This window comes from Theobroma cacao, chromosome 6, assembly GCF_053813885.1.
Source record: "Theobroma cacao isolate CCN51 chromosome 6, ASM5381388v1, whole genome shotgun sequence".
Lineage (NCBI taxonomy): Eukaryota > Viridiplantae > Streptophyta > Magnoliopsida > Malvales > Malvaceae > Theobroma > Theobroma cacao.
The window spans coordinates 9,134,899-9,206,987 of NC_142644.1; the positions used below are offsets into that span (position 1 = coordinate 9,134,899).

Here is a 72,089-nt window from a genome sequence, read left to right on the forward strand (position 1 = left end):
TGATTTTATAAATTTTCTGAAAAATTGAATACTGGTTTTGAAAATAGAGTAATTGGAGACTAACTACTTGTGTTGCAAATTTATGGTTTTGAATTGAATGGCTTATGACAATAAATGAGCATGAATGGCTAAACTAATTTTGGTGTTAGAATTATTTATACTCTGTATTCAGCCTTGAGAGGCTAGGTTACGATAAATTGCCATGTCATGCTAGAATGAATTTTTTTAATTGGTGGATTATATATTAATTATTCACTGCAGAGGGGGTTCTATGGACCAGCCTATTAGAGGGGCACGGTAAACTCTATTATATTCTTACCTCGAACGGAGAGGCGCGTAGGGTATCTCCTAGGGTAAAGCTTAGGGTTCACTTCACGCCAAACCACCACGTGAAGGGGAACTCAGCCAACACCAAGGAACGGTTGTATTTTTCTCAAACTAAAAATATATTTTTAAGTGTATACAAAAATTTTAAGTGTAAAGCTTGACCTTATAAAATACTATTCATGACATACATGTGATGATAGCATGATTGTGTAAAACCCAACCCTATAAATACATGTCATGACATACATGCATTGAGTAGCATGTTATTACGCTAGAAAAGCACCTAAGAATAGACGAAACCCGATATTGTACCTAACAGTACACTTAAATTGATTTAACCTCGAACTAGTTCAAATAGGAATTGTAGGATGAAATTTAATATTTTATAGTCCAGGAATGACTAAAAATGATTGTTCGGAGTTCGAGGGTTCATTTGGGGTAAAATTAGAAATTTTGATATTCAAGGGTAAAATCGTCATTTTGCCACCTAAGATAATAATTTGATCATGGAGTGAAATTTTTGACCAAGATTAACTATTTGGAGTATAATTTAATGATAGGAAGTGAAAAAGTTTAATTTTGGTGATTTTTGGAGTGTAGGGGCAAAATCGTAATGTTGCCACCCATGGACAAAATTTGAGATTTTGAGAGAATTTAGATCAAATTCGACAAATTGGAGAATGGTATGAGTATAAGGGGTGAAAAATATGTCTATGGGCAATTTTTCAATTTTTGGGGCAAAAATGTAATATTTTACTTTTACGGGGGCAAAAGTGTAAATTGCAAAAATTACTCCACCGAGACTTTGGATGAGTCTGAGAATTTTATCTAAGCTATGAATATATGAGACAAGTGTATGGTGAAAATTTGGAAACAAATGGATGAAATTTTAAAAATGGGCCAACGAGAAAGTGACACGTGGCATTTTTTTAATGAAATAATATTATTTTAATGAAAAGTCAGCCATTTAAACCCAAATTTTGAGTGCTGGCCGGCCATAAGGAAGAAAAAGAGAGGAAATAGAGAGGAAAGGAAGAAAAAAAGAAAAACCAAAGATAAATTCGTGATTTTCGACCGTTTACGCGTCTAACGGTAAGATTTTTCGATTTTAGCTTGATTTCTACCTTTCCTATGCCTTTATTTCCATTTAGCATGCTTGAGGAGAGAGATCAAAACGTGATATCAAGGGCTGGACGAAATTCTAGGGGAGAGAAATTGAAATTTTTAGGTTTTGATTTTTAGTTAAATTGATAGTTTTAGTTAGTTAAATGTGTTTAGAAATTAAATTGGGTAAGAAATCATTAAATTTTCACAATACCCACTCTTGGCTGGATGCTCAATGCTGTACAATGATGATAAATTGATTTTATTCTATGGGAAATGAAGACAAAATGATGAAAAACGATTAAACGTGATAGAAAAACAAAGTAGAAAATTTATCGAGTTAATGTCCCATTTTTGGCCGAATTTTCCAAGGAAGGGAGTGAGCTGATTTTGTTGTTTTTAGAAGGTTATTAGCTGATATTTAATGGTTAGAAATGTTGGAGAGAGAATGGGATGATTTAGAGCTAAAATGGAGCGCGTTAGCAATTTATCGGACAAAGTGCCAAAAATAGGTTAATACCGCATTTAAGCCGTTTTAGGCTATTGCATTTCATACCATGCATTAGTATAGGATTTAAGTTAATTATATAGTGATTTAGCATCAATGTGATGAATTGTGTAAATTTTTGTAATGTGTCTAGGAGGAGAGCCTTCCGGAAAAGGCAATGAAGTCGTACCCGACGAGTAGTGATCGAGGCGCTTAGAAAGCTTTTAGTTTGTACAAACGGTGAGTAAACTTATTATTATTGTAAATTATCTAGAGTTTATTTTAAATGCCCTTTATGTATTTTATGAAATGAAAACGGGATTTTTGATGTTTTAGGAATAAATGTGATAAATAAAAATATATTGTATTGATTATGAAATTGAGTAATTTGAGGCTGCAAATTGACTTGAAAATTATATATTTTCCTAGGAATGGCTTATGAGAAATGAGTATATGTGGCTATATTTTGTGAGTGCATTTGGGAAATTTATGTAAGTTGATTTTACTATGCAGGCTGGATAAATAAATAAAAGCCACGTTATACTGTCAAAATTTTATTAAAATTGGTGGGTTAGTCACTACAGTGACGGGTTTCCGTGGACTGCCTATTAGAGGGGCACGGTAAACTCAGTTATATAGTTACTCCGGTTGTAGAGGCGAGGAGGGTAACTCTCGGGGTAGTATTAGAGCTTACTTCACGTCGAACCCCCACGTGAATGTGTAACTCGGCCAACGCCAAGGAACGGCTGGTTTTAAAAATAAAAATGTGTTTCACGTGTGAATATTTTAACACCCTTGGCGGACTCGGTTAGATGCCTCGGCCAAGGTATCCCCGAGGATTAGTTTTGGCTTGAGCCTTGTTTTAATAAAAGACATAAGCCTTAACAACTATTTTGGTAAATTACAGATATTTTATGGTTTAAGAAATAAATTGAAAACATTATGAAATGGGTTGAAATTTGTTGTTTAAACTTGCCTCCATTTTACTCGCCTTTAGATATTTATGATAATGTCTGTTTACTCATTGGGATTTCAAAATCTCACCCAACTCCTTTCCACCCATTTCAGGTTCAGTATAGACTGTAGATAGTTGATCTCATCGAGGACTATCATTGGATATGCATTTTCCAAATCGTAGGTTCACAGTCCTCTTTACTTTTATTTATTCGGGGGCCCTCTTGTTATTGTAAATTAAATTAAATATTTTGGCTTACTGTATTTCAGTATGTATAAATTTATTTAGCTTTTACGCTATAAAAATTATTCACGTATAACTCTATAAATATTGTTTTATAAGAAAATAGAATATTTCCCTTAATATTTCTTTTATTTTCTTATTATATTCAAATAACCGTAATTTCGTTTTAAATGAAGATTTTAGACTTTTAAACTCATTTTGAATATGAATTATTATTTTGTACTTGTATATTACGTTTTAGCCAGTTTTGAAATTTTTGAGAAAAAATGACCAAAATACCCCTGTGTGACGAAAATTTTATTTTGATTGTTTTTTATCTAAAATAGTATATATTCTCTAAAAACTCGATATTTAACAATGATTGCTCACAGGAAAGGAAAGAAACTGATATGTAAGCCTTGCAGGGTTCCGGTTGGCATTCCGGATAATGAGTGTCAATCGAGACGTCGCGGCGATTGTCATGGGCCTGAGGCAGGTTCCGGGTCGTGACAATTCTATTGGTATCAGAGCTTTTGGTTTTAAAGATAAGAGCTTTTGGTTTTAAAGATAAGAGTTTTTGATTTTAAAGTGGTTTTAAAAAACTACAATATCAGTGTGGCCCCGGATTAAGTTAAGTTAGGTTGAATAGAATGCATGCATTTTCATATAGAGCCTAAGGTTCCCTAAGCTTGCTCGTTTTCTCTTATAGATTATTATGCCTCCTCGACGTGGACGCCCACCTCTCACTAGATCGGTTGGGAGGGGAAAAGGTCGTTCCCAACGTCGTCAGTTAGATGCAGTAGGGGAAGAATCGGCTGCGTCTACCATTCGGGCAGCACCTATTGCTGAGCAGGCCGACAGTCCTCCACATCCTCCACCTCCTCCGCCACGTACGGGTATTCCCACCATGCCTACTGAGGCAGCACAGGCATTGGCAGCTTTCTTTACCGCAATGGCTGGTGGAGCTCCGACTAGTCAAGTTCCACCTATAGTACCACCAGTTACTCCTTTAGTTCCACCACCGGTACAAGATGTATCCATTTCCAAGAAGCTAAAGGAGGCTAGATAGGTCGGTTGTGTGTCTTTCACGGGTGAGTTGGATGCCACTGTGGTAAAGGACTGGATTAATCAGGTTTCAGAGACTCTCTCTGATATGAGATTAGACGACGACATGAAGCTGATGGTGGCTACGAGATTATTAGAGAAGAGAGCTCGTACTTGGTCGAATTCGGTGAAGTCCCGTTCCGCTACTCCTCAGACATGTCTGATTTTCTTAGGGAATTCGATGGTCAGTATTTCACTTATTTTCATCAGAAAGAAAAGAAGAGAGAATTTCTGAGTTTGAAACAGGGGAATCTAACTGTAGAGGAGTACGAGACTCGTTTTAACGAGTTAATGTTATATGTGCTGGATCTGGTGAAATCTGAGCAGGATCAGGCCAGTTATTTCGAGGAAGGGCTCCGTAATGAGATTAGAGAGCGGATGACAGTGACTGGTAGGGAGCCGCATAAGGAGGTGGTACAGATGGCTTTACGAGCTGAGAAGCTCGCGACTGAGAATAGGAGGATTCGGACTGAGTTTGCAAAAAGGAGGAATCCTAGTATGTCTTCTAGTCAGTCAGTAAAAAGAGGTAAGGACTCAGCGATTTCAGGGAGTACTACTTCTGTTTTCGTGACATCTCCTCGACCTCCATTTCCACCATCACAACAGAGACCTTCGAGGTTTAACAGATCTGCTATGACTGGTTTTGGGAAGAGTTTCGGAGGTTCTGACAGATGCAGAAATTGTGGGAATTATCATAGTGGGCTATGTAGAGAGCCAACAAGATGTTTCCAATGTGGACAGACGGGTCATATTAGGAGTAATTGCCCACGATTAGGACGAGCCACGGTAGTTGCATCATCTTCACCAGCTCGCACTGATATACAGAGGAGAGATTCTTCTGGGTTGCCACCGAGACAGGGAGTGGCCATACGGTCCGGTGTGGAGAGTAATACCCCGGCACATCCACCTTCGAGACCACAGACTCGTACCTCGACAAGAGTTTTCGCTGTGACGGAAGATAAGGCACAAGTCCGACCTGGAGCAGTGACAGGTACTATGTCTTTATTTGATAAAAATGCTTATGTTTTGATAGATTCTGGCTCAGATAGGTCTTATGTGAGCACCACATTTGCATCAATTGCTGATAGAAACCTGTCACCATTAGAGGAAGAAATTGTAATTCACACCCCTTTAGGAGAAAAGCTAGTTAGAAACAGTTGTTATAGAGACTGTGGGGTAAGGGTAGGCGAGGAAGAATTTAGGGGTGACTTAATTCCTCTAGAGATCCTGGATTTTGATATAATATTGGGTATGGACTGGTTAACTGCACATCGGGCGAACGTGGATTGTTTCCGAAAGGAAGTTGTTCTCCGAAATTCGGAGGGAGCAGAGATTGTGTTTGTAGGGAAACGTCGAGTATTACCGTCCTGTGTAATCTCGGCCATCAAAGCTTCAAAATTAGTGCAGAAAGGGTATCCGACTTATTTGGCATACGTAATTGATACTTCAAAGAGGGAACCTAAGTTAGAGGATGTCCCGATAGTAAGTGAGTTTCCTGATGTATTTCCTGATGATTTACCGGGACTACCTCTTGATCGAGAGCTTGAGTTCCCTATTGATTTACTTCCAGGTACCACACCTATTTCTATCCCTCCATATAGAATGGCTCCAGCAGAGTTAAAAGAGTTGAAAGTACAATTGCAAGAGTTGGTGGACAAGGGTTTTATACGCCCTAGTATATCTCCATGGGGAGCACCGATTTTATTTGTGAAAAAGAAAGACGGTACACTTCGGTTATGTATCGATTACCAACAGCTTAACAGAATGACCATTAAGAACAAGTATCCGTTACCGAGGATTGATGATCTTTTCGATCAATTACAGGGAGCTACAATGTTTTTCAAGGTTGATCTAAGGTCTGGGTATCATCAGTTGAGGATTAAAGAACAGGATGTACCCAAGACAGCGTTCAGGACTCGATACGGTCATTATGAGTTCTTGGTCATGCCTTTCGGGTTAACTAACGCACCGGCAGCTTTTATGGATCTCATGAATAGGGTGTTCCACCCTTACTTGGACAAGTTTGTTATTGTGTTCATTGATGACATATTGGTTTACTCGAGAGATAATGATGAGCACGCTGCCCACTTGCTTATAGTATTACAAACTTTGAGGGAAAGACAGTTGTATGCAAAGTTTTCGAAGTATGAGTTTTGGTTACAGGAAGTGGTATTCTTGGGACACGTAGTATCGAGAACTGGAATATATGTTGATCCTAAGAAAGTAGAGGCAATTTTACAATGGGAGCAACCTAAGACAGTGACGGAGATTCGTAGTTTCCTCGGATTAGCCGGTTATTATCGGAGGTTTGTTCAGGGGTTTTCCTTAATAGCAGCTCCTTTAACCCGTCTAACTCGTAAGGGAGCTAAGTTTGTGTGGGATGATGTTTGTGAGAATCGATTTCAAGAGCTAAAGAACCGGTTAACCTCCGCTCCCGTTTTAACACTTCCTGTTAATGGTAAGGGATTTGTAGTATATAGTGATGCCTCAAAGTTGGGGTTGGGGTGCGTATTGATGCAGGATGAAAAAGTTGTGGCTTATGCTTCTAGACAGCTAAAGAGGCATGAAGCAAATTACCCTACCCATGATTTAGAGTTAGCCGCAGTGGTGTTTGCTTTAAAAATCTAGAGGCATTACTTGTATGGTGAGCATTGTCGGATATTTACGGATCATAAGAGTTTAAAATATTTGCTCACCCAAAAGGAGCTTAATTTGAGGCAAAGGCGATGGTTGGAGTTGATAAAAGATTATGACTTGGTGATAGACTATCATCCGGGAAAGGTGAACGTTGTAGCTGATGCCTTAAGTCATAAGTCTTCATCGTCTTTAGCAGCACTTCAGAGTTGTTATTTTCCAACATTAATAGAGATGAAATCTCTTGGGGTCTAGTTGAGAAATGGTGAGGATGGATCCTTATTAGCAAACTTCATTGTGCGACCTTCGTTACTTAATCAGATCAAGGACATTCAGAGGTCTGATGATGAGTTAAGAAAAGAAATTCAAAAACTGACCAATGGAGGAGTTAGTGAGTTCAGATTTGGAGAGGATAACGTCTTGATGTTTAAAGATCGAGTTTGTGTTCCTGAGGGAAACCAGTTGAGACAGGCGATCATGGAAGAAGCTCATTCATCTGCTTATGCATTACATCCCGAAAGCACCAAGATGTATAGGACTATCAAGGAGAATTATTGGTGGCCGGGTATGAAGCGAGACGTAGCAGAATTCGTAGCAAAGTGTCTCGTATGTCAGCAAGTTAAGGCGGAGCATCAGAGGCCAGCAGGTACACTTCAGTCTTTACCTGTTCCCAAGTGGAAATGGGAGCATGTAACTATGGATTTTGTTTTGGGATTGCCGCGGACACAGAGGGGAAAGGATGAGATTTGGGTGATCGTAGATCGGTTGACTAAGTCCGCTCACTTTTTAGCTGTCCATAGTACATACTCTATTGAGAAGCTGGCTCAGCTCTATATAGATGAGATTGTGAGGCTGCATGGAGTTCCTGTTTCTATAGTGTCAGACCGAGATCCTCGATTCACTTCTCGATTTTGGCCGAAATTTCAAGAAGCTCTTGGAACCAAATTGAAATTTAGCACTGCTTTTCACCCACAAACGGATGGTCAGTCAGAAAGGACTATCCAGACTTTGGAGGATATGTTACGGGCTTGTGTCATTGACTTTATTGGGAGTTGGGACAGACATTTGCCATTGGTGGAATTTGCTTACAATAATAGCTTTCAGTCTAGCATTGGTATGGCACCGTACGAATCTTTATATGGAAGAAAATGTCGTACTCCACTCTGTTGGGATGAAGTAGGTGAAAGGAAGTTAGTGAGTGTGGAATTGATCGAGCTAACTAATGACAAGATCAAGGTTATACGAGAGAGACTAAAGGTAGCCCAGGATAGGCAGAAGAGCTATGCAGATAAACGGAGAAAAGACTTGGAGTTTGAGATCGATGATAAAGTTTTTCTTAAGGTTTCTCCTTGGAAAGGTAATAATTTGAATACTTTGAAGTATTAAATCTTATTGATTATACTATCATGATAAATTATGGTGTTTTATTGGATAATGAAAGGTGTGATTCGATTTGCGAAGAGAGGAAAGCTCAACCCGAGATATATTGGACCATTCCGAATAATTGAAAGGATTGGACCAGTGGCTTATCGGTTAGAATTACCTCCAGAGTTAGATCGGATCCACAACGTTTTCCATGTCTCCATGCTTAAGAAATATGTACCAGATCCCTCTCACGTCCTCGAAGCATCTCCGATCGAGTTGCATGACGATTTGAAGTTCGAGGTACAACCTGTGAGTATCTTGGATCGAAAGGATCGAATACTGAGAAACAAGAGTATTTCAATGGTCAAAGTGTTGTGAAAAAGTGCTCGAATGGAGGAAATGACATGGGAAGTAGAGCATCAGATGAGGAACCAATACCCGCATCTATTTGTCGAATCTGGTAAGTGAAATTTTGAGGTCAAAATTTTATTTTAAGGGGGGTAGAATTGTAAAACCCGACCCTATAAATACATGTCATGACATACATGCATTGACTAACATGTTATTACGCTAAAAAAGCACCTAAGAATAGACGAAACCCGATATTGTACCTAACAGTACACTTAAATTGATTTAACCTCGAACTAGTTCAAATAGGAATTGTAGGATGAAATTTAATATTTTATAGTCCATGAATGACTAAAAATGATTGTTCGGAGTTCGAGGGTTCATTTGGGGTAAACTTAGAAATTTTGATATTCAAGGGTAAAATCGTCATTTTGCCACCTAAGATAATAATTTGATCATGGAGTGAAATTTTTTATCAAGATTAACTATTTGGAGTATAATTTAATGATAAGAAGTGAAAAATTTTAATTCTGGTGATTTTTGGAGTGTAGGGGCAAAATCGTAATGCTGCCACCCATGGACAAATTTTGAGATTTTGAGAGAATTTAGATCAAATTTGACAAATTGGAGAATGGTATGAGTATAAGGGGTGAAAAATATGTCTATGGGCAATTTTTCAATTTTTGGGGCAAAAATGTAATTTTTGACTTTTACGGGGGCAAAAGTGTAAATTACAAAAATTACTCCACTGAGACTTTGGATGAGTCTGAGAATTTTATCTAAGCTATGAATATATGAGACAAGTGTATGGTGAAAATTTGGAAACAAATGGATTAAATTTTAAAAATGGGCCAATGAGAAAGTGACACGAGGCATTTTTTTTAATGAAATAATATTATTTTAATGAAAAGTCAGCCATTTAAACCCAAATTTTGAGTGTTGGCCGGCCATAAGGAAGAAAAAGAGAGGAAATAGAGAGGAAAGGAAGAAAAAAAGAAAAACCAAAGAGAAACAAGAAAATTCAAAGAGAAATTCGCGATTTTCGACCGTTTACGCGTCTAACGGTAAGATTTTTTGATTTTAGCTTGATTTCTACCTTTCCTATGCCTTTATTTCCATTTAGCATGCTTGAGGAGAGAGATCAAAAAGTGATATCAAGGGCTGGACGAAATTCTAGGGGAGAGAAATTGAAATTTTTAGGTTTTGATTTTTAGTTAAATTGATAGTTTTAGTTAGTTAAATGTGTTTAGAAATTAAATTGGGTAAGAAATCATTAAATTTTCACAATACCCACTCTTGGCTGGATGCTCAATGCTGTGCAATGATAATGAATTGATTTTATTCTAAGGAAAATGAAGAGAAAATGATGAAAAACGATTAAACGTGATAGAAAAACAAAGTAGAAAATTTACCGAGTTAATGTCCCATTTTTGGCCGAATTTTTCAAGGAAGGGAGTGAGCTGATTTTGTTGTTTTTAGAAGGTTATTAGCTGATATTTAATGGTTAGAAATGTTGGAGAGAGAATGGGATGTTTTAGAGCTAAAATGGAGCTCGTTAGCAATTTATCGGGCAAAGTGCCAAAAATAGGTTAATACCGCATTTAAGCCGTTTTAGGCTATTGCATTTCATACCATGCATTAGTATAGGATTTAAGTTAATTATATAGTGATTTAGCATCAATGTGATGAATTGTGTAAATTTTTGTACTGTGTCTAGGAGGAGAGCCTTCCGAAAAAGGAAAAGAAGTCGTACCCGACGAGCAGTGATCGGGGCGCTTAGAAAGCTTTTAGTTTGTACAAACGGTGAGTAAACTTATTATTATTGTAAATTATCTAGAGTTTATTTTAAATGCCCTTTATGTATTTTATGAAATGAAAACGGGATTTTTGATGTTTTAAGAATAAATGTGATAAATAAAAATATATTGTATTGATTATGAAATTGAGTAATTTGAGGCTGTAAATTGACTTGAAAATTATATATTTTCCTAGGAATGGCTTATGAGAAATGAGTATATGTGGCTATATTTTGTGAGTGCATTTGGAAAATTTATGTAAGTTGATTTTACTATGCAGGCTGGATAAATAAATAAAAGCCACGTTATACTGTCGAAATTTTATTAAAATTGGTGGGTTAGTCACTACAGTGACTGGTTTTCGTGGACTGCCTATTAGAGGGGCACGGTAAACCCAGTTATATAGTTACTCCGGTTGTAAAGGCGAGGAGGGTAACTCCCGGGGTAGTATTAGAGCTCACTTCACGTCGAACGCCCACGTGAATGTGTAACTCGGCCAACGCCAAGGAACGGCTGGTTTTAAAAATAAAAATGTGTTTCACGTGTGAATATTTTAACACCCTTGGCGGACTCGGTTAGATGCCTCGACCAAGGTATCCCCGAGGATTAGTTTTGGCTTGAGCCTTGTTTTAATAAAAGACATAAGCCTTAACAACTATTTTGGTAAATTACAAATATTTTATGGTTTAAGAAATAAATTGAAAACATTATGAAATGGGTTGAAATTTGTTGTTTAAACTTGCCTCCATTTTACTCGCCTTTAGATATTTATCATAATGTCTGTTTACTCATTGGGATTGCAAAATCTCACCCAACTCCTTTCCACCCATTTCAGGTTCAGTATAGACTGTAGATAGCTGATCTCATCGAGGACTACCATTGGATCTGCATTTTCCAAATCGTAGGTTCACAGTCCTCTTTACTTTTGTTTATTCGGGGGCCCTTTTGTTATTGTAAATTAAATTAAATATTTTGGCTTACTGTATTTCAGTATGTATAAATTTATTTAGCTTTTACGCTATAAAAAGTATTCACGTATAACTCTATAAATATTGTTTTATAAGAAAATAGAATATTTCCCTTAATATTTCTTTTATTTTCTTATTATATTCAAATAACTGTAATTTCGTTTTAAATGAAGATTTTAGACTTTTAAACTCATTTTGAATATGAATTATGTATTTTGTACTTGTATATTACGTTTTAGCTAGTTTTGAAATTTTTGAGAAAAAATGACCAAAATACCCCTGTGTGACGAAAATTTTATTTTGATTGTTTTTGATCTAAAATAGTATATATTCTCTAAAAACTCGATATTTAACAATGATTGCTCACAGGAAAGGAAAGAAACTGATATGTAAGCCTTGCGGGGTTCTGGTTGGCATTCCGGATAATGAGTGTCAATCGGGACGTCGCGGCGATTGTCATGGGCTTGAGGCAGGTTCTGGGTCGTGACAGATTGTATGCTAGGAGAGTCCCGAAAAATTTACAAAAGACGGTATTGTACCTTGAGGTACAACAAAGTTGATTTAATCCTCGAATTAGATCAAATAGGAATTTTAAGGTGAAATTAAGAGTGTCACAGTCCAAGGATGACTCAAAATGGTAATTTGGAGTTTGAGGATCAATTTGGAGTCGAATCGAAATTTTCACTATCTAGGGGCAAAATGGTCATTTGCCACTTGGGGACAAAATGAGAATTTTAGAAAAGATTTTTTTGACCCCATTTGACTTATTGGAGTATAATTTGACTTATTGGAGTATGATTTGAGGTTTAGAAGTGAAACATTTTAATTTCGGTATAATTTTGAGTAAAAGGGTAAAATGGTAATTTTGCCACTCCATGGGCAAAATGGTAATTTTCCACCACTAGGATATTTTTCCAGCACATGGTCTTCCTTTATCCTCATTTTTGACCTTTGACTAATCATGTGGTGGAGATAAAATGTTTAAATTTTTAAAATTTTAAAAATAGACCAATAAGAAAATGCCATGTGTCAAGCTTAGGATAATTTAATATTTAACTTAAAAATCAGCATAAATCAGCCCATTATTCTCCAAATATTTGGCCAAGCAAGGAAGAGAGAGAAAGAGAGGAAGAACAAACCCTAGGTGAGGAATTTCAAGAGAAAAAGTGTGGAAAATCAAGGAAAACAAGTGAAAAAGGTAGGATTTTTCAACTTAAGCTTGAAATCTATTTTCCTTAAGCATTTCTCCTTATTTTTCATGCTTAAATTACATGTTTTTATGATGAATTGTTGGCTGATCAAAATGGATTAGGAGAGAGAAAGTTTTTAGATTAATTTGATTTTAAGTTATGTTAGTGTTTTTAGTTAGTTTAGCATATTTAGAAACAAAACAACAAGAAAAGAATTTATTTTCTCCAACAACCATTAATGGCCGAATTTACCATGTATGAGTGAGGATGAGTTTGATTTTTATTCTAGGAGAATTGGTTAAGAAATGATGAATTATGAGCCTAGAAAAATAATGGAAAATTTTGGAGCAAAAATACGAATTTTTACCCATTATGGGTATTTTCGTAATTTGCTATCGAGACTGATAATTTGCACCACACTGAGGGACATTAAGTCAATTTGGGTGCAATTGAGGTATAGAAACTAAAAAAAATTAATTTGGGATTAAATTGGACGCGTTAGTAATTTAATCGGGTGATAAGACGAATTAGGCCAATATCGAGTTTAGATAGTTACCAGTGCATTTTTGCATTCCATATTATGCATTAATAGTCTAAATTAGTTTAATTTCAATTTTGTACCAATGTAGTGAATTTCTCGATTTTGTACTATGTCAAGGTGGTGAGTCCTCCGATAAAGGCAAGGAAATTGCATCCGAGGACCAATAGATAGAGTGCGTCGAAAGTCTGCATTCTAGACATTTTGAGTAAACTTACTGTCATTTTAATTATCTATGGTGGTTTTTAGATGATTTCATGAATTCTATGGAAAAAGGAATTTAAAAAGGTAAATTTTCATATTTTATGAATAAATGTGTTTCAATGAAATTAAATTATAAATTGTTTTGAAATTAATAGTGATTTTGAAAAATAGAGTACACGGAGACTGTTAATTGTGACAATTTGATTGTTTAAATTGATTAGCTTATGATAAATCGGGCATGATTGGCTAGTTGACAATTTTATTGAAATGTGAATTGTTTGGTTGCCTTGAAAGACTGTGAATTACAAAATTGCCATATCATGTTATTGAGTTTTATTGTATGGTGGATTATATATATTAATTAATCACTGCAGTAGAGGGTTTTTGTGGACCAGCCTTTTAGAGGGGCACGGTAAACCCCATTATATTCTTACCTCGAACAGAGAGGCGCGTAAGGCATCTCCTGGGGTAAAGCTTAGGGTTCACTTCACGCCAAACCACCACGTGAGGGGAAACTCAGCCAACGTCAAGGAATGGCTATGTTTTCAAAACAAAAACATGATTTATGTGAAATGTGAATTTTAATAGCCTTGGCGGTCTCGGTAGGATGCCTAGGCCAAGGTGTCCCCGAGAATGGATTTATGGCACAAGCCTAGTTTTTATGAGATTCATAAGCCTCTTTACATATTTTAAATTAAATGTATTTTTATGCTGTGACCTAGTTTACGATGATTTATTTTATTGTCTCCATGTACTCAACTTTAGATATTTATAATGATGTCTGTTTACTCATTGGGATTTTATAATCCCACCACCCTCCTTTCGACCCATTTCAGGTTCAGTATAGGCTGTAGGTAGCTGATCTCATCGAGGACTACCGTTGGATCTGCATTTTCCAAACCGTAGGTTCACAGTCTTCTTTACTTTTGTTTATTCGGGAGCCCTCTTGTTATTGTAAATTAAATTAAATATTTTGGCTCACTGTATTTCAGTATGTATAAATTTATTTAGCTTTTACGCTATAAAAATTATTCACGTATAACTCTATAAATATTGTTTTATAAGAAAATAGAATATTTTACTTAATATTTTTTTTATTTTCTTATTATATTCAAATAACCGTAATTTCGTTTTAAATGAAGATTTTAGACTTTTAAACTTATTTTGAATATGAATTATGTGTTTTGTACTTGTACATTACGTTTTAACCAGTTTCGAAATTTTTTAGAAAAATGACCAAAATACCCTTGTGAGACGAAAATTAATATTTTATTTATTTTTAGTTAGAAACAGTTTAAAATCTTTTAGAACACGATATTTGACAATGGTTGCTCACAAGGGAAATGAGAAACTGATAGTAAAACCTTGCGGGGTTTCAGGTTGACATTTCAGGCAATGAGTGTCTACCAGGACACCGCGACGGTTGTCACGGGCTCGAGGGGAGTACCGGGTCAGAAATGTCCTTATAAAATTTCTTGTTAAATCTATTTTAAGTGTTAAATCTATTTTAAGGGAAATGAGAAACTGATAGTAAAGCCTTGCGGGGTTTCGGGTTGACATTCCGGGCAATGAGTGTCTACCGGGACACCGCGGCAGTTGTCACGGGCTCGAGGGGAGTACCGGGTCGAAAATGTCCTTATAAAATTTCTTGTTTTATTTTATGAAAGTTTATTATATCATTATATGAATTATATTAACTATATAAATATAGTTATGAACTTTCATAAAAGAAAACACTATATACATATATGTATAATTATAAAATTTGTATAACTAATAACTAATTGTGAACAATATATTACAAAAACTAAGGTAATAACTAATAAAGTTATTAACTATAATCATAGAAATAAATTTTATTATAATCTCACTACCAAAATAGATATATGTATATCATAATTAATACATATATAACTATAAAGTTATATATACATAGGTATAATAATTATAACATATTAATATATATCTAGGATTTTAATATTATATATATTATGTTTATATATATATATATATATATATATATATTAACTTAAAAAATTATATCATTTAAAATAGATAACTTGTAATTTCATATTAATACAAGTATAAATAAATATACATATATATATATATATATATTCTATTGCTATGATTCAAAATTTGTATACATATAATAAATTAATATATTTTAGATATATTATATAATAAGTTTACTATATATATTAGCTTTTTTAATTTATATTAACTAATATTAGTACGTACCTAAAGTATTATTAGTTTTTGTTTAATAAATTATTAGATTTTATCATTTTTATAAAATTAAAATGTTATTATGTTATTTTTATAATTTTTTTAATTTTATAACATTATTGAATTTGAAATTATTAATTTATAATTCATGTTTTGAAAATATATAAAAATAATAAGAAAAGAAAAACATATTAAAATTTTTAATATTATAAAACTCGTTATGTCACGACCCGAAACTCCCATCGAGCCCGAGACAACCGTCGCGACGTCCCGATAGGCACTAATTACCCCGAATGCCGATCGAAACCCCGCAAGGCTCAGCATCAGCTTCCGCATCTCATTGGTGAGCGACAGTTATTAAATCTCGCATTTCAAGAAATCATAAGTCATTTCCAAATTAAAATAATAAAATATTATTTTCTAGCTCACAGAGGGATTTTCGTCATTTTTTTTTCGAAAATACCGAAACCCGCCAAAAACATGGTGTAAAAGCTAAATATGTTCATATATACTTTAAATCAGATAACTAAAGTATAAAATTACTTTTACAGTGACACGTGGGCCCCCAACTGACCAAGAAGGTGTAGGGCTACGAACCCTTACTTTCTAGGATGCAACTCCGAGATTAATTCTCGTCTTAATCAACTATCAACAAACTGTCTTGAGCCTAAAAATTGGATAGGAAGAGGGGTGAGATTACATAATCCCAGTGAGTAAACAATTACCATCAAAAACATCTAAAGCCGAGTAGATGGAGATAATATAAAAACGTTATATCTCAATAATGTTAATAACGCAAAATTCGTTTCAATCTATACCAAACATTTTCTTTTCATCAAAATTTCTCGGGTTATAAATTTCTTAAACTTGGTCCCTACCAGAATCATTCTCATGAGTACCTTCGTCAAGGTATCCCACTAAGACTGCCAAAGCTGTTAAATGTCTCACACCCATAAACATATTTTCGCATCTGACACACAACCGTTCCTTGGCATTGACTAAGTCTCACTCTCACTTGGTGGCCCGAACGTAAGGTGCACTCAAATCTTACCTCAGGAGATACTTCATCCAACATCTCCCCCCGGAGGTAAATATATAATTAGGTTGTCGTGCCCCTCTCATAGGTAGTCCACGGAAACCCCCACCACTGTAGTGACCATTTAACATACCACTAGACCCATAAAATTTTCAGTAGCATAATATGGTAAATAAAATTCAATCCAGTCTACCGAGACCAATCCAAAACTGTTCATATATTTGATGTCAACCCCAAAAATTTAGCCATCATGCTACCATAGTGTCATAAGCCACAATTTCAATAACATATAAAATCATAAATTCAACACAATCTCCATATACTCAATTTTCCCAAAACAATATTTGATTTCAAAACCAGTATAAATCTCATTTTTATTAAAAAACATTTTAATTGAAAAACATAATATTTTATAATTTAAACTCACCATTCAATAAAAGCATCAAACAAGTATAATTACTTTAAATATTTAAGACGATAAATTGTCCACTTACAGTTCTAGGAGTCGATGTACTCCTAATCCTAATCTTCAAGCACAATCTATGTACTTTTACTAATGTAATTTGCTCACCACCTATCCACAATGTACAATACATAATTCAACACATTAATGCTTGACCATTATAAAATCAATTCAGGCTCGATGTATATGCATGATATGATATGCAACTTATCCGACCACCGCTTAAATGCAGTGTTGACCTAATTCGGCCTATTACCCGATTAAATGACAATTGTGTCCGATTTGGCTCCAAATTGCTCCATTTCATTTCTAGTACCTCAATTCACTGAACATTATTCAAATAACACCAATTTCAGCATCAAAACCCTCCCATTTCTTCAAGGAAAAATTCGGCCATTACAGTACACTAACACCGTGATTTTTCCTACTTAATTTTCTCACCATTATTGTCAAACCCTATTCTATAAAATAATTATGACGTCATTTACATGCTCAATAGAATGTTTGCATGTTTAGGAAGTTCGAGGAATCGTTAAAAGACGATATTGCCCCTAATGGTACCATTAAGTTGATTAAGCCTCAAACTAGTTCAAATAGGAATTTTGAGGTGAAATTAAGAGTTTCACAGTTCAGGGATGACTCGAAATGGTAATTTGGAGTTCAAGGATCAATTTAGAGTCAAACCGAAATTTTTACTATCTAGGGGCAAAATGGTCATTTGCCACCTGACGACAAAATGGAAATTTTGAGAAAAGCTTTTTTTGGCCCCATTTAACTTATTGGAGTATGATTTGAGTATTGGAGTATAATTTGAGGGTTTGGCAGTGAAAAAGTTTAATTTCGGTTATTACTGGAGTGTATGGGCAAAATCGTAATTTTTTCATCTACGGATAAAATTTGAGATTTTGAGAGACTTTAGATCAAATTTGACAAATTAGAGAATGGTATGAGTATAAGGGATGAAAAATATGTCTATGGGCAATTTTTCAGTTTTTGGGGTAAAAATGTAATTTTTTACTTTTACAGGGGCAAAAGTGTAAATTTCAAAAATTACTCCACCAAGACTTTGGATAAGTCTGAGAATTTTATCTAAGCTATGGATATGTGGGACAAGTGTATGGTGAAAATTTGGAAATAAATGGATGGCTAGAATTTAAAGAATTAATAAAACAAAAAAATGAAAAAAATAATATTATATTATTTTAGCCTTTAAAAATGTCAAAATTCTAGAATTCTCATCTTCTTCAGCTGTCCAAACCAGGAGAGAAAAAGGGGGAAAAGAAATAAGAACCCTAGCTGAAAAAATTTGGGGAAAATCAAGAGAAATCAAGAAATCAAGCATTAAAAAGGTAAATTTCATTTATTTTCCTTGTGATTTTCACTACCCATGCATTTTTTTCTCATTTCCATGCAAAATTAGAAAGTGGGTATGGACACCCATGCTGGCCAAACCTCCATGGATGAGTTTTGAACTTGAGTTTTGGTTGATTTTAATTGAATTAAGTGATTTTAGTTAGGTTATATTGAAATATAACAAAAATAAGCTAGAGAAATAATTTTCTCCCATTGAAACCCATTATGCCGAATTTTCTAGGAGAATATTGGCTGCTGATCTTGATGTTTATTTGAGGAATTATGATGAATAATGATGAATTATGAGCCCAGAAAAATAATGGAAATTTTCAGAGCAAAAATATGAATTTTTACCCACTATGGGTATTTTCGTAATTTACTACTGGGACTGATAATTTGCACCACACTGAGGAACATTAAGTCAATTTGGGTGCAATTGATGTATAGAAATTGAAAAAAATTAATTTGGAGTTTAAACGGACGCGTATATCGATTTATCGGGTAAAAGACCGAAATAGGCTAACATCTCGTTTAGGCAAAATTTAGACATTTTGCATTTCATATCATGCATTAGTAGTATAAATTAGTTTATTTTTGTTTAGTACCAAAGTAGTAAACCTCTTAATTGTGCAATTTGTCAAGGTGACGAATCCTCTAGCAAGGGCAAAGAAATCGCACTAGAGGAGTAATAGTTGGAGTACCCGAATTTAGTTTTCAGAAACTGTGAGTGAACTTATTATCATCTTAATTATCTAGAGTAGTTTTATACAATTGTGTAATTTTATGAAAAATGGGTTTAAATGGTAAATTGTTATGTTTTAAGAGAAATTGTGATTTATTAAAATGATTTTATAAATTTTCTGAAAAATCGAATATTGGTTTTGAAAATAGAGGAATTGGAGACTACCTGCTTGTGTTGTAAATTTATGGTTTTAAATTGAATGGCTTATGACAATAAATGAGCATGAATGGCTAAACTGATTTTGGTGTTAGAATTATTTGTACTGTGTATTTAGCCTTGAGAGGTTAGGTTGCGATAAATTACCATGTCATGCAGAAAAAGATTTTATAAATCAGGTGGTAGATAAAAGATTAGCTATGCAGTGGTGGGGGGTTCCGTGGGCCAGCCTATTAGAGGGGCATGGTAAACTCCTTTATATTTTCACCTCGGTCGTAGAGGCGCGTAGGGTATCTCCTGAGGTGGGCTTTTTGAGTGCACTTCATGTGGACCACCACGTGAGAGTGAGACTCAGCCAACGCCAAGGAACGGCTATGTTTCAAAATAAAAATATGATTTATGCGAAATATGAATTTTTAACAACCTTGGCGGGCTCGATTGGATACCCTTGGTCCAGGTGTCACCGAGTACAGGATTTGGCATGAGGCAAGTTTTGAGTAATTCACGAGCCATATTGATTATTTGGTTGAAATGAATATTCGTGATGTGAAAAATTTACTGAAGTTAATTATTTTTTAATTGTTTCCATTTACTCGTCTTTAGATAGTTTAGATGGTGTCTGTTTACTCATTGAGATTTTATAATCTCACCACCCTCAATTCCCCACACTTCAGGTTCGGGATAACCGATAGATAGCCGATTGCATTAAGGACTTCAGTTAGCCTTGCATCGACAAAATTGTAGGTTCACACTCACATCTTATTAGTTAGTTGGGGGCCCACGTGTCATTGTAAAAGTAATTTTATACTTTAGTTATTTGATTTAAAGTATGTATGAACATATTTAGCTTTTACACCATGTTTTTGGCGGGTTTTGGTGTTTTCAAAAAAAAGAACGACGAAAATGCCCCTATGAGCCAGAAAATAATATTTTATTGTTTTGATTTGGAAAAGACTTATGATTTCTTGAAATGCGAGATTTAATAACTGTAGCTCACCGGAGAGATGCGAAAGCTGATGCTAAGCCTTGCGGGGTTTTGATCGGCATTCGGGGTAATTAGTGCCTATCGGGACGTCGCGACGATTGTCATGGGCCCGATGGGGAGTTTCGGGTCGTGACAATTATTCATCATTTTCTAAGCTATTTCTCTTGAAATAATAACAATCCATCACCCACACACATCAAGGAAGATTCGGCCAATGAAGATTCATGGGAAAAATGGATTCTTTTCTTATTGTTTTGCTTCTAAATATGCTAAACTAACCTTAATCACTAACATAACTTAAAATCAAACAATTCCAACTTCATTCTCTCTCCATAACCATTTTGACCAGCCATGAATTCATCATGAAAACATGTAATTTAAGCATGGAAAATAAGAAGAAATGCTTAAGGAAAATAGGTTTCAAGTTTAAATTGAAAAATCCTACCTTTTTCACTTGTTTTCCTTGATTTCTCACACTTTTTCTCTTGAAATCCTCCACCTAGGGTTTGTTCTTGTTTTTCCTTTCTTTCCTTTTGTCTTGGCCGAATATGGAGAAGAAGAATGGGATAAATATGGGCTGATTTTAATAGAAAATAATAAAATATCTTTACTTGACACATGGCATGTTTCCATTGGTCCATTTTTAAAACTTTAAAAATTTTAAACCTTTTATCTCCATCACATGATTAGTCAAAGGTCAAAATGAGGATAAGTGAAGACCACGTGCTGGACAAATGTTCTGGTGGTGAAAAATTACTGATTTGCCCCCGAAGTGACAAAATTACCATTTCGCCCCTATTCTCCAAATTATATCGAAAATTAAAAATTTTCACTTCTAGTCCTCAAATCATACTCCAATACTCAAATCATACTTCAATAAGTCAAATGGGGCCAAAAATCTTTTCTAAAATTCTCATTTTGTCCCCAGGTGGCAAATGACCATTTTACCCGTAGATAGTGAAAATTTCGGTTTGACTCCAAATTGATCCTCGAACTCTGAATCACCATTTTGAGTTATCCCTGAACTTTGAAACTCTTAATTTCACCTTAAAATTCCTATTTGAACTAGTTCGAGGCTTAATCGGCTTAATGGTACCATTAGGGGCAATATCGTCTTTTAACAATTTCTCGAACTTCCTAAAGATGCAAGCATTCTATGAAGCATGTAAATGACGTCGTAATTATTTTATAGAACAGGGTTTGACACTTTATATATATATATATATTTAATTTTATTAATATATTTCTTATAAAAGATTAATAAAATTTTTAATATATTTTCAATAAAAAATTTAACAAATAGTAATACCGACAGAATTTTCCAACGAAAAATTCGGTTGGAATATTTAGTGGGTTTTAATTTTTTTTGGCACCATAAACTTTTTGACGGATTTTCAACAGATTATTTTCCCGTTGGAAAATTTTGATTAAAATCTATTGGAAATTTCGTTAGAAAGTTTTGCAAGATTAAACTTTTATTGCACTAAAAAAATTTCCATAAGATTTCCAATGGAAATATTTCGTTGGAAAATTCTATTGGAAATCTATTGAAAATCCATCGAAAAAAATCAAATTAAAGTTTTGTTGGAAATTTGTTGGAAATTTCCAACGAAATTTTTTCAGTCGAAAAACCCTATTTTCTTGTAATGTGATTGCGTCAAATTCATAATCACTAGCAACTCTTCTAGACGCAAATTATTCAGATGACCACTGATAAGTATAATTATTCATCAACCAAAAGTACTTGAAAATAATGAAAATAAAGCTTGAATTAAGGCTAGCTTGATTAGTATTAATATTATCAAACAAAAATAAAAACACAACTCTCCGGCAACGACGCCAAAAACTTGTTATGCTTGCTAATTTATCTAGATAATTTGCTTTAAAACTTTTATCAAATTAGCAAAATATCATGCAAGTGTACATGGTTAAAAGGTAATATAATAGTGAGTGAGTTATCATCTCCATAGGGAATTGTATCTAAATTCTTGCTAATTACTAAAATTAGACAATCTAATCTTATCTAAGGAAATCTAATATGGAAATTAATTGAAAATGAAAAAAAATTAAAGTAGCAAGGCTAAATTAGTGAACTAAGCTAAAAAAAATGCAAGTAAATTGAGTTTGAAAACACTAGGGAAGTTGTCACGACCCGGTACTCCCCTAGAGCCCGTGACAACCGCCGCGGTGTCCCGGTAAACACTTATTGCCCGGAATGTCAACCCGAAACCCCGCAAGGCTTTACTATCAGTTTCTTTGTTCCCTTGTGAGCAACCATTGTCAAATATCGTGTTCTAAAAGATTTTAAGCTGTTTCCAACTTTAAACAAATAAAATATTAATTTTTCGTCTCACAGGGGTATTTTGATCATTTTTCTCAAAAATTTTGAAACTGGCTAAAACGTAATATACAAGTACAAAACACATAATTCATATTCAAAATGAGTTTAAAAGTCTAAAATCTTCATTTAAAACGAAATTATGGTTATTTGAATATAATAAGAAAATAAAAGAAATATTAAGTAAAATATTCTATTTTCTTATAAAACAATATTTATAGAGTTATACGTGAATAATTTTTATAGCTTAAAAGCTAAATAAATTTATACATACTTAAATATAGTAAGCCAAAATATTTAATTTAATTTACAATAACAAGAGTGCCCCCGAATAAACAAAAGTAAAGAGGACTATGAACCTACGGTTTGGAAAATGCAGATCTCACTGTAGTCCTCGATGAGATCAGCTATCTACAGTCTATACTGAACCTGAAATGGGTGGAAAGGAGGGTGGTGAGATTATAAAATCCCAATAAGTAAACAGACATCATCATAAACATCTAGAGTTGAGTACATGGAGACAATAAAGTAAATCATCATAAACTGGGTTATACAATTAGAATACATCTCGTTCAAAATACGTAAAAAGGCTTATGAATCTCATAAAAATCTAGGCTTGTGCCATAAATCCATTCTCGGGGATACCTTGGCCGAGGCATCCTACCGAGACTGCCAAGGCTATTAAAATTCACATTTCACATAAATCATGTTTTTGTTTTGAAAACATAGCCGTTCCTTGGCGTTGGCTGAGTTCCCCCTCACGTGGTGGTTTGGCGTGAAGTGAACCCTAAGCTTTACCCTAGGAGATGCCTTACGCGCCTCTCCATTCGAGGTAAGAATATAATGGGGTTTACCGTGCCCCTCTAAAAGGTTGGTCCACAGAAACCCCCTACTGTAGTGATTAATTAATATATAATCCACCATATAATAAAACTCAATAACATGATATGGCAATTTTGTAATTCGCAGTTTTTCAAGGTAACCAAACAATTCGCATTTCAATACAATTGCCAACTAGCCAATCATGCTCGATTTATCATAAGCCAGTTAATTTAAACAATCAAATTGCCACAATTAACAGTCTCCGTGTACTCTATTTTTCAAAATCACTATTAATTTCAAAACAATTTATAATTTAATTTCATTGAAACTCATTTATTCATAAAACATGAAAATTTATCTTTTTAAATTCCTTTTTCCATAGAATTCATGAAAGCATCTAAAAACCACCCTAGATAATTAAAATGACAGTAAGTTTACTCACAATGTCTAGAATGCAGACTTTCGAAGCACTCTGTCTACTGGTCCTCGGATACAATTTCCTTGCCTTTATCGGAGGACTCACCACCTTGCACAGTACAAAATCGAGAATTTCACCAAGTTGGTACTAAATCAAAATTAAACTAATTTCGACTACCAATGCATGATATTGGAATGCAAAAATGCACTGGTAACTATCTAAACCCGGTATTGGCCTAATTCGTCTTATCACCCGATTAAATTCCTAACGAGTCCGTTTAAACTCCAATTTAATTCTTTTCAGTTTCTATACCTCAATTGCACCCAAATTAACTTAATGTCCCTCAGTGTGGTGCAAATTATCAGTCCCAATAGCAAATTATGAAAATACCCCTAGTGGGTAAAAATTCGTATTTTTGCTCCGAAAATTTTCATTATTTTTCTAGGCTCATAATTCATTATTCCTTAACCAATTCTCCTAGAATAAAATCAAACTCATCCTCACTCACTACATGGTAAATTCAGCCATTAATGGTTGGGGGAGAAAATAAATTCTTTTCTTGTTGTTTTGTTTCTAGATATGCTAAACTAACTAAAAACACTAACATAAATTAAAATCAAATAAATCCAACAACTTTCTCTCTCCTAACCCATTTTTTTCAGAATTGAATTCATCATGAAAACATGTAATTTAATCATGGAAAATAAAGAGAAATGCTTGGGAATAAGAAAACTCAAGCTTAATAGAAAAAATCTCACATTTTTCACTTAATTTCCTTGAAAATTCACACTTTTTCTTTGATTTTCTCTCTCTAGGGTTTTGTTTTTGTTTTCTCTCTCTTCTTGCTGGTTTGGCCGGCCATGGGGTGGAAGATGAGCTGATTTTTGTGCCTTTTAAAAAGGAAAATAATAAATTAATAAAGACATGACACGTGGCATCATGTCATTGGTCTGTTTTTAAAATTTTAAAAATTTAAACATTTTATCTCCACCACATGATTAGTCAAGGGTAAAAGATGAAGATAAAGGAAGACCATGTGCTGGAAAAATATCCTGGTGGTGGAAAATTACAATTTTGCCCATGATGTGGCAAAATTACCATTTTACCCTTTTACTCCAAATTATACCGAAATTAAAATTTTTCACTTCTAAACCTCAAATCATACTCCAATAAGTCAAATTATACTCAAATAAGTCAAATGAGGCCAAAAAATTCTTTTCTAAAATTCTCATTTTGTCCCCAGGTGGCAAATGATCATTTTGCCCCTAGTTAGTGAAAATTCCGATTTGACTCCAAATTGATCCTCAAATTCCAAATTACCATTTTAAGTCATCCATGAACTGTGAAACTCTTAATCTCACCTTAAAATTCCTATTTGATCTAGTTCGAGGATTAAATAAACTTTATTGTACCTCTAGGTACAACACCGACTTTTGTAAATTTTTCGGGACTCTCCTAGCATGCAATCATGTTATCATCACATGTATGTCATGAATAGTATTTTATAAGGTCGGGCTTTATAGAAGTACTTAGGATTATGGTTTCAATTAATGCTTCATTTGGACTTAAGATTGACTAATTACCTATTTTTATGGAAAACTAATGCTAGCCTAGGATCCTTAAGCATGTACAATTCTCCATCTAGCTATTGTACAATGGCCTAACTTAATTTAATTCTCTATATGTCTATAGCTAATTAATTAAGCTAAGTTCTTTAAGTATAATTCTTATAAATTGACTGTATATGGTTAACAGGTGTATGTCTACCCTATTAACAAATCACCCAACTAATTCCTACTTGCAATGATCATATACTACCCAAACCATGATCTTTTTAGACTAACTTTATCAAGTATTATCTAAAAACTCATACACATCCTATGGGTGATCAGTCAATAAAATGAGAAATAAGTACAGATTTGAATAAACACTAAATATTCCATCAAAACAAGTAATAGTCAATCAAGCATCCAAACTATATAATAATATTCAGCATAATCCTAGAAAAAAAAGTTTAGCTTAACATTTCAATAGCTCATAATAAATTTAAGCAAAACTAAGCATTTACACAAGGAGATTTAAAAAGAGAAAATTAAGATAGTGAGAGAAAACTCTTTTGGTGTAGCTTTGTCAAGCTTTTCTTCAAGATTTTTCTTTTTCTTTTCTCCTTGTGGAAAGCTCCTTTTTGCCTCTGAAGTTGCTCCTCCAAATGCACCTTTTCAGCCCTAAAAAATTATTGTGTTTATGCCCATTTTGATGATTATTTGATGTAAAATCGAATGCCCAAAAACGTGCAGAATTATGTGTCGACATCTAGGTGCCCAAGGGCTGATGCCTAGGCACCCAAGGTTTTGTTTTGTGGCTTGTTTTAACATGCTAGATAGTACATTTGGCACCTAGGCACCGAAGCTTCTGAAAACACTGACTGTAGTCTATTACAATTAGTTAACTTCATCTACATTTTTTACCATGATCCCTTTTGAACTAAGTGAAATGCTAAACATCAAAGTTATAGCTCTTCCTCTTAGCTTTTCATAGGTCCAAGAATCGCGTTGATTAGAATTTTGTAGCTCAAGTTATGCCAAAATATTGCAGTATGTTCGAAGGCCTTACTTAAGTTAGTTGCACAATCCTTTGCCATTTAAGTTTCAAGTCTTTGCACATCCTTCAATATCAAAAAATAAATTAATTAGAGACTGAAATGAGAGATTTTAACAAGAAATTCATTGAAATAGCATAAATGATAAATGTCATTACATAAATTAAATTACCACTACTAAGCATAAAATTACTTATGGATTACTTAAAAATAGAGGACTTAGTTCAAGTTTAGGTTCCAAAAATGCATAAAATAACTCTATATAATAGAGTTATCAGTTGGCAATAATATAATCTTTGTAAACACATTTCAAAAAACCTAACGCATAATAAAAGCAAATTTATTCTCTAACTTTGTAAGCGACATTCTGTAAACATTAAGAATAATCAAACAAAATTTGTTATTTTGGGCAAGAAAATCAAAACCAAATATACACTCAAAATTAAAGTATTAACCGCTAGACTATAACCTTAGATTGAAACATTACTACCAAACACAAAAGAGAATTCTGAAAAGACAGCAGTAGAAATGCAGAACAATGATATTCTAAAACTAACCCACACCAACACGATTCAATATGCACCCACAAAAAACCTTACAAGAAAAGGTAGAAAGAACGAACAATAGAGCCGAAAGAGCAAGATGTACTGAAAGGATAAAACAATGGAATAAAAAAGCAAGGTAAAATGAAGACAAAAATCAATGCAAGAAATTTAAAAAAAAGCAAAAAATACAATAGAGGCAAACAATGGGTGAAAGACTTGGAAAAGATAGTTCTACATCGAACAGCAAAAATAAAACAAGAAAACTCATTTCAGCCACACACGTAGCCGATTCTACAATCAAAGGCAGTCGAAAGCTCTTTTCATGAGCTTCAACATTAATAGGCATGTTGAAAGGATATAATGGAACTGATAAATTCACTCGAAAAATCGATAAGTTTAACAATAAAAGCATCCTCTCTCCCTAAAACTAACGGAAACATGCATGATCCTTTTCATGAATTGCTCATTTTTCCTTGTAGCCCTACCCTCATGATAAACCCTTCGTATTTCCTTTTAGTCCAACAAGCCTTTCATAGTCCCTTTCAGCCAACAGGCCAAAGCTTAAAATTCTCTCCAAATTCAATTAAGCCCAACAGCCCTAAACCCCGTGCAAATCACAATTAATGTGGCACGCGTCGGAATAAAAAACGTGGACGAACTTAAAGCAAAAACGTGGCTTAACATATGAGCTCCTTTAGACCTTCCTAGTATAGATTATAGATTTTTATCATATTTTCATATTTAAACTTTATTAATTAATTCTTAATATTCGATTTATACGAGCCAAAAATAAATCTACAGTGGAAATGAGCGCGACCTTAAAAAGACTGAAACCGAAACGGACCGATCCGAACCCGCCAACACCGCCCGTTTGCAAATCAATCTGCAAGTTGCTAGCTTTCACTCAGTGACTACAAAAGCTGAAATGAGAAAGGAAACGGAGCTAATCAGCTACTAGGTCATTTATGGTCTCCCTTTGGAGATGAGAAGCATCACGCTACCACATTGTTGCTACTCCTCCGCAAACTGTAAGCGCACGACTGTCATCCTCATGGGCAAAAGCAATAAGTCCCCTTCTCCTCCTCCGGATAAGGTTTTCCATTTACTCCTATGGTTCCTTTGTTCTCTCTCTTTGTTTCAGCTCTAATTTCCAGTGCTATTCCTTTTCTGCTCTCTCTTTGGATTAATGGGTTTCGTTTACCATCACTAGGGTGGCCAAACAAATCATAGGCAAATACACCTCCTTCTAAATTGAGCCAGGATACGTGAATCACTTTTCACCACGCTTTTTCTCCTTTGAACTCGCTTGTTTGATAGTATTGGTGTATCGAGAGCACAGAACTATCAAATTATATACCACCAATTTTGATTGCACAATACCCATATCATATGCAGAATTTAATAAATTATGCGGGCTTGGATGGAGAGAGAGATACTTCTCTCATTGTATATCAACTAATTCAAGCAACTGTTAAGTCTTACCTAGCAGAACAATTTGGGAAAAAAAGTTTTGAGTAAATCAAGGCGTCCACTATTTGAGCTAAATAAATATGGTGAATTTTACTCCAAATTATTAAGATTATTTTATTTCTTTACGTTGCTTTGGACCATTGCCCTCCATTTTAGACTGCCTCTGACAAGCTTACCATTGATAGGGTCCTGAATCAGCTGCTCCAAGAATCACATCCAATGTCAAGCAGAACTTGCAGTTTTTAAAGTTGTGGAAGGTATGTTATTGGTTTGCTTCTAAGATATGTAAAATGCTATTTATTCTGTATCATTTTATCTTATCTGAGAAAAATCTCGTAGGAATATCAAAAGAGGAAATCTAGTGCACCTAAGCCTGCTACTAGTTACAGGAGAAAGAAGATGCAAAAGGAGGACCTTTCAGATGATACAGAACTTTATCGTGATCCTACAACAACTCTTTATTAGTAAGCACTGTCTTGGTTTCTTTCTATGGTCATTTTTGAATCAATCCACTTTTCAGCTTCTTGGTGCTAAAAGTTTTTACAGTACCAACCAGGGTTTAGATGATGCAGTCCCTGTCTTGCTCGTTGATGGTTACAATGTATGTGGCTATTGGATGAAGCTGAAGAAGCATTTTATGAAAGGAAGGCTTGACATTGCACGCCAAAAACTAATAGATGAGCTTGTAAATTTTAGTATGCTAAGAGGTTTGTACTTTGCATCTTCCGTTACTTGTCTGAAGTTATGGTTGTATCAGTTTCCTATAAAACCTTTGGGCAGGCCTGAGTGGAATGCTTATAAATATTTTGTATATGTTCTACTTCTTATTACCCCTTGGAATTCTCTGCATGATCATGATGCTTAACTATCTAAACACGTATAATTTAAAAAAAAAAAAAAAACTATCTAAACATGTAGCAAAAGTTAATATATGCACCAATTAGAAAATGGTAATGATCTCACCTTTGTGCTTCAGTACCTTATAACTTATTAAGGTGTTAATCAAGTTTGTTAGAATTGAAACTGAACCTTGGATCTGAATATAGAGTTACTTGATTAATGTAAGATGTTTTTGTGTATCCATTGTTGTTTTCTGATTTAATGTCCTAACTCTGTTATTTCTGAAATATTTTCAGAGGTTAAAGTTGTTGTTGTGTTTGATGCCATGATGTCTGGACTTCCTACACACAAGGAAAATTTTTCTGGGTACTGTATAATTCTGATTCTGTTATTGTCTAAATTAATTTCCATCTTTTTTTATTCTTTATGTTCATGACCAAGAATATATATATATGTATATATTATTTATGCTTAAACTTGCTTGTTTTGACTAGACTTGACAATTTTGGACAAGACCTGTTAACACTACATGAGAACGATATGGAGTTAAGCAAGTTTTGATTTAGGGTTACCATATTTTGTGTTTTAAATGTGTTGACATGTGTAAGGCTTGGCCATTTCGTGTCTTAAATGGGTTAAACCCGCTTAACTTGACATGTTTAGCCCATTTAATTAGTCATGTTATTGTGTCAATTCCTGTAATATGACCTGTTTAATCCATTTTTGATATTTATTTAAACAGGTTAATCGTGTTTAAATGGGTTTTACATGTCATATTCATGTTCAACAATCATGTTAATCATGTCATGTTGTGTAACATGTGTAATAAACATATCTGTGTACTTGTTTAGAATTTTGACCCGGTTAATTAATCATCTCGTGTTTGCGTTTACCCATATAACTGTTAATACTCTACTTAAACACGACATGATTATGACACAACAACACAAATTGCCAGGTCTGGTTTTGATAAACCAGTGAATCTTCCCCTTACATATGGATGAATTGTTATTTATTGACAGAGCTAGGTGAGCTATTATTTGAACCATTATAATTGCAATGATTTACTTGCTTGTTTCCACTGGAAAACTTCATTTTGGTTTTTTTTTTAAAATTAGGCCAACATATATTGTTTTCTACTTATTTGATCTTGCTGAAAACTCCATGCTTGAATGATGATGAATTACTTTGTTGCTAAATCCACAATTCTGCATGCTTACTAACTTTTTAAGTTTATCCTTGGTTAGTTTACCTTTCCTTCTGGTTTACTTCAGACTCTTAGCAAAATATTTTTTTAATTTATTGTACAATTTGTCCTATACTAATCCTATTCGAACATTGGCATGTCAGATGCTTTACATCATGTCTTGGGTCTACCTGTATTTCATTTTAATTTGGTGGCTGTACAAGAATTCATTACTCCACTTACTCCACCTTAAAGCTGAAATTGTATGCATAACTCCACCTTTTTCTTGTTTTTTATTTAAAAGAGATATTGAGACAACTCAAAAACTTGAACTTGCAGTCACTCATGTGATAGAGGTGTTACTCAGCCATTTAACTGAAGGAATTTGACATTCAGTCATTGATCAGTTAGCAGTTATATATTTCTACTATTGGTTATGCTAATCTTTTTCCTCTGTATTTGTGTTAGTATGACAAGTCAGGCATTGGGTATGGCCTATGATTCAATGTAATGTGCATGTGCTATGTTAGTGGTTTCTATATCTTTTGCATGAAATGCTTAGAACGTAGGACAATGTATCTTTTGCAGAAGTTAAGTGTAGCAAAAAAGAAAAAGGTAATATGAAGAGTCAAATGCTTGATATTGATAGTAGTCAACTGCATGAAACTTCCATAACGAGTCATAGTATGCACATAACATCCCTTTTAATGCTAGCATGGTCTTAAATACTTTATATTCAAAAGTCACTTATTTATATAAATGAATTTCCTTGCTGTTGATAAAATTCAAATTTAATGTGTGATGTTAATAATTTACAATTTTCAGTGTTGATGTAGTTTACTCAGGAGAATCTTGTGCTGATGCATGGATTGAAAAGGAGGTAAGAGATGACAGCAAGCTGAGAATGTTGAATTGTTCCTTTACTATTAATGTAGCATATTTAGTTTTATATATAGAAGGATTGGATTTCAATATGCCTCATTGTGTTTTTTTTCCCTTCACATTATGGAGATAGTTTTACTTTGCCTTCTTGTTTGATGATAAGTTATTTTAAACTATAAAATTATGTTCTTGGCCAAAAAAAAAAGGCTATAAAACCATGTTTTTGTTTTGCTCAAGAAACTGCAATATATATCATGAAGGGATTGTACAAGTATCACCAAAAGTGGTTGGACATGCAGCATATCCTCTTAGGTGTTTCCTTAAACTATTTGAAAGACCACCACATCTTAATATTTGAAGCCTCCTTGGTTAAAATGTGTTCAGGAGTATTATGTATGTATGCTTTGGAATATGTTGGGGAGTATCTGAGAAGTCTCATATTAAATAAAGATGCTGCCCCTCTGATAGACTTTCTGCATTGAATAGCTCAATATTAGGGGACAGTTTCAGTTTTGCGTTTAGCAGAGTCAGCCTAGTCAGCTTTGTAAGTTATTTTCTACAGCATATGTTTTTCAAACTGTTTTGCTTGACACCTTCAGTATACATCTTTGTGTATAATCCGAAGTAATATATCTTGTCGTTGTTATTGATTTCTAGCATGGCATCTCATATGTATAACAGGTTGTAGCCCTGAAGGAGGATGGATGCCCCAAAGTTTGGGTTGTGACTTCTGATCATTGTCAGCAGCAAGCAGCATATGGAGCGGTAAGCATTTGCCTTCTGATCAGGAAATTATTCTATTGTAGTGATCATGACATTCTGCCAGGCTATAATCGTCTGATGCTAATTTCTACTATTGTGCTCATATTGTCTTAGCGGATAAATTTTGAATTCTGCTTAATAGTTAGGATGCCTTATAATGTTTTTGAGTATATAATTTCATTAACTAAGTTACGGCCACTTGACTTGTGACAGTAAACTCGACAATTGAGTAGCACAGTAGGTAAAGGAAATTGAAGTATGACCAAACTGTAGCAATTACAATAACTTTGGAGAGATTACAGGACCTTATGGAGTCACTCAAGTAGTATGGCACATCATACTAGTTCACAGCTAGGGTTCTTTAGAGTCACACCAAAAAAGATGAATCACATTGTCCAGTGAATATCAAAGGACATCTTTTTTCACTATCCTTCAAGTTAGATATTATAACCCTATGTGTACGAGCATTCGTCCACCATTCTTTTGGCCAGATATTAAATTTTATATGTAGGAACTATTAGGAGGATGCTTACTTTGTGATAAATAAGGAGGTGCTCTTAATAATAGTTGGAGTTCATCTCCTTTGGTATCCTTTATGATGAAGTGATGTAAAAAGAATCCTTTATCCTCATTTATCATTTAGCATGAAGTATTAGAAAAAAAATGGGTTCATTAGTCAATAAAGCACATAGGTGGGAAAACCAAAATACTTGCTCAAAGTAAGAAAATTATTGTTATAAAAATCAAATGGCTGCCTGATTGTCTTGATCCTTGTTGGCTACATCACGTACTAAAATCATGTCGTATATATTTCACTTTTCCATTCTTACTTGTAGGGATATTGAAAATTTATTTAAGCTAGTGTTTTAGATGTATAAGTTTTCACAGAAGAGTTTTAGAAAGTATATTTATTGTATTTTGAGGTCTAACAACATTTTAACCGTTGAAGAATTTAAAGCAAACATAAATGGTTAGTTGGAAGCAAGGATCTTCCTAAATCTATCGTGGGAAACACTCTTTGGGTCTTAGGAGTAATAGAGTAAGGGATAGAAATTGGGGTCTTATGAGTAATAGAGTAAGGGATAGCAATTGGGTTTTAATTTGAGGTAGACAGATAATTTAAGGTTCATCTGTTGAGGTTTCCTATATAGGTTTTGTGATTAGTTTAGTTTTTCTTTTCTTTTTTTTTTGTTTTCCAATAATTGAAAATAGAAACTATGTTTGGTATGTGATTTTGAAAAATAGAATAAAGTTGTTGAAAAATAATTAAATTCAATATAGAAATAGTATATTAACAATTAAATAATAAATAATCCCCGTGATTATAGAATACTATAAATATTGGTGTGATATTTTATTATGTTATATTATCTATGAAAAGATTTGTTATGTATGTTTCCTTTAAACAATACATAACTATTTGGTAACCGGAAAATGATTTGCTGGGGGAAAATTTTTTGTCTAAAATATTTTACAAGAAGGCTTCATTTGGTAACCAAAAAATAACTTGTTGAGGAAAAATTTTTTTAGTGTAAAATATTTTATAGGAAAATTTAATGTTTTCTATTGTTTGGATAAACTATCGAAAACATTTATCGTTTGGATCATCCTGTGGAAAATATTTTCTGCCATCACTAGCGGAGTAAGCAGTGGTGTCATTTGATTCACTAATTTGGGATCAAAATAAAGAATAGATATGAAAATGGGTAAAATTACTAATAATATTTTCCAAAATATTTAACCACGTATCTATAACTGTATATAAAAGGAAGCCAATCCCTTATCTTTGCATCATGTGGAGTGATAATTTTGTACCGTGTAGAGCTACAGTTGATTGACATGTGGGTTGGTTGAGTTTGGATGCTTCTAGTTGACATGTGGATTGCTTGAGTTTGGAGGCTTCTAGGCATGGGTTTGGTCTTTTTGGACTTCCTCATTAAATGTGTGGGCTTGCAGTCTCCCACGTTTGTGTTTTTTATTTTTGAATTATTCTATTTCTCAGTATGATCTTCCTTTATCAATTCTTCTATCCTTTCTAGGTTAATGAATTTCTCTGTCAATTCCGTTATCTAATCCTCAATCATTAGGTTTCAAACAATGATTAGATCCTTGCCTTTTACCTTAGTCTGATTTTTTTATAATTTGTGAAATCATATTTGTTGGGTAATAGGCTTTGAGGTATGTGTTAACCATTGTTGTTGACCCATAAGATTGAAATAGTGGAAGCTAGATGGATGCATGACCTGTCAACTTGGTAGTAAATCCTACAAATTGCCTCACACGTCTTCTGCATGCATGTGGGTGTAGATCATTTTTGCTCCCTTTTTGTTAGTAGTACTATAGAACCGCAATGTTTTCCTTGAGTAAATCATCTTCCTTTGATGAAAAATATTTTACAGCAATTAAGTTGTTTGGATCCGATTAATGGGTTTGGATCCAGTTAATGGGTGTTTATAGATACCAGTTAAGCATGCTCAGATCTGAGTATTTTATTTAATGAAAATAAACTCTAATTTTCAAAAAATTTTCATCATATCACTTTTTTACCATAACACTATAAAAATATAAATATTAATCAATTGTGTAAGGCATCGAAAACCTATACTTATAAATATGTATTCATTAAATGACGATCATTGAAATATTTTTTATTATAATTATTTGTAAGATTTAAACCTATACTTATAAATGTATATTCATCAAATGAAGATCATTGAAATATTTTTTATTATAATTATTAGTAAGATTTATTTAATTTATAATAAAAATTTTATTGCATTGAATGATTTTATTAAAAAATATATATTTTTATTTTAATTGTGTTAAATAATTTAAATATTAATACTTTAAGTTAAAAGAAATTTTAAAATGTTTTTAATGTTTAAACTTAAAATGTTTTCACTTAAAGATTTCATTTATAATAAAATGTTCCTGTTGACTTGTAAAATGTTTTACATCTGGAATTAATTTTCTATCTTCCAAACAAGTATTAACTCCTGAAAATGGTTTTCGGAAAATATTTTGCTTCAAAAAAAACGGACCCTAAATTGCAAAATCACTAAGTAATAATAATAAGTTAAACATTAAAATGTTTGTATATGTAATATAATGTTTAAATATAACAAGAAAAATAAGATTAGATTTATAGACAACATTTTAAGAGATATAATAATATCTTATTGAAAAGTATTTAAAATTATCTTATATATTTTAATTACTATGACCTAACAGCATGACATATTGTTGGGAATAATATGTTGTATAATTAATGTAATATTTAATTTATTAATATCTTTATAACATGTAGTTTAATACTTTAATTATGAAAATATTATAATATGATATTTTTTTAAATAATTCATAAAATATAAGAGTCATATCATAGTTTTTTATATTTTGAGTTTTTTTATTATGTTATTGTAATATTATGTTATATTGAATACATTATTTCTTTATATATCTACTTTTTCTATGATTTTATATTAAAAGTTAAAATATTGTTGTAAGCATATATCTTAGACATTATATGTTTAATTTGAATTGATATAATTTATTTGTATATTTATGATTTTATTTAGTATAATTTTGAATATTACTAAAATATAATTTGAAAATAATATAATATTTTAATTCAGAAGGAATTTATATAATGCTATATTATATTATACAAAAATTGCAAATATTTTTCCATTTTCACTATACTTATATATTATAATGTTTTTTTTGAAAGACTTATATATTATAATTTTATTATAAAATATTCAATATAATATATTTATAGATCAAAGTTTTATTTGGTTATATATGTAATATTTTATATTGTTTAGCTTTTGTACGCTTCTACCCTAATTGTACTAAAATGGTGCTTTTGCTTCATGTTGCATCACTTATTTTATAAAAAAAGAAACTGTTTATAAAAAAAAACAGGAATAATGGTAAATTGAAGAATATTACAATTATAATAAAAATTAATAAAGGTAATTATTCTAAAATATTGACTTTTTGAATATTTTGAAGACAATAATGAAAAGATTACTTTAATCACGTGAAGGAAATGGAAAGAATAAAGTGTCATTGGCATTTTGGTCATTTTATAAAATTCATTAATGGTGTTATGGTTTTGGGACGGAATGTCCATTTTCAATACTAATGGACCAAAAATGAATTAGGGTGAAACCTTAAGGGGGTTTTATCCTACAATTAATTATAATTAGTGCTATTTGTAATATCTCTCATTATTGTCTTCATTAAAATTATTAAGTATTTGAATTTTAATAACAAGCCCCAAGTTACAAAGCATCAATTGTTTTCTTTTACCTTGTAAAATACAAATTAATTCATCACAATCATATAAAATATGGGAAAAGTTAAGAGTTGTAGGTGTTTAAAGCAAGAAAATGAACACAATTTTGGGATAGGTATCTATGGATAAAGGTGGACAATCTATTTGGAAAAAAGGGAGTACGTTTTAAATTTGTTATTATCATGTTAATTGATACAAAATGTTTTTAGTATTTATTTATCGAATCTTTTTTTCTTAAAAATTATGTAAGTATTATTTAATTAACTATATCATATCCTTCATTATTACTTATTTCTCACTGCAAAATCAAAATGCCAAACCTATTTGCAATAATGATGAGTTAATTATGTTAGAATTATTTTTATTGATGAAGAAACATATTATTTGAAAAATACCAAGATTATAACTATTACTATAAAATATTAGAGTAACAGAAAATAAAAATAAAGTGAGTAGGAAGAAAAGGAAAATTAGATTAAGTTATAAAAATAAATAATCAAGCGTTTTTTTTAATCTAATTTATTGTTTTAACTTTTTTTTAAAAAAAAAAACTCCTTTTATTTCCTATGTTTCCATTTTCCTTTTTTTTTTCTTCCCTGCTCTATCTCTTTTTGCTTACCTAGCCTCCTTTCCAGAGTCATTGTTGGCTGTTGATATGGTTGCCAAAGACCAGATCCAACACGATGGCAACTTGCCTTGTTCCCTTTCCCCCTCTCTTTCCTTCACTCCTCCCTCCTTTTCTCACTATCAAGGCCCTCTTGCTTTGGCTTGACCTCTCATTCACTTTGCTACCGATATTCGTGGCACTCTCCCTATCCTTAGTGGTGAATCCAGAATTTTGTATAAGGAATGACTAACCAAGGAGGAGAAACACAGTGATCTTTTAATTTCAAAAGTGAGTGGTTATTGCCACCAAGATGTCTGCTTATTCTTGAATAGCACTGTAGTTGATAATTGGTAGAAGGAAATTAGAGGAAAAGGGAAATGGTTAAGCAAGGAACATGGGAAAGATGGGAAGGAAATTATTTAACTAACTTCATATTTAGCCACAAGGTCTAACTCTTTACAACGTCCCGTAAATTGGACTTAACCAAAGAACCTTCCTTCTCGTTGTGAGGTTAAACTAAATCCAAGATCTAATTCTGATTAGACGTGCTAAGGAATAGATGTAAATTAGTAAATTAATAGTTAATAAAAAATCATCTACATTTTGGAGCACAGGATTTCCTTGGGAAGGGATTTCAATGCATCTCTAATAAAATTCTAAATATAGTGATCGAAAGTGTAGTACATTTGAAGTTCTGAAAAAAAGAAATTCCCAGTCTTTACGCTTGGCCCTTGTATAGAAAACCCTTGCTAATGTGTTTACATGCACTAAACAATAGGAGAGAGTGAAGATAAATAGAAAAGTAAGAACATTCTTAGTATTATAACAAAAGAAGTTATTCACAAGTGTATTATATTTTATGCATATGTTATAGTACTTGTTATTGTTTGCAGAATATCTGGCAAAGTATTGAAAACAGAATAGTAAGAGAGTGACATTTGCAACTCTCATCAGTGCAATGATAAACATAAGTTGAAATATGGACTTTCAGTGTACCAAAAAGACGATATGAGACTTTCAACATTTAAAAGAAACATATAAAAATGCGAGTTTGTCAGGACCACAAATCTTACACATACATATAATGTGCTTTTCTCCATTTCTGTGGTCACCAAACTCTTTAATTCTTTTCTTTCCACCACTTTGCTATTTGATTGAGATTATAACCTTCTTCCATATGCCTGACATTTGTTAACTCTTTTTCCAACTCCTCTAACTTTTTATTCCATTTTTCAATTGATGCAAATTTTTATGGCCAAACTTCATTACCTATTTCCACGTTAGTTGTTGAGCTTTGTTTTACACAAATTTTATTGCAACTTGCAAGTTTCTTCCTTTAATTTTTATTTTCCACAAAAGAAAGTTTTCACTTTAATCAATTTTGCTATTCGATTGAGATTATAACCTTCTTTCATATGCCTGACATTTGTTAACTCTTTTTCCAACTCCTCTAACTTTCTATACCATTTTTCAATTGATGCAAATTTTTATAGCCAAACTTCATTACTTATTTCCATGTTAGTTATTGAGCTTAGTTTTACACAAATTTTATTGCAACTTGCAAGTTTCTTCTTTTAATTTTTATTTTCCACGAAAGAAAGTTTTCACTTTAATCAATTTCGGTATCCCAGTTTTTTCATGATGGTAGATGCTACTTATAAGTAGAAAATTCCTAGAACTATGACTTTTTGTAGTAAGAAAAGTGCCACTTAACTATTAGCTATTTAGAAATATCTTGCTATTCTGCCTCTTTTAGCAATTAAAAGGCTGCCACTTAACTATTTGCTTTTTTCAATTTGCTTTGTGGTGACCCAACATGTGATTATCATAAGCCATAAGTTTCACTTTCTATCTTAAACAATTGAAAAATAGTGATAGTTACCTTCTCTTATTTTTGGCAATGGTTTGATTATGGTCTGTTAAATTATTCTTTGTGCGTTGGACTTATTTATATAGATGGTTATATTCAGGGAGCCTTTATTTGGAGCTCCAAGGCATTGGTTTCTGAGGTGAGGCATATTAATTGAATCACATGCTGCATTATGTATTCCACACAAAATGGATATCTGTATTAAACTTATTTATCAGCTGTGGCTCTTAGAAAACCTAATTTATCTTATCATGAGCATTATTCATGTACTTGTTAACTAGTTACTTTGTCCTTGTTTCTTCCTTGTGAAATAGGTTAGCAATACTAAACCAAAACTATCATCCATGATGGACGGGGAATAGTTGCTCATTAATTTGTTAATTTTATGATACCATCTTGGAGTGCTTCTAATTTATAACAAATAAATAGGAAGAAAGTGAAAATAAGAGTTTTCTTGGGAAACTCCTTTTACTTTAAGGAATTTCAAAGAATTTAAATTACAAAATTTAACTAAAGAGTTTAGTCTTTACATTGAGCTAATACCCTCAAAAAATAATAAAATTAATTGATGATATCAACTAGTTGAAAATATCTCATCCTTATTGATAAATCATGAAGAAACAATAAATAAATTTTAGTTACCCTACATAAATCCTAATCACATGAAGATAATAAATATCTAACTAATAACAAGATATAAACACAAAAATTTTTACCTCTTAGAATGGTTGTGTCCTCAATGTTGGAAATCATGGAATCATCTCTTGAAGTCTTCCTTGGCGCTTTGAACCTCATCCATGTAATGGACCACGTCCATGTGGCACCTAGAAACTTTTCTCTTGTTCTCTATCACCTTGAAGGTTTTATTGATGAAGCATAATCGTAAGCCCTCCACATGTTTTCATGCAGTACTTTTTGAACATATATATGCCTATAAGATGACACACACAAGACCACTCTTTTTCTTTGTAGGAATTTTGTAGTCTAGCAATTGAACTTGTGGCAAGCTGGGTAACTTTGCCATTTCCTTGAAGTTTTCAACTAATTCTAATTGAGGATGGCCTTCTTCTACTGCTTGACTCAACAAAGACTCTTTCATAATCTTTACCAGTCCTAAAAGATTCACTAGAATGATATGCATGCTTAGAACTGGATGGACATCTACAAATTTTCCATCAAAATCAACTTCACCACCCTTTGACTTTGGAGGATCTTAGGGTTCTTTAATTATACTTTAACAGCTTGTCTAAGGACTCAATCATTCCCTAAGTTTGTTCCTGGAGTGGGAGGAATACCTTTACCATATCTTAGAGCTGTACACACATTTCAGTCAATTTTATGGGTTCAACCTCCTCCCCCACCTTACATTTATCCAATCTCTTTACTATTTGTTTATCTTTTGATTTATAATAGATATTGCATGTTCCATAGAGTCCATTTTACCTTCTAAGACTTCATTTTTGCAGTTTAGCCATCTATTCTTCTTTAGGTAAAATTGAGGCTAGAACATTTTGGGGAAGAAGATTTTAAATCAAAGGCATCAGAAATTTGAGTTGTAACACCTCATACCTTGGTATAATAGCCCATATGACCTTATTGATCAGAGGAAGGTCAATTGAAGCTAATTCAAGTGCTAACCAGTGGTGAACAGTAAAAAGAATATTTTAGAATAAAATATTTTGTACGTGAGAAAATAATATTAAAATAATAAAATAATAATATTTTAGTGAGTATGAGTTAGTGGAGTTAAAAGGTGATTTGGAAGTGAAGTAGGGCAAAGTAAGACACTTTGGAACCCGAGAAGACAAGTGAAAAATTTCAGAATAAAATAATATTAAAATAATTTTGATGCAGGAATCTCACAGGTTAAGTCTGAATGGGAGAGACAAAAAAAAAATTGGATAATGAGTAGAATGATATTTTATTCTTTATATTATATTATATTATATTATATTATTTAAATAGTAAAATTTTTGGCGACATGAAAATGTGAATGAAGTGAAATTAATTAACCAAGTAAATGAGGTTGTGTGGGAGAATGAAAAAATGCATGTGAGTTTACTATTACATGCAAAAGTGTAACTTAAGTGGGGAACGTGGGACCCCCACTATGTGAAAATCAAATGGGAATAAGACAAAAGGAATAAAGATAAAAGATAAGATGAGACAAAAAAAGAAGAAATATAATGCATGCATGACAAGAGTGTAAGGTGGTATATGCATGTGAATTATTTAGTGAAAGGAATAATGAGAAAATCGTCTATGCATGACACATGGCGGCAAAGGTAAAGAAAAGAAAGAAAACAATGGTTGCATGTAAAGACATTGGCCAAAAGGGTGGTCAAATAAAATACAAATGTGGAAGAACTTCCATGAAAATCTATTGGATGCAAAGAAGGTAAAATCAAATGGAAAATAAATTGAAGAATGAAAGAACATTGGCCAACTTGGGTGTCCGGTTGGATAAGGATAACAAAGGAGGGTTTTTAGCCAATGATGTGGATGGAAATTTGGTGCATGAAATGTAGGTGGTCAAATGAAATAAAAAGAATAAGAGTGCATGTGTTTTGATTCGTCTAAGAGGGAGGCCAAATAAAAAAACAAGTAGAATAATTAATAAAAAGGAAAAAAGAAAAGAGAATGGGGCTTGGAGGACTTAGGCAAATCCGCCCATTGAGAAATAAGAAGTAGGAGAATTTAGTTCTTGTAAGCTCCACCCAAAAGAGGAAAGAATAGAGAGGAAAGAAGAAAAATCAAGAGGGAGCTCGGTTTTGTAGAAAACTAAAGAAACCCATGAGGTTTCTTCCCTCCTCCTTGTTGGGTTTTTGACATTTGATCACCAAAGAAATCTTCATTGTTAAAGATAGAATGGTGGAGTTTTAAAGGAGATGTAGAACTTGGTTTCAAGATTCAAGAGAAACAAGGTAAGGATGTGGTTTTAGTTTGAATATTTTTTAAAAATGGGTTGGTAACAATGGGAAATGTTTTGTGGCAGCAAAGATTACCATGATTTGAAGGAATATAGTTGCATGCATGCAACCAAGCCATTGTTGAGTGATGGATTTGAAGTGTGAAAGAAAAAGGGTAAGTGTGATCTTGAATTTTAAATCCTATGAGTTGCTAGAAAACTTTGGGAATTTATTTATGAGTTATTGTGGCAGCTTGGGTGTTAAAGCTTTGAAAGTATATTGAAGTTGCATGAGGGATTTAAGCCATCACCAAGGTAAGAACATGCAACTCAACATTACAATGATGTCTTGGAGATAGCTAAAGGAATCAATTTTGCTTGTTGAAAGCTTTGAAAGTTATTGTGAATAAATATTATTTTGAAAGATTTAAGAGATTAAGAATGTGAATGAGAAATTTTAGCATCTAAATTGATATTGGTGCATGTGAATGGCAGTTGATATTGTGCTTAGTGGCAGCATGCTCAATGTGAATAATGGTGCATATAAGCTTAGAATTAATTGGTGAAATGGGATTTTTAGTTGCTGCCATGTATATGATCAATGGTATAGAAACAATAGTTTGAACATGATGCAAAGATTGACATGGGCATTTCATGTTGGCCATGCACCAAATTTCTATCCACATCATAGGTTAAAAACCCTCATTTATTATCCTTATTCAATCAGCCTCCCATGTTGGCTAATATTTTTCCATTCTTCAATTTATTTTTCATTTGATTTTGCCTTTTTTGTACCTAATAGATTTTCATGCGAGTTCTTCTACCTTTGTATTTTATTTGGCCACCTTTTTGGCCAATGTCTTTACATGCAACCACTTTCTCTTTTTTTTCTTTTTCACCTTTGCCGCCATGTGTCATATAAAGAAGATTTTCTCATTCTTCTTTTTACTAAATAATTCACATGCATATACCACCTTATACACTTGTCTTGCATGCATTATGTTTCTTCCTCTTTTGTCTCATCTTGTTTTTTGTTTTTATTCTTTTTGTTTTATTCTCATTTGTTTTTCACATGGTGGGAGTCCCACATGTCCCCAACTTAAGTCACACTTTTGGATGCAATCATTTGCATGTAATAATAACCTCAGATGCAATTTTTCATTCTCTCATACAACCTCATTGACTTGGTTAATTAATTTTACTTCATTTGCATTTACATGTTATAAAATTTTTCACTATTTAAATAATATATATAATATAATATAATGAATAAAATATTATTTTAATCATTATATCCAATAATTTTATTTTTTTCTCTCCCACTTAGACTTAACCTATATCTCACATGATGCAACCCATTCTTGCATCAAAATTATTTTAATATTATTTTTTTAATAAAATATTATTTTATTTTGAAATTTTTCACTTTTCTTCTTAGGTTTCAAAGTGTCTTGCTTTGTCTTGGTTGCTTTCAAATCATCTTCTCACTCCGCTAACTCATCCTCAATAAAACATTATTATTTTATTATTTTAATATTATTTTCTCACATATCAAAATATTCCTATCACCCTTCACCACTCTTTAGCATTTCAATTAGCTTCAATTGACCTTCGTCTTATCGACAAGGTCATATGGGCTACTATACCAAGGTATGGGGTGTTACATGAGTAGTTTCAAGATGCTAAGGGGAAAAAATTGCAACAAATAATATGAAATTTAAACTACAATGATGCATGTATGCAAGACTAACAAATTCAATGCTCATGACATGTCATCTTATGATCAGAGGGGTTTGGTGCCAGCATATAAAGATAACAACTATTTTTTTTATGTTTTGAAAAAGAAATTAGGACAGCCAAATTTATTTGGAAAAAGCTAATTTACTAGCTTCGCAAATCAAATATATAATAGTCAATCTAATGGAGAATTTACCAAAAGTAAAGTACTTGAGAACCTCTACTCATTTGCTTTCGAAATTAAGAGAGAGCCTTTCAGATTGGACTTCAAATTTGGAATCTGAAGGTCGAAATTAGCAAAGGAGGTTCCAAAAATTGTTGATGTGTCGTTGCATGGTGCACACGTGGATGCTGACATGACATTGGTTGGTGAAATAGCATTTGGTGGTGCAGTCTAGTGTGCGAAACGTGTTGAGTCCCTGACCCTTAGTGGCCACAACCTAACCCAGCATGTGCAATGGCTTTTGTGTATGAAACTTCACCTGCAAGACAATTTGTGGCTGGTGACAAAGGTGGTTGTGCCTCTATTCAGCGGCCAGATAGCAATATATCTAGCTTCAAAGTTTCGGTTGTTATTCCTTAATTCTTTTCTGATGCATGGTGAGGCTAACAGTGATCTCACTTAATGGGATTATCAATGAGAGACTGGCGAAGCTAGTGGCAACAAATATTGGTGATTGGATGGCCAATGGGGGCAAACTAGTTTTCTTGTTGTTTGGGCACTTTGTATTTTTGAACTTCTTTTTTTTTCCCCCATAAACAAGCCTAGATGGATTTTTTTTTTTAATTTATTGATCTAGAGGGTAGACGAATAGTAAAAGCCATTTTAGAGCTCTAATACCAAATTGATGTAAAACGAGGGAAAGAGATAGAAAATAAAAATTTAGAAGAAAATTAGAACTAGACAAAAGCACTTAAGAAGGAACAGAGGAAATCAGGGGAGAAAGAGAAGAATTTATCTGATTAAAAAGGGTTACTATTGATAAGTGCAGCTTGATGTTAATATGATTGCCTGTACAATTTATCTGATTTCATTGAATTAAGAGATAAGCATCCATGTTATGACACATTGTTATCCTTGATGTAGCCCTTTTTTATCGAAGTATTGTTTGTAGATGACATGGATGATATGACAGATTCTTATCCTTGTTTAACCTCTTTTTCCTGAAGTATTGTTTGCAAACTGTCATTTTTATTAATTGTTCCTCTATAATTATGTGTAGATTAATGCTTCACAGAAGGAGTTTGAGAGGATGCTTCAAGAACAAAGGTGTTCTCTAATTGGAATGAAAGCTTATAAAACCCTACACCTAAGAAATAAAAAAAATTGCATGCCATTTCTTCAGTTTATGTACTGCATTTTGAAATTACCTTACAACTAATTATGTTTTGCAATAAATTTCTTCTTATTCACTAATAGGGGATCTCAAAACGTGGTCATAATTAAATAGTATTGAGTGACATATTCTAGGTTCTAAATGGCACATTAGGCAAATATAATATCATGTTGAAGGATGAGCCCAAGTCTGAAATCATAATTCTTGTGGCCTTATCTCCTTCACATACGCCTGTAACAATAAACTAATGGCATATTGGTCATTTCTGGGAGATCTATAACCCGTTTTGTCTGCATAGTACTATGTAGAGGGTCTACTAGGGATCTCATGGGACATGACCTAAGGGAACCTTCTACCTATAAATATGACGACATAAGTACTCCAAGGTAAATTTTCCCATGCACACTTTGAAATACTGTGCCCTGTTTCACACTACATCAAACCCACCAACTTTGTCATTGCAAGTGTTGAGAAGATGCATAAAGATTTGAAATAATTTTGAGGCATCCATTGTGCTGTCATTCCTTTCCCTTTGGAAGTTTGGAAGTGGGTGGGCTCTATGAACTAGCTCCTTAAGTAGAGTAGAGATGTCCATTGTTGGTCAATCAGTCATTTTTTTCGAGTGTACTGTACTTTCTTAGTTAAGAAGAGCTCTTTGAAAGTTGAGGCTTGTATGTGCGTTGATTGGCTCATGAGGGTTAGGTGACTCGAGATTTGGTGGATATGCTCAATGTGTTACTATTAGATTAGCATGGCAAGTGCTTGGATCTAGCTTGGTAAGTGGTTGTATTCATCTATTATGATAAAGGGGGATTGGATGGAATTTGATATAGTACTAGGTAATGGTCAGTGGCAGTGTAAAAGGTACATGGAAAGTGAAAAAAACTAGCTTGGGTGAATTGCGGTCAAGGTTGTTTGTGTGGTGGTGATTTGGGAGAGGGAATAGTTTATTGTAGGTGAAGTTAACATGGTGCAGGTGTCTAAGGTGTTGAGGAGAGGTACCAACAACGGTGGTAGTAATGGGAGAGAGGAGACCTGAAATTGAAGTTGATGGGATAGAAAGTTCCTAGTTGAAGGGATAAGTGAAGATTGAGGAGTATGCTCTAGACCTTGGGGTGATCCTAGCAAAGAATGATGGTATAGATAATGGTGTGATGGAGGAAAGTAGTAGATCAATTGCTAAGGAAGTAGGTATGGGTAGATGACATGCCCCTTTCAATCAGCCCAGAGGTGGTGTTCTGAGGAGGCCATGCTCAGGATGGACAGCATGCTGATGCTCGGGGAGTTGGCTAGGAGAACCCAGCAGAACCCATTGACTAGGCACCAGGAAAAGTCTTGGGTAGGCCAGATGAGACAGCCTGCAAGCCAGATAGGCTAGTCTGCATGCCCTAGTGAATTGCTAGCCCACCCAAACTGTTCAAACGGCCTGAATATTGTTCCAACAGGTAGGAACAGTATACCAACAGGTTGAAAGGCTTGGAAACACAGCAGAGGCACCTCTAAAGAGCTGTTGGAGTATGGGGACAACATGGGGTTCAAATTTTCCCCCTCAAGGGCAAGGGGCTATTGAAAAGGGGAGCCCTCTATATAAAGGACATCCTAGCCCTTTGTAAATGGGTTAGGCTACTGAGAGAGAGCTTAAGGCTTTGTAAATTTATAGAGACATTGTATTAGGAAGCTAGCAATTGTGAATACACACTTCCTTTGCCATCCTTTATTGTGCTTTACTTTTCTGCACTTTACTTTCCTTTGTTGAGTGAGCCTTTCTTGAGCATGATCCATTCCCTTCAATGGAAAGGCCATTTAGGCTAATTTGGGTAGTGGTGAGGGTCAAGGGTTGTCCAAGGCTGCACGAGTGTTCTTAAGCAGACACCCCTTAACACCTGGTTTCAGAGTGGTGAGAGGAGAGAGCTCAGTGATCGGAAGAGAATGACGGCGTCATCATCACAACCAGATCCTACCCTGGAGGTATTAGAGGCTCGTGGGGCAGGTAGAGGTTGAGGGAAAAATGTTACTTTGAGGGAGATGATGTCCTCTATGGATGCACAACTAGCCAAGGTCGAGTTGGTTGTGGGTGAAATGAAGAAGTTCGAGGACTGAGGGATGCATCGAAGGGCTAGACTCCATGAGGAAGGAGCTCTGAGGAGAGATGCAAGGTGCCTTGAATGAGGTGGTGGATGGGATGGCACAGGTCATGGTAGTAGCCTTGATGGAAGAGCTCAGACAGCTCAAGAGTGAGCTTGCTGCGTGTCGAGCAGCCATCACCACCAGTTTGTTGTTGGGATCTTGGGGGGAAATTGCTCTGCCACGGATATGGATAATTTCGTGTGGGCCATTGAGCAGTACTTCCAAGGGATCGGCATAATAGAGGATGCTACGGTAAACACCGTTGTTTTTTATTTGACTGGTATTGCTCTTTTGTGGGACGTCGAATGTGTGATAGAGTGAGGCACAGAGATTGCGTAATCACCACGTGGGAGGAATTTGTGAGGGAACTAAGGCAGCAGTTCAAGCCCGATCATGCGAAGGATGAGGCTCGAGGCAAGCTTCTCTGACTCATGCAAAGAGGTAGAGTGAGGCAGTATTGCAAGGAGTTCTCGGAGTTGATGCTGATGATACTGGATTTCAGTGAGAAGGAAGCATTCTTTTCCTTGGATGGGCTGAGACCATGGGCAAAGATCGAGTTGCAGCGTTGAGCAGTGTAGAATTTGAGTCAGGCAATGGCAGCAGCGGAATCATTGATTGAGTTTGAGTGCGTTAAACCTCTTGAATCGTGGAGTGAATGTGATGAGAGAGAGGACAGCAGCTCCTCATCTGACGAAGAAGAGGCTGGAGAGAAGCCGAGACACCACAAGGCCAAGATTGACGGGGCTGCCTGTGGAAGGGGCAATGTGAAAAGGCCCATGACTTGCCACTGGTGTATAGGTCCACACTAAGTGAGGGACTGCCTAGTGAGAAAGAAGTTCTCAGCCATAGAAAGGACTGAGTCAAAAAATGAGAGTAGTGGCCAATAGCATGAGGAGCCCAAGAGAGTGTTGGGGCTGGGTGCCATCAGAGAAAGGATCCATCGAGCAATAGAGGATGGGCATGATGAGGTGGTCGAGAAGTGTCATATTTCGAGACCTGGAGTACAGCCTGATCATTCTTGAGAGAGTGTGCCCAAAGAGATGCACAAGGGAAGGTGGAGCCAGAGGCTCAGAAGGTTAAGGGGATTGATGCTGGATGAGAGTGCCAAGAATTCTCTCATCATTAGATAGTGGTGGCAAGGTGCCATAGCCGAAGAGTGGGTCAGATGCAAGTGGCAGTAGAGTGCCACAAGCCCAGGCCAGAAGTGCAACTAGACAGCTCTAGAGGGTGCGCGTGGAGATAGTTTCAAGACAGCATTGCGTGAAGTGAGTGTGCACAATTGGGAAGTCTGAGGAAAAGACATACGAGACGTGCGAGGTGTGAAGCAAGGCATGGCAATACCCTAGCAATGCGGGCATTGCTCGAATGAATGGGTGTGTGCCACGCCCCTATTGATCAGCCCAAAGGTGGTGCGCTGAGGAGGCCATCAAGCACGGCACAAGAGGATGGGCAGCATGCTGATGCTCGAGGAGTTGGCCAGAAGAACCCAGCAGAACCCGCTGACCAGCTGTCAAGAATAGTCCTGGGCAAGCCAAGTGGGCCAACTTGAGCACGGCCTGCATGCCAGACAGGCCAGCCTGTGCGCCCTAATGAGTCACCAACATGCAAATAGCACGCCCACAACTATCCAACAGGCAAGAACAGTACTCCAACTGTTTGTAGGCTTGGAAATTGCATCAAAGGCTCCTCCAAAGAGCTGTTGGAGTATACGGATCACTTGGTGTTCAAAATTTCCCCCCTTGAGGCGAAGGAGTTGTAAAAGGGAGCCCTCTATATAATGGGCATCCCACACTCTTGTAAATAGGTTAGTGAGAGAAAGCTTGAGGTTTTATAAATTTGTAGAGGCATTGTATCAGGAAGCCAGTAATTGTGAAAACACACTTCCTTTGCCATCCGTTATCGTGCTTTACTTTTCCGCACTTTCCTTTTGTTGAGTGAACCCAACCTCTCTTGAGCACGATCCATTCCCTTGAGTGGAAGGGCCATCTATGCTAACTTGGGTAAGTGGTGAAGGTTAAGGGCTGTCCAAGACCGCATGAGAGTGTTCTCAAGCAAACACCCTGTGACACAGGTATGGCTCTTTCCCGCAGACTATTTGAAGTGATGATGTTGGTTCAACAAGGGGGCTTGTGGGCCGACCACTTTGATGCTTGATCATTAAGTGTGAACCTGGAACTGGTAGGTCATGTTTGTAGGTATTAGAAAAATGCTTGAGGTTATGGCTTGTGAGATCTGCTAGTGAGCCCACTTCATCATGCTGTGCAGATTGAGGTGGTTATTGGTCTATTGGCAATGACCATAATGTGCTTAGTTTGTTGGCTATGTGCGGAAGTGTAGGAGATAAGGTCACATGTATTTACAATTTGGGCCTTGGGACCATATCGCAGCTATCATAAAGGAAGCAACCATACTAGATTATTGGAGTGTTGCAGAACTTGGCAACTTAAGCTAGACTTTTTCCGTGGACTTAACTCTTAGTCTATTTAATTCCACATATCACATCTCATTTGAGAATAGTTGATACCTTCAACTGAGGGAAAGTTTCAAGGTTGTTTAACTGTTAGGAAAAGAATGCCAGCCATCTTCACTAACATCTAAATTATGCTAGTTTTTTTTTTTTTTTTTTTGAAATTTCATGTTATATTGAAAACAGAGGTAAGTAAAAACTTTACCCCTGGAAAGCAACAAAGTGATTCATGTCTGTTACTGTCCAAAGTTAAGAATAACAGCCTAAATTATGCTAGTTGAACGTACCAAAGTTAGAGCAATAATTGGCTCAAGATCCAACTTAAAGTGTGGATGTTGGGTGATTGTTTGATGAAGTGTGCTGTGCAGCTTTGATACAAAATTTTTTTGATTCATCTTCTTCCTTTTTCAGATCTAGTTCATTTCAAGGTAAATTGTTAAAGCACAATCTCAATTCTGAAGTTGTTGATGCTCTTAAGGATCTAAGAAGACAGCTTTCTGAAAATGAGTCCAAATAACTATTCTGGTTTGGTGTGATGTTATTGGTTCGAGCCGGATACTGCAAAATCAAAAAGGTAATCTTAGTAGATATCTAGGTAGGTGCTAAATTCATATTCAATATAGTTGTCTCTTTTTAAGATTATTGTTGTATCTTTTTCACGTTTTTATTGCTATTGCTACTCATATCCCGCCTGGATAGACTTTGCAGCTACAATTCCTAGTTCTTTTTGTTTTCCATAAATGTTTTGAAGCCATGAGCAAGTTATTCCTTTTGTTTTTGGTAATTTATCGTCAGCTTATGAACCTTGTCTATTTACTACTAAGAACATAGATGTTACTTTTCTATTATAACGCTTTCTTTTTTCTTCTTTTTCTTTATCATTGAACTTCATGATTATTGTCCTATTAACTATCCTATTATAAATTCTAGCAGGTTTCTAGTGCAGGGGATGTTCTTCTATAAACAAATGCTTCTGGTGACTTATGAGTGGAAAGCAAGGAGTTAAATGCAACCGCAGTCCCTAAACTTATTGTGAGGTCATTTTGATTTCCTGAACTTCAAATTGTACCAATTTCCTCCTTAACCTTATTAGATGGTTTTATTTTACTTTTTTTGTCAATTTGCTCCATTGAAACTAATGAAATTGACATGTAAGCATTCACGTGACACATTGTTGCATATTTCAAAATTTTCTATAAAAGAAAAATTAAAGAAAAAAAATGCCACGTGGATGCTGGCATGTCATGCTATCACGTAAATTTTGTTAATTTTAATGGAGCAAATGGACGGAGTGGATTAAAATAGATTCATATATTATAGGGTTGAGGATCAGACAGAAACAATTTGAAGTTCTGGGACCAAAAAGATACCTTATAAAAAAAACTTGGAGGCTAGGTAAGCATATTAGCTTTTGTTGACTTGCTTGTTAGCATAATTATATTTCGATGACGCATCGCCGGTTAGAAAATTAAATAAATTGAAAGTACATATCTTTGCAAAAATGTAGTATCTTGGTAGGATATAATATTGGTGCCACTTAAAGGTATTTCCAATCTCTTTTTGTTTTTGTATCATAGTAATAAATTATTAGAATTGAAATTGTAGGAAGAACCATGCATTGAATTGTCAAAAACTTCTGATGTAAATATCAATTTTCGAATGGTCTATTTGCTTTTGCTGAAAAATCTATTGATTGGGTTAGAAATTAATATGCAATTTTTTTTTTAATACCGATTTTCATCTCACTCATGACCCAAATCTAATAATTCAAACTATTTATTTTTATTGTCCATTCTCCATTTAAATTCTTTTCATTTTCTAAAGTTGTTTTCCAATTTTTATTTTAGAAAATAGTTATAGTTGTGCAAGAAAAGAGAATGTTTGTATGAAGCAAGTTTTTGTTTATGGAGGAAGGGGTAATGATTAATTTTTTAGAGTAAATTTTACCCACATTCTTTATAATTTTAACTTTTTTCACATAACATCTTCTAATTTGTTATTTTTTTTTTCAATTAGTACCTTGTTGAGTTGTAACAAGAGATTTACTTGTTAGTTTCACTCAATAAAATTATCAAAATATACTCAATTCAATAATTATCTTATTAAGGGATATAATTAATTGCCTTAGTTCTCATGAGAACAAAGTCTAAACCACATGGGCAAATTTTGCAGTAAGGTTGTCATTTTTGACCTTATTGTAAAGTCATCATTTTTGACCTTACTGTAAGGTCATCATTTTTTACCTTACTGTAAGGTCAATTAATAAAGACCATATGATCTATGAGATTAAATTACAGTCATTGATTTAAAACTCATAAAGAAACTGGTAAACCAATTCAACTAGTAAACAAAAAATATTCCTTTTGATGGACTCTTTTTATGCCTTATTAAAAGAAATTATTTATTTTTATTTTTTTATTTAATGGTTGAAATTTCATATTATAAGTAAGATTATCACTATAATAAATTAAAAAGTCAAAATTAAAAATGTATAATAATAAAAATAAAAACACATGTAATTTAAAATTGTCATTAAAAAACCTAGACAGTTTTTAAAAGTTATGATTAAAAATTTTCAACGTAAAGCAATAAGAATTGACAAAAAAGCTCGTAAAAGTAGAATAATTAAATTTAAAATCTTAACGTAAATGTATAAAAGTTAACGTAACAATTCAATTAAAGAAAAAAATTTACTTTTAATGAAAAATAAATATTTAAATTTATACTCTCGAATTAAAATTGTTTAATGATATATAAATTTTAATTTTTAAATAAAAAATAATAAAAATAATTATAGTTCAAAATTGATATAGATAAGTCTTGACGTAAAACTATAATAATTTACGTAAAAACTTATAAAGGTGAAATAATTAAATTTTAAATCTTAACTTAAATATGTGAAAATTAACATAACAAGTCAATTAAGTAAAAAAATCTAATTTTACTGAAAAATAAACATTTATATTTATATTCTCGGATTAAAAGTGTTTAACAATATACAAATTTTAATTTTTAAATAAAGAATAATAAAGATAAAAATCATTATAATTCAAAATTGACATAAAAAAGCTTTGATGTTAAATTGTGAGAATTGATGTAAAAATTTATAAATGTGAAATAATTAAATTTTTAATCTCAACGTAAACGTGTGAAAGCTAGCGTAACAAATCAATTAAGTAAAAAAAATCTAATTTTAGTGAAAAATAAATATTTAAATTTATATTCTCGGACTAAAAGTATTTAACGATATACAAATTTTAATTTTTAAGTTTTGACGTAAAATTGTAACAATTGACGTAAAAACTTATAAAGATGAAATAATTAAATTTTAAATTTTAACGTAAATGTGTGAGAGTTAATGTAACAAGTCAATTAAGTAAAAAAAATTAATTTTAGTGAAAAAAAATTTAAATTTATATTTTTAGGTTAAAAATGGTTAACGATATATAAATTTTAATTTTTAAATAAAAAATAATAATGAAAAAAATTATAGTTCAAAATTAACATAAATAAGCTTTGACGTAAAAATGTAAGAATTAACGTAAAAGCTTATAAAGGTAGATTAACTAAATTTTAAATCTTAACGTAAATATTTGAAAGTTAACATAATAAGTTAATTAAGTAAAAAAAATTAATTTTAATAAAAAATAAGCATTTATATTTATATTATCGGACTAAAAGTATGTAATGATATTCAAAGTTTTACTTTTAAATAAAGAATAATAAGGATAAAAATAATTATAGTTCAAAATTGATATAAAAAAGTCTTGACGTAAAACTGTAACAATTGACGTAAAAAATTATAAAAGTGAAATAATTAAATTTTAAATCTTAACGTAAATGTGTGAGAGTTAACGTAATAAGTTAATTAAATAAAAAAAATCTAATTTTAATGAAAAATAAGCATTTATATTTATATTATCGGGTTAAAAGTTTGTAACGATATACAAATTTTAATTTTAAATAAAAATAATAAAGATAAAACTAATTATAGTTTAAAATTGAGATAGATATGTCTTAACGTAAAATTGTAAGAATTGATATAAAAACTTATAAAAGTAGAATAATTAAATTTTAAATCTTAATGTAAATCTGTGAGAGTTAACGTAACAAATTAATTAAGTAAAAAAAAAATTTAGTGAAAAATATATATTTAAATTTATATTTTTAGACTAAAAGTGTTTAACGATATACAAATTTTAATTTTTAAATAAAAATAATAAGGATAAAAATAATTATAGTTTAAAATTGACATAGATAAGTCTTAACGTAAAACTGTAAGAATTGACATAAAAACTTATAAAGGTGAAATAACTAAATTTTAAATCTTAACGTAAATTTGCAAAAGCTAACATAATAAGTTAATTAAGTAAAAAAGTCTAATTTTAATAAAAAATAAGTATTTATATTTATATTTTCAGGCTAAAAGTATGCAACGATATTCAAATTTTTATTTTAAATAAAGAATGATAAAGATAAAGATAATTATAGTTAAAAGTTACTATTGAAAAGGGTTGACGTAAAATTGTAAGAATTAACGTAAAATCTTATAAAAGTGAAATAAGCAAATTTAAAATTTTAACGTAAATGTGTGAAAGTTAACGTAACAAGTTAATTAAGTAAAAAAATCTAATTTTAATAAAAACAAACATTTAAATATATATTCTCGGATTAAAAGTGTTTAATGATATATAAATTTTAATTTTTTAAATAAAAAATAATAGGATAAAAATAATTATAGTTCAAATTTAACATAGAAAAATCTTGATGTAAAACTGTAAGAATTGACATTAAAACTTATAAAGGTGGAATAATTAAATTTTAAATCTTAACGTAAATGTGTGAGAGTTAACTTAACAAGTCGATTAAGTAAAAAAATCTAATTTTAGTGAAAAAATATTTAAATTTATATTCTCAAATTAAAAGTGTTTAACGATATATAAATTTTAATTTTTAAATAAAAAATAATGAGAATAAAAATAATTATAATTTAAAATTAACATAGATAAGTTTTAATGTAAAACTGTAATAATTGACGTAAATACTTACAAAAGTGAAACAATTAAATTTTAAATCTTAACGTAAATGTGTGAGAGTTAACGTAACAAGTCAATTAAATAAAAAAAATCTAATTTTAGTGAAAAATAAATATTTAAATTTATTTTTTTGAGCCAAAAGTGTTTAACGATATATAAATTTTAATTTTTAAATAGAGAATAATATCAATAAAATAATTATAGTTCAAAATTGATATAGATAAATCTTGATGTAAAATTGTAGCAATTAACAGTAAAACTTATAAAGGTGGAATAACTAAATTTTAAATCTTAACGTAAATGTGTAAGAGTTAACGTAACAAGTCAATTAAGTAAAAAAAATAGTCTAATTTTAGTAAAAAATAAATATTTAAAAATATATTCTCTGATTAGAAGTGTTTAACGATATATAAATTTTAATTTTTAAATAAAGAATAATAATAATAAAAATAATTATAGTTCAAAATTAGTATAGATAAATCTTGACATAAAACTATAACAATTGACATAAAAACTTATAAAGGTGGAATAACTAAATTTTAAATTTTAATGTAAATGTATGAGAGTTAACATAATAAGTTAATTAAGTAAAAAATATAATTTTAATGAAAAATAAGCATTTATATTTATATTATCGAGCTTAAAGTATGTAATCATATTCAAAATTTTATTTTAAATAAAGAATAATAAAGATAAAGATAATTATAGTCAAAAGTTGCTATTGAAAGATTTGGCGTAAAACTGTAAAAATTAATATAAAATTTTATCAAAGTGGAATAAGGAAATTTAAAATCTTAACGTAAATGTGTAAGAGTTAACGTAATAAGTGATAATAATAATTTTTATTAAATTAATTAATTAAATATAATTTTAATATTAAAAAGAATAATATTCTTATAGTTTAAAGTAAAAAATAAAATAAAATTAAAAGTTAAATAACTTTTAAAATAAACTAAATAAATTTAAAAATGATCTACATTGTTATCCTAAAATGAATAAATTTAAAAATTATATATATTGTTTACCTGTTAACTTATTAAACAGGTTTTTATTATTTTTTGAAAATTTTATTTATTGACCTAATGTTAGATTTACTGTAGCGTTCACCCTAAATACATGTTGCTAATTGAAAAAGGAAATTGCAATGTGCTTTGTCTGAAAAATTAAAATCATAAGACACGGCGCTGAATGTTGACTCTTACGAAAATATTCTCAAAGAAACGCTAGCCAATGACAAGTGGACAACTCAAGGGGTGAAAAAACACAAAGAAATTTAAGAAAAGATCAAATTGCATAAATATATGAATTAGTGTCCGAGTTTTGAGTATATATTTGGGATCCGTGTGTTTGCAAAAATGGCCTTTTAGAAAATTTATTTTAGCATTTTTTGGTATTAGAGTAGAAAGTTTAATGGTCAACCGGAATGGCAAAAAGAGTTGATAGGAAAAAACACATTGGAAAAAGGAAATTATAAATATTTCCATAAACTCATACATATTGATGGTAAAAATTCAATATGATTAAAATAAAAATAATAAAATTCAATATCAAGTTATAATATAGTAACAAACTTAGTATTTATCTCTTGGTTATTCGTACCTATTTCTTCTCCAAAATTGACTAAAATTAAAACTTAAATATATACTTTTTCTTGTTTTATTTTTCTAATTGTTTTTTCTCTTGGCCATTCTAAGTTATACGAAGTGGGCCACATCCAACAAAATAAACAAGGTTGGGCCTCTGCAAGCCCGCCAGGCAAATATCATAACTTTTGAGCCGTTGGGGGTTTAGAAGTCGGACCTAATTGGTTGGTGAGGCCTGAATCTGCATTGGGTTTCGCATGGACTGCCACTCTCAGATCACAACAAAAAAAAGTAGCACTTTCAATGAATAGATAGCTTTAATTTCATACCAAATAGGAACATTACTTTATGCACCGATTGGAGTCTTAAATCTTCACAAAGAGCATAGAGATTAATTATTTTATGATTGATGTCATGTTTTAATTATTTGTTCATTTTAAATCAATTAATTAATAATTTTGCTTCTTATCTTTCGGTTTGGTTTTAGGATTATTATTCTAAACATCAAAATTGGAGTTTTTGAATTCCACAAATGAATTTATAAACAACTTCCATTTGTCTGTGTAATAATTATATTAATTCATTGATTTCCTTAATCCAACCATAAAAAGACATGCCACATTCATATAAATTCGCTTGTGAAATTTAAAATCTTTATTTTTGGTGTACAAGATAGCCTTTTGTTGATTTACAAGTTATTATCCTATAACCGACCTTGATTTTTTTTTTACTCCAAAAATATGTCCATAAGGTTGCCTCATATCTATATAAGAATTATATTAATTTATTTAATTATACCTTATTAAACATGTAATATTTGACAAATTTTATATTATTTTGTTAATGAACTGACATCATCTCATACCCCGATTGTTTTAATAGTTTATAGAAGATATTTATTGTCACTATATCAAATATAAATCTAAAAAATTAATAAGAAAATCATTGCAAAAAGGAAATTATAACAATTCCTTGTTATGACTTGTCCAAAGGTCGATATTTTGAAATCAATTAGTGGAAAAAATTCAATACCAAGTCATGTTATTTTATCCCTGGGTTGTTATCCAATATTGACTAGCATTAAAGCGTGATTGGATACATTTTCTTCCAGCGGGAGGAGATCCGCTCGACTTTTTTTGAGGTGGGCTACATAGCAACAGAAGAACATAAGGTATTGGGCCCATCAAAGCCCATTCAAATATCCTAACATTTGATGACGAATAGGAACATTTTTTTTATACAGCGATTGGAGTTCAGAACTTTACAGAGGGCTTGGAGATTGTCAGTACCATACACCGATGGTAGAGGGTTAAATGTACTTCTTTTAGAGAAAAAAATGTTATCTATATAAATTAATTATTTTATGATTGATGTCTTGTTATAATTATTTCGTCAGTTTTAATCAATTAATTAATACTTTTGCTTCTTATCCTTTGGTTTGGTTTAGGATTATTATTCTAAACATCAACAACGGAGCTTTTGAATTTCACAAACAAATTTATATACAACTGCCATTTGTCTATGTAATAATGATATTAATCAATTGACTTCCTTAAACAAACCATAAAAGAAAATGTGACACCAATATAAACTCGCTCGGGAAATTTAAAAATTTTATCATTGGTGTATAAGATAATGTTCTGTTGATTTATAAATTACTACCCTGTAACCGACATTGATTTTTTTGAGCTCCATAAGGTTGCCTCATATTTATATAAGAATTTATTTAATTATACATTAATAATAAACATGTAATATTTGACAAATGATCTGTAATTATTTATTATTATAAAATTGGTATGTAAATAACAATAAGTAGTGATGTGGCATGATAAGAATAAGCCACATCACTAGCTTTTTGGAAGCCCTCATTTAGTAGGCTACGGTGGAAAGGTCGGATTGGGCAAATGTTATTAAATGCCACCGCAACGGCCAGACTGTCAGTCGTTTGGGCCTTTTTCTGTGTCTGACTCTGTTTGACATTTTGCTGTTGTTAGAAATGTTCACGTGTTCTTCCGCCCTGGCACTCGAAAAAAGTTAAATAAAAGTTATCTCAGAGAGAACCTACGGAATTGAGGTAGCCATCAGATCAGGTTGAGAATCCAGGAAAGGAATTGTGCACATGCAGAGTGAGAAAGGACAGAACAGTATGAATGGGAGTGAGAGTCTGTCTGAGTCAGTGCAGTTAGGCGAGTCAACGCGTTGCAGAGACTGTAACGGATATGATTCACGGGATACCTGCTTCCTTATTTACTCTCAGAGGCTGACAGCTCTCTCCCCCTAACAAAACGGGTACAAAAATTCAGTTCAGCTCCATCAAGAAAGAAATAAATGAACTAAGTCAGAGGGTCAAAACGGGGTGGTCCCGGCCCCATCCCAGCCAAGTCATATGGTCAAGCTTTGACTCCTTCATTTAAATCCAACGGTGGCGGTGGACCCTCCCATGTTTCTGTGATGGTTGATGATTGATGATTGATGATGATGCTGATGTAACCCGTCAAGTCACTGTGTTCTGGTTTGTCTTTTTATGTGCAAACTGGAAATGCAATTAAACATGATCTGCTCAGTTCTTGTTCACCACCCTCTCTGATGTTGCATTTCTACGATTAAGAGTCGGCAACATTTGCAAGCCCACATCTTTAACTAACATCAAAACTGAATCTTTGTATATGGATATTTATGGAAAGGAATTTACTTGTATGGTCATGCACTTGAAGTTTTATATCTATTCAATATTCAAATTATATTGATAAAAAATATTATTTTAATATATCTATTTATTAGTTAAAATTTACTTCGTTATCAAAGCGAATGATTAAAAATACGTAATTAATTTTACATTGATGTGACAGGATATTTCTGCCCTCTCTCTATATATGTATTATCTGTTTTAAAATTTTCTTTCCCCACACAATTGGCAAATCTTCTAACAGTTGCAATATGATAAGGAGGTCTGACCACTGACCATGACTATGACCAGCTCTACTTTGATCGCAATTAATCATGTCCTTTTGGGTATTCTAGGGTTGGACTACTACCAAACTTTTCTCATATTAACCTGCAGTTATGATGTTACCAACTTCACCCATATTTGCTTTATATTCTTCAGCCATCATAAAGTGCATGATACAAAAATCGTATCCCTTTCCCTCTCTCTCTCTCTCTTTTTGAAGAAATAAGAAATAATGCTACATTACATGTAAGATAAACACACCTTCCCTTTGCAAATGGAAGTTTTCTTTGATCTAGTTTTGAGACCTTTCTTATAAGTTTGATAAACAGTAATTACCATAAATTTAAGGTTGGTCCAATTGGTTAATTTATTTTCCTCATAGTAAAAGTTACGAGTTTGAACATGAGTGGTTCCTACTTGACACTATCTAGAATACAAGTCCCTTCACTATATAAGTAGGAAAACTGCACAACAACTGCATTTTAGTTTGAGACTGAAGCACCTAAAAGTTAGAATCTTTGACTAATTATCGGTTTGGAAGTGCAAAAAGAAAAACAAATCTTTGACTAAATAATTAACATAATATCTGCTTTCTTAGAGGGCGGGGTCTGGTAAACATGCAGCTCATTTCCAGATGACCGATTTTGTTCACTGCATTCAAACTTCTATTAACGAGCCTAAAAATCGTAAAGAGGGAACTTTCGAGCAACTTATTTGCTGTATTAATTTGACCTTAAATGTGGACAACGTCGTGGTTCCCAGATATTTGAAAAGAGAATCAATAATCGAGAAAATAAGGTGGAAAATCATCAATAAACAACTCTTATATATATATTGGGCCAAAATAAACAACTTATATTCAATGTCCCCTGAGGGACACCTATGGGTTATAGTTTAAGATTTCATTTTAGAGGTCTCAAATTCGAATCCTAAAATGGGTATATAATGAAATTTATGAGATGAGAGGGGAATACTCTTCACTTTGTTGCTTGTTGGATTGTTTACTTGAATATTTTGGGAACTTGAATTTAAGGTGTGAGATTTAACAAGTTTGTTAGTGTAACATTCATAATTTTCAGTGTAAATTAAATTAATTGAGAATGATTTATGAAATATATTGAGTCTTGAGGACTTTGATGATATGCTAAATATGCCAAGTGTATGGGAATATATATATAGACACTTAGGAAAATTTTCTTGAAAATATGTGATAAATCTTATAGATTTGATTTGAATTTTAGTGGTTATGTGGATTGTGACTTAAGTAGGAATGATCTTGGGGTGTTAAAGGTGGATTTTTGGAAGTTTAAGAAGCTGAAAAATCTACCTATAGGAGAAAATGAATCGATACATTTCTCAATGTATCGATACATTCTTGGCAGAATGAATAATATAAGGCGTACAGGGGATTTTCTATCAATACATTAGGAATGTATCGATAGATTTGAATAAGGATGAACATTTATTGATACATTGTCAAATGTATTGATAGATTTGAAGCAGAGAGCACCCAAGGGGAAAAAGTATTAATAAATTCTTTCATGTATCGATACATTTTGGGCAATGAGCATTTTGCTTGATTTCTATTGATACATTACCCAATGTATCAATATATTTGGTTGAAACTAGTATAAATGTATTGATACATTATTGGGTATTGGCAAAAATAAAAAAGATTTTGGGCTATTCGCCCATTCAAACAAACCCTAAACCCCATTCTCTTTCTACCACTTTAAAAACCATAACCCCCAAACATATTTTTGGAGTGGATTGGAGCTTGGGAAACTCCTTTAGAGGTAAGATTACACATTTTTACCAATTGATTTTCAATTTAACCAGTTAACAACCAAGAAATTCGATTTATTCCAGCTTTTGTGAGTCCTCCTCGATTTGTTAGAATTTGGAGCTTAGATTGGTGCAATCCAACTTTTAAAGTATGGGTTTAACTCATTGTTGAAGGATTTGAGCTTGTATAATGGATTACTAAAAATTTAGCTATTTTTGAAAAGCTAGATATTTTTGACAGCTAAGAAATAAATATTTTTATGATGTTTTGATGTGTTTAAAAGGAACTTGGGGATAATTAACTCGTGGGTGAGCTGAAAGATGGTTGGAGGCCAAGGGTCAGAACTTGGTTGTGGGTGCACCTTCGACTGTCACTGTGAGTGGGTTTAATTAAAATGCATGTGATACATGATGCAAAATAGATGCACTACCATGGTACTAAAATATGTATGTAGGCCTAGATGAATATGCCTAGGTTAGAGAAAAAATATATGTGATTATGTGTCGTGTTGTGTGCTTTAGTGCAAGCCACATAGTGGCCTATATTGTGTGAGCCTAGATTAGGAAGTCTAGTGACGATGATGAAAGTCTAGGAGTAAATTACTTAAGACGAATGATTTTTAGAGAGTTTGAACATTTGATGTCTTAGAAATTTAAGGGCACTTAATACCGTATCAAGCCTGTAAACAATTGAAGCTCGTTAAATGTGATTTGTAATTTGATGTGGACATATGGGATTGTCGAAGACATAATGGCCTCGTTTGTGGATTTGTATTCTGTCTAAAGAATGGGTTCCAAATGTTGATTTGATTTGAGGTTGAGTGGAGTCCTATTCCTTGTGACATTGTTCTATACTTGTAGGGATGGTGGTATTAGTCCCGCCAATGATTCCCACCTACATTGCTTTGATGCCATTCATTGAGATTACTCCGAATGATGACTCTGCTTTGATGCCACCCATTGGAGATTACTTCGAGTGATGTCATCCGTTGGGAGATTACTTTAGACGATGACTTTGATTCTACGCTTGTTGTTTTGGCACGCGCGTGATTTGATTCTCTACTAGTAGTTTAGCCCTAAGTATGATTTGACTTTGCTGATTAGCCACCGTGTGTGATTTGATGATATCTAGGGAAGGACCATTCCACAATTGTGATATGATTTGTGAACGATATGACATAACCTCGGATAGGCTTAGAAAAAAAAATGATTTGAAATTCATAAGATACCTTGGCAACAAGTGTGTGCCAATTGATATTCACATTGATATGGCTTTGGAGATAAGTCTAGTGACATATTTTTGTGGAGACTCCTAAGGATGATTGATATGCCTTTAACATTGGAAATGCTTGTCAAAATATTTGGTTGCACTGATAGTGCATTAAATATATATATATATATATATATATATATATTAGTCTAATATTTATATGTTTGATTTATCTGTATCCTTTATTGAGTATTAGATGACTCACCCACTTTTGTACCATGAGCAAATAAATTGGCCATAAGACTATGTGGTAAAGGTCGTCCATTGACAGACCAATTTTGGCGTCTGGTAGGTCTTCATTCCGACATGTCCACTTTGCTGAGTCTGTCATGAACTTCTGCCTTTGGATTTTGGTTCAGTGGTTATTCATGTAGGCATGACGTGCCATTCAAACTTGTATTAAAAGTTGTTAAGTACGAACCCGCTTAGTTGGCCAATGTATGGCTTTATGGATAATGTATTAATATTGTGTGCAAATTATGTGCCCAAGGGCAACGTTTATATATTTGAGTTTAAATATTATATGAATATATGAGTTTGGAAACCCTTGGCTATGTGTGTATGATTTGGAATTCCAAGGCTTGCTTGGGTCCGCAAGCGTCACTTGTCAAACTTGTGCATTGGTCATGGATCTTTGGGTTTAGGTTGTGACAAAGTTAGTATTAGAGCCTAAGTTTTAGAGTGTCCTAGGTCATCTTATGTCTGTCAATGGAGTGTTGGGATTAGTGTAAAGTCTTGTTCATGGTTTTTGATTGCAGCATAATTCATGTGCGAAAGGCTGCATAAATTCCCAAGTTCTTAGTAATAAACACTTGTTGGATGACGAACTTTGAAAATTTTTGAATATGGTGTTGCTTTGTCTTGGTACAAGATGCCGTCTTAAAACGAGAGCTAGCTCAAGGGCCATAAAAGAGCAAGATGCCTTGGAGGAGCCTATGGAACAACCACGAGTGTCCACTTAAGGAATCGTGGTAGAAATGGAGCTATTAGATGTGCTTAAAATGTGGAACCCAGTTACATGTATATGGGTGATGAGAATGTGGAAGTTGGGGATGACTAAACCCTATAAGAAGAGGTTTCACCCTAGAAGATCGAGTGGTAGGGCTACAAAGTTTGGCTAATGAGTGTGCTAAGTTTCGTAATAGAGGTGAGGCACAATCTAAGGAATGGGTTGATTTTAGTTTGCAAGGTCCAGACTATGTGGCTCAATATGAACATTTGAGAGGGGCTATTGAGGTTACCTTGGTAGATTTTATGAAGCTTATGGCTTCGTCTTTTACTGATTCAAATTCAGAGGAAGATAGATAAAAAATTTTGGAAGAAATGGAATGTATCTGTTTTACTTTGAGATACTCCTTATACCAATCAGTGGAATTGGTGGGGTTTAAACTAAAAGATGTGGCCAAAATATGGTTTATCTCCTTCAAGAGAATAAGCTATCAGGGTCAGTTTTGATAACTTTGGAGGAATTTGTCTAAGCTTTTCTAGATCACTTTTTACCTGAGAGTGTAAGAGACGCTATGACATAAGAGTTTGAAACATTGGTACAGACCCCAAACATGATAGTGACAGAGTATGATGTCTGTTTCACTCAATTCTCTAGATGTGCTTTTAACTTGGTCTTAATTGAGCAAAAGAAGATCAAGAGATATATTTAGGGACTGATGGAGCCACTGTTAAGAGTTTTTGCCACCTAGAGGTTTGCTTCCTATGCCGCAGTGGTAGATGTGGCTAGAATGATTGAAACTAGGAGAATGGAATCTAGATTATAAAGAAGTAAGGGTCAAAGAGCTCAAACACAAGGCCAATAGAGTTGTAGAGATTCTAGCGCTACTAAAAGTTCAATATTTATACACCATTAGAGTCATGAGGGAACCATTCCTATACATAGGCCACCTAGGAATAGTGATTCATTTAGCCCATCTTATAGATGAGATTATTCTTGTGGAGCAACTAACTTGGGCCTTAGATAGAGGGGTGTTTTATGTAATTATTGGGGAAAGGCACATGATGGACTGTGCCATAGAGTAGCTGGGTTATGCTTTGGATGTGATCAATTTGGGCATTTGATGAGAGATTGCCTAATGCAAAGGCAGCCAATAGAGGTTGACCATGGATATGCGAGACAAGTTGCAACTACCTCGCTTAGAATGACAGTGCTTGGGAAGAATGTTGGAGGTGACAAAGGCAAGGGTATAACCTCATCATCTCAAGGTAGATTGGCACAATCGAGTAATGATGGTGGAAGTCAAGTGCGGGTGTTTGCTCTGACACCCCAAGACGCTTAGACTTCCAATGCAGTGGTCACAACTATACTTCCTATTTATGGTACCAAAGCTTTAGTTTTGTTTGATCTCGGATCAACACATTCCTTTGTGTCACCACACTTTGTGCCAAAGTTAGATTGGTTTTGTTGTAATATGGAGGAACCCCTGATTATGACTATTCTCTTAAATGAGGCATTTGTGGTAGAGTATGTGTATAAGTCTTGCATGGTCTGCATTAAGGACAAGGACACTTTAGTAGACTTGGTGCTGTTGTTGACTTTAGATTTTGTCGTAATCTTGGGAATGGACTACTTAGTGTCATATTTTGCTAAAGTAGACTACCATTATAAGCTTGTGAAGTTTAAGTTCTCGGGGAAACCTTTGTTTGTGATCTATGGACACGACAGTCCAATGTTATGGAAGTCATATCAGTTATGGCCATTAGACATTTGCTAGAGCAAGAAGGCCAAGGGTATCTACTAATGACAGGAGATGTTTCAATGAATGAAGGGAATGTGGATAATGTATGGGTAATAGGTGAGTATTCGGATGTATTTTTGGAAGAATTACCCGGATTGCCTTTTGAAAAGGAGATTGAATTTCTTATTAATTTGGTTTCGGATATGAAGCCAATTTCTATATCTCTTTATCGAATGGCACCGGCTGAATTAAGAGAGTTTAAAGAGCAATTGGAGAATTTATTGAGCAATGGCTTTATACGCCTAAGTGTTTCACCTTAGGCAGCTTTGGTGCTATTTGTTAAGAAGTAGAATGGTAGCCTTTGGTTGCGCATAGACTACCAATAGCTTGATGGATTTGGCTATAGATGGCATGCTCAAAATACGCAGCGGAAAGAAAATTAAAAACTTTATAACTAAACAACAAAACATGCCTCCACCCATGGATCACCTTGGTGATATTTAACACATAAAAGCACAAAATAAATTATTTTTTAGAAAGTTACCTTGCCATGTAATTTCGTAATCACGATGGCACTTTTTGAAGCAATCTCGCGAACACCACAAGGAGCAAAAACCCTAGCTAATCAAGTGCTTGGCCTCCAATGGTAGTACACACGATTGCACTTGAACCTTCAACAAAGAAAGCAGTTTTTAACTATACTTTGTGCTAATAAAAAGGACAACGATTGTCCTTTTCTTTTTTTTTCATAATCTTAGTTGAACCTTTCTCGAAAATTGCTTCATAAGCAATTTTCTCTTTCACATAAAAGGAGTGGTGGCAAAGAAAGAAAACGTTTTTCTTTTTTTTGATAAAAACTACGTTTTCTTCAACTGTGAAAAACTCTCATATGGAAAAATATTTAAAAGGTGACTTATATAGTTAGGTTAAAATAACTTCAATTTTGAAATTAAGCCCTCAATTTTATAACACATTATAATATTGGGCCTATTACTTAATTAAACTCTTTTAATTAAGTCTTTGGAAATTAAAATCAAAATTAATTTCCTTTATATTTTGCAATCAAGGCCTTATAGTTATAATATTTATAATTATGCCAAAAACTTAATTAAACTCTTTTAATTAAGTTTATAGAAGTTAATTACCTAGCATGTGATTTAAGTCTAAGTTAAATCATCACTCTCCCAATTTAATTCAAATGCAATCATTGTGTGTGACTCGTTAGGTTTCCAACATGTTGGCAATGGAATTGATTAATGACTTAATTGATTAATATAAATTTCAATCAGTTAGTTTATAATCAATTCCATAGACCAAGATTGGCATCTAGCAATGCATCATGGCCACCTAATTGTTGGGAGAGTCAAAGGGTTCTTTGATAACCTTTCAGTGTACAGTCTATCAGTGTAATTCATGAACTCATCATATATCTCGGAGATGATAAGAGCTTGGTACAATGTCTACTTTTATTGACCTCCATATTTGTTCCTGCAATTATAGCATTAGCTTTATAGAGATTTATGAAACCTTTTTCATAATCTCCATGTCGCCTTGGCCAAGGACTTCAATAAGCTAATGTTAACCAAGAACTGATAGAATATGTCCTCTAAAACACTTGAGGTGATGATTTGTATCTTGACCACTCATTTGCCTTCACATGCTTCATACTATACCCAAAAGCATCCTGTTTTGGCATCCTTGGTTAGGCACTCATAGGGATGAAATCAAAGCATAGCACTCTACATATAAGACAGCCTAGTGTCTCAAGTCTAGGGAGTATTTACACGACTGACACATGAGAAGTGTTGCATAGACACTAGAGTGTATTACCAAATGCACTTCTCATGGAGGGTCATGTTTAGTGAACTTGTTCTCCCAAGCAAGCACTTATATTCTAGTTCCAAGTATCTCTATACTTCAATCTATGAGATTGATTGCTTACTTCCAAAGAAAAGAACATAAAATATACTAGTCTCTAAGCATCATTGATGTCTAGTCTCAATGATACATTGACCAGGAACATTTTGAGATTATGCTTTGATGCATAGGAATCTCATAACTGCAACCTATTACAGTTTTCTTGCAAGGCATATTAATCTCATGGACTTCATCCAATTAGACTTATAACTCATTATAATTAATGTCTTATTGATGAAGGAAAACCTCTAATCATTCAACATGAATGAAACTATTGCATGATTGGAATCAAGCCTCAACCAATCCCAATTGGCTACAGGGCTCATCCCAACATAGCTTAATAAAGTGACAATAAAGAATAAATATCCATTTATGAGGATTGATGACTTGTTCGATTAGTTGCAGTGTAATGTGCTTTTCCAAGATTAACCTATGCTCGGGGTATCACCAATTGAGAATATGAGAGGGCTATATACCTAAGACAACGTTTCACACATGCCACGGGCACTATGAATTCTTGATGATGTCATTTGGACTCACCAATGCACTTGCATCATTTATGTACTTATTGAATAAGGTCTTTCAGGCATATACAGATAGATTTGTGGTCATGTTTATAGACGACATATTGGTGTATTCTAAGAGCTTGGAAGAACATGCACAACATTTGAGAATCGTGTTTCAAACTTTGAGAGAGTATTAATTGTATGCTAAATTTTTAAAATGCGAATAATAAAGTAAGTTTCTTGAGACATGTGGTGTTAGAACAATGGGTACAAGTTGATCCTAGTAAGCTGGAGTGTGTAACAGAAGTTAGAAGTTTTCTAGGTTAAGTTGGATATTACAAATGTTTTGTACTTGACTTTTCTAAGATTGCATCCTCTTTAACAAGATTGACTCAAAAAGGAGTTAAGTTTGATTGGTCCAATACATATGAGACTAGTTTTAAGAAGCTTAAGGCCTGTCTCACTTCTACATCAATGTTGAGCCTACCGTGTTGATCTGGAAGCTATACCGTGTATTGCAATACATCACGGATTAGATTGGGTTGTGTGTTGATGCAACATGGGAAAGTCATAACATACACTTCCCGACAACTAAAAAGGCATGGACAGAACTACCCTACACATGATCTAGAGATGGTAGCAATTGTATTCGCTTTGAAAATATGGGGCCATTGTCTTTGTGGTAAGACTTACAAAATATATACTGATCACAAGAGTTTAAAATATATATTTTAGAAGAGGGATTTGAATCTGAGACAACGTAAGTGGTTAGAGTTATTGAAAGACTATGACTACACCATACTTTACCATCCCTGCAAGGCAAATGCAATGGTGAATGCCTTGAGCTTGAAATCAATGGGGAGTTTGGCACACGTAAAAATGGAGAGACAATCTTTGTTGTTGAGTTTATAAGATTTGGGTAATATGGGTGTACATTTTGAGGTTAATGATTCCAATGCCTTGATGGCACATTTTAGAGTTCGTCAAATGATTTTAGATCGAATTAAAGTTATCCAAGACTAAGATGAATGTTTGGTGAAAATATTGAAGGACATGAGTGAAGATAAAGCTTGAGACTTTGTGTATGATGCTAATGGTTTGATGAGGTATCGATCTTCAGTTTATGTGCCAGATATAGAAGGTTTGAGGAATGAGTTTTGGAAGAAGCTCATGTTGCAGCCTATGTGATACACGTAGGAGCCACCAAGATGTACCATGATTTAAAGTTTATTTATTGGTGTCTAGGATTAAAGAAAGACGTGGTTGAATATGTCTTTAAATGCTTGACATGTCAGCAAGTGAAGGCTAAACATTAGAGACCTTTAGGATTGCTACAACTGTTATTGATACCCGAATGGAAGTGGAAACATGTAGCCATGGACTTTGTAATGGGTTTACCATGAGCTAAGGGTGGCTATGATGCCATTTGGGTGATAATTGATCAACTAACTAAGTCAGCCCACTTTCTGCTAGTCAAGACTAAGTATGGAGTGGCTGGGTACACCCAAATTTATATTAATGAGATTGTAAGGCTACATGGTGTTCCAGTAGTGATAGTGTCTAACAGAGGAGCGTAGTTCATGAGTCAGTTTTATAGGAAATTGCAAGAGGCCTTAGGCACAAGATTGGAATTTAGTATGTCTTCCATCCATAAATGGATGGCCAATCTCAATGCACCATTAAGACACTCGAAGATATGTTGAGAGCAATTATACTCAACTTTAGAGTTTCATGGGACCATTAGTTGCCTTTGATTAAGTTTGCTTATAATAATAGCTACCAAGCCTCGATTGGTATAGCTCCATATGAAGCTTTGTATGGGTAAAAATGTAAGGTGCTTATTGGTTGGCTTGAAGTTATGAACGAAAACTTTTAGGACTAAAAATGGTCTAAGAAGCTTAGTGATGTATCCATGAGATTCGAGAAAAGGTGTTAATGGCTCAAATTAGCCCAAAATCTTACACCGATAATAGGCGTAGACCTTTGAAGTTTGAAGTAGGCAACTATGTGTTTTTAAAAATCTCGCCAACCAAGGGAATTAAGAGATTTGGAAAGAAGGGGAAACTAAGCCCTAGGTACATTGGACTGTTTGAGGTGTTAAAGTGTATTGATGTTATTGCTTATCACTTAGCATTACTACCAAATTTGTTTGATGTTCATCCAGTTTTCCATGTATCCATGCTTAGGAAATATGTTCCCAATCCTTCACACATGATTCAGTATGATAAAGACCAATTACAAGACGAACTTAGTTATGAGGAGCAGCGCATAGTAATATTAGATTTGCAAGTAAAACGGATACACTTCAAAGACATCGCTACAATGAAAGTATTGTGACAAAGCCATTTGGTTGAGGAAGTCACATGGGAACTCAAAGAGGAAATGCAAGAGAAATATCCCCAATTTTTTGAGGTATAATATATGTTTGAACTTGTGGTGTGTAATTAAATTCGGGGACGAATTTCCTATAAAAAGAGGAGAATGTAACCACTAATTTTTAGTGTAAATTAAGTATATTAAGGAATATTTATGAAATATATTTATTTTTGAGGACTTTGATGATATGCTAAATATGCCAAGTGTATGGGAGTATGTATATTGACACTTAGGCAAATTTTCATGAAAATATGTGATAAATCCTATAGCTTGAGGTTTTGATTTGAATTTGGTGTCATATTTGATGTACAAGATATATGAGTTTAGTGGCTATGTGAATTGTGACTTAAGTAAGAATGATCTTGGGGTGCTAAAGGTGGATTTTTGGAAGTTTAAAAAGATGAAAAATTTGCCTATGGGGGACAATGTATCGAAACATTCTTGGCAGAATGAACAATATAAGGTGTATATGGGATTTTCTATCGATACATTCAGGAATACATCAACAGATTTGAATAAGGATGTACATCTATCGATATATTGTCCAAATGCATCGATATATTTGAAGCAAAAAGCACTCAAGGGGAAAAAGTTTCGATAGATTTTTTCATTTATCAATACCTTTTATGTAGTAAGCATTTTGCCTGATTTTTATTGATACATTTTCCAATGTATCGATAGATTTGGTCGAAATCATTATAAATGTATCGATACATTTCCAAATGTATGGATACATTATTAGGTATTAATTAAAATGAAAAGGGTTTTAGGCTATCTGCCTATTTCAAATGAACCCTAAATCCCTTTCTCTCTCTACTACTTCAAAAACCTTAGCCCTTAAACAAAATTTTGGAGTCATTTAGAGCAGATTGGAGCTTGGGAAACTCCTCTAGAGGTGAGATTATGCCTTTTTACCGATTGATTTTCAATTTAATCGGTTAACAGTAAAGAAATTCGATTTATTCCAGCTTTGGAAAGTCCCATTCGATTTGTTGAAATTTGGAGCATAGATTGGTGCAATCCAGCTTTAAGATATGGCTTTAGTTCATTGTGGAAGGATTTGAGCTTGTATAATGGATTGCTAAGAATTTAGATATTTTTTGAAAACCTGGATATTTTTGAAAGCTTGGAAATTAATATTTTTGTGATGTTTTGATGTGTTTAAAGGGAAGTTGGAGATAATTAACTCATGGGTGAGTTGAAGGATGATTGGAGGCTAATGATCGGAGCTTGGTTGTGGGCGTGCCTTCAATTGTCATTGTGAATGGGTTTAATTAAAATGCATGTGATGCATGACACATAATAGATATGCTACCATGGTACTAGAATATGTATGTAGGCTTAGATGAACATGCCTAGGCTAAAGAACAAAAATATATGTGATTGTATGTTGTGTTGTGTTCTTTAATGCAAGCCATATAGTGGCCTATGTTGTTTAAGCCTAAACTAGGAAGTCTAGTGACTATGATGAACGTCTAGAAGTAGATTACTCAAGATGAATGATTTTTAGAGAGTTTGAACATTTAATGCCTAAGAAATTTAAAGGCACTTATAACCATATCAAGCTTAAAACGATTGAAGCTTGCTAAATGTGATTTGTGATTAGATGTGGACATATGGGATTGTCAAAGGTATGATGGCCTTATTTGTGGATTTGTATTCCGTTCGAGGAATGGATTTCGTGTCACAACCCGAAACTCCCATCGAGCCCGTGACAACTGCCGCGACATCCTGATAGACATTCATTACCCAGAATGTCAATCGAAACCTCGCAAGGCTTAACATCAGTTTTTCTCACTTCCCCTGTGAGTATTAGTCATTAAAATTATGTTTTGAGAGATTATAAACTATTTTCAAATCAAAACAATAGAAAAATAATTTTTTTCTCACAAGGGCATTTTGATAATTTTTCTTAAAAAATCTCGAAATTCGCTAAAAATGTAGTATGTTAGTGCAAAACACATATTTCATAATAAAAAATAAATTTGGATGTCTAAAATATTCGTTTAAAATGAAATTATGACTATTAGAATAAAATAAAAATATTGAATAAAATAATCAATTTTCTCATAAAACAATATTTTTAGAACACTGAATAAATAATTTTTACAGTGTAAAAGCAAAATAAATTCATATATATCGTAATACAGTAAGCCAAAGTATTTAATTTAATTTACAGTAACAAGTGGGCCCTCGAACAACCGAAAGTAAGAAAAATTGTGAACCTACAGTTTGGAGGATGCAAATCCAATGGTTGTCCTCGATGAAATCAGCTATCTATAGACTATCCTGAGCTTGAAATGGGTGGAAAGGAGGGTGGTGAGATTATATAATCCTAGTGAGTAAACAAATACCATCTAAAATATCTAAAGCTGAGTAAATGGAAACAGATAAAACAGTTTAATGTACTTTAATTCATCACCTTTTAACTCATTTCAATCAAATAAAATCAATTCATATAAATCGAGTAATCAACATGGCTTATAAATTTCTTAAAACTTTGGCTCGTGCCAAAATCATTTTTATACCCAGTTATCAGGGATGCCTTGATC

General features: G+C 33.3%; 1 protein-coding gene across 10 annotated transcripts; it reads left to right on the top strand.

Moving 5' to 3' along the window:
* The first annotated feature begins 27,773 nt into the window (after positions 1 to 27,773).
* Positions 27,774 to 56,513, top strand: LOC18595646 (yacP-like NYN domain protein). 10 transcript variants are annotated; one of them, XM_007023699.3, is made up of 13 exons: positions 27,780 to 28,021; positions 28,584 to 28,655; positions 28,738 to 28,862; positions 28,945 to 29,105; positions 29,535 to 29,604; positions 31,250 to 31,304; positions 31,988 to 32,071; positions 38,949 to 38,987; positions 44,717 to 44,763; positions 49,836 to 49,998; positions 50,358 to 50,461; positions 50,745 to 50,819; positions 56,155 to 56,513. In XM_007023699.3, exons 1-10 carry the CDS (start codon positions 27,911 to 27,913, stop codon positions 49,939 to 49,941), a joined length of 870 nt encoding a protein of 289 aa, XP_007023761.3. In that variant the 5' UTR covers positions 27,780 to 27,910; the 3' UTR covers positions 49,942 to 49,998; positions 50,358 to 50,461; positions 50,745 to 50,819; positions 56,155 to 56,513. The 10 variants fall into 10 exon arrangements, with proteins under 10 accessions (XP_088663399.1, XP_088663397.1, XP_088663398.1 ...); XM_088807272.1 differs by lacking the exon at positions 56,155 to 56,513 and having other exon boundaries at positions 27,778 to 28,021; positions 50,371 to 50,461; positions 50,745 to 51,109; XM_018123426.2 differs by having other exon boundaries at positions 50,358 to 50,819.
* The last annotated feature ends 15,576 nt before the right edge of the window (positions 56,514 to 72,089 follow it).

What these genes read in the sequence shown, in the direction of transcription:
- LOC18595646 (XM_088807271.1), top strand. Translation starts at nt 27,911, where the DNA reads ATGAGAAGCATCACGCTACCACATTGTTGCTACTCCTCCGCAAACTGT. An exon ending in ATGCATGGATTGAAAAGGAG is followed by an intron (nt 31,305 to 31,987) that starts GTAAGAGATGAC and finishes TATGTATAACAG; the next exon opens with GTTGTAGCCCTGAAGGAGGA. An exon ending in CCAAGGCATTGGTTTCTGAG is followed by an intron (nt 38,988 to 44,716) that starts GTGAGGCATATT and finishes AATTATGTGTAG; the next exon opens with ATTAATGCTTCACAGAAGGA.